We start from the raw sequence: 72,089 nt of genomic DNA, 5'->3' as shown, positions 1-72,089 counted from the left end.
TGACTGCTGTTGTCGATTTTGAAAAGTATGAACCATTTTTCTTTTTGCGGCAGGATAAATGGACGAAAGACGCAATGTATCTGAATTTTATACCATTTTATACATTGCTATGCCATTGTGTCTTCTGTAATTTCTCAATTTGAATTCAGCTTCAATTTTTTTACCCTTTAATTCTTGTTAGCTACGAACCAGAATTAAACGTCACCCATGAAACGACATGGATGGATCCTTAACAAAATGTAATATAAGTAATTAATTGAAAAATACTATGTAATTCGCATTATAGACATGTCTTTGTTCTAATATTTCGTGTCAAATGACATAATTATTAGGAAATAAATTTAATTAAAATTATTCTGCGGTTTAGCTTAACTTTACGGTTGCGCTTGCAGAATCAGTTGTATCTGTTTGTGAAGACAGAAAAACCTACCCAGGTCGTACGGAATTTAATCACTCCTGGATACTACCTGTTAAGGAGTGGTTTTCAGATGTCACTAATAGTTAGACCGTCGTTTAAGTTTATTTTATAAGTTATTATTGTAGTAATTTTCAAATGTTCAAATAATTTCCATTTTATAAAATTTTTTTCTATCCTGAATATGTTTAGATTATTGAGTGAAATCTTACACTCTTCGCTATTGCACTGTATGGCTACGGCAGAATTAGTGTAATTAAATTTAATAGCACGTAATTAGTCGACGTTTGGGCCATACTATCAGTATGATCACAAAAATAATTTTCTAATTACAAATTTGAATTAAATTAATTTTATTTTAACAATAATGCAAAGTTTCTGTATTAATTATTAAATGTTTTTACAAATTTGAATTAAATTATTTTTATTAAATTATACACATACTGATCACAAATTTGAATTAAATTAATTTTATTTTAACAATATTGGGAAGCTTTGATCACAAAATTAATTTTTAAGATTTCTTTTAATATAAAATTAAGTTGCAGTGGTAATTTAATTAAAATTTGTCAATTAAATTTAAAATATGACAATTTGAAAGAATATTTTATTATTATAAAATTAAGTCGCACTGATCATTTTTAAAATAAAAATTTGTCGAATGGTATTATTTCAGATCACAAAATTAATTTTTCAGATAATAAATTTGTCAAGTAAATTAAATTAAGATCACAAATAAAAATTTGTCGAGTAATAGTTTTATTATCAATACTGAAATCAATTTTCTTGATTGATATTCGGGTACACAAATTAATATAACACTGAAATTATTTTGAGAAGGTTTTTACATTACAGTTTATTTAAGTGTTTCCACTTTTTCCTTCAGTTTATCTAAAGTAAGACATATTTCTGCAAGTAAATGCAGGAATGACTTCACGATTGCTGACGATAATTCTCGATTTAATTTTTGATATTTTAAAATGTGACACGAAGAAAGTTCGTTTTGAAAGTCGTCAATAAATTGCTGGTCAAGTATTTGGTAATGAGAAACATAATTCCAGTTTAGATAATCTTTTAATATGCGTAAAGTCATAGTTTTTAATCGTTGGTATTTTAAAATTTTTTTAATATCAAACGTATGTATGTATCGCCTAATAAAATTATCGGAAAGAATTTGAAATTCGGCGACTTTATTCCAATCAATTAATTTTTCAAGAGAAATCTTGTTCACAAAATTAAGATTACAAATAATTTGTTGTGTTTAATTTTCAAATTAATTTTTCAGGTTATAAATTATTTTCAGATCAGAAATTTATCGAGTAAATTACATTTATAAATAATTTTAATATTAGAAAACTTCTCAATCACAATTTACAATTTGTTCTAATATCCAAGTAAATTAAAACACGACAACTTAAAATAATATTTTAACAAGACAAAGTAAAATACGGAAATAGTTCAATATAATAATTATTTAAATTATGTTTCTTACTTATTTATTAAATACCTATACAGTGTATTCATTTTGAAAATATCTGGTTTTTGTTTAAGAACTGTTGGTAAGATAGCATATCGCAAAAAGAACATTTCTTTTTAATATTATCCAATCTTAAACACCCAAGAAGTTCGATGTCTAAATAATTGTAGTTCCATTAGTAAAATAAAAATTTCTATCTGTCCAATTTTTGAGGATTTAGGTACTCCCAACTTTTCAATGTCAAATGATGGAATTTTTATGTTATATATTGCTTCGGTTAAGTTTAAAAAATTAAATTCAATTTGCCCTCCCTTGTAATAAATTATATCGTACTTTTTTATATAAATTAAATAAAATTTCATATACCTTACTATGAATTTCTAACATCCAAAATTATGTTTTTTATATGATAAATACAGCTCATGTAAAGAAATTTCCAAATTTAACAGATTTTTTTTATTATCTCGTGGTGATAAATTATCGAAAGTAATGAATTGATTATAAAAATCCATCTTCCAAAAATTGTTTGTATGTCTTGCTTCAAACCCAATTTGTCTACATAAGATGTTGAATGGAAGATTTTCGTCTCGGATCGTGAAAGCTTCGAAGACATGGGTAACTCTTATATCAGAAACTATTACTCCATGAATGTTTCTTTTTTTCTTTTTTTGGTAGTAAAATTAACTTGCCATTGATCTTTCGCTCATAATTGATACTTTTTAACGGAATCCATATAAAGGTCTATTACAGTTCTATAGGAGTGTCTAATGTTTTTATGGCCAACAGTCGATAAGTTGAAATGCTTGAAAATCTATTAACATCGCATTCTGTAATTTTATATAAATAAAAATTAGGATTACTATTATTTTATATTTAATAAGAAAATAACGAAAACATTTCATACATAAACATTTCTTACCGACCATATAGAATGTTCATTGATGTACCAAATGTTGTCTCGTCTTCCTATTTTTGATATTATATCGCGATTATATTCAATTATTTCATCCATTTTATCAAATTGTTAATGTGAAATCTATAAAAATATAATTTTTAAAATTTATATTGTAATTGAATTGAAATGAAACTTGTTTTTAAAATTTACAAAATTTAGTTACCATAATGAAATGAAAGTAAAAGATATATTACAAGAATTTTACTCAAATTGTACAGTAGCAATAATGATAATAATAATATTACAAAATGGTCTTTCTTCAAATCAAATTTATACTGTGTGATTCAACTTATTAAACTTTGAATTACTATACGGTTTATACTAAACCATAATTTCTTTGAAATAATATTTATTTAACTGACAAACTCTAATTAAAGATATTAAATTTATAAAATGAAACTGTGATTACATACATTTTTTTTATTTATTATAAACTCATTTCACTTCAATGAAAATTATTATATATCAACGAACTTTAAGAATAAATTTTACAACAATAAGGTGGTTTATTTTAAAAACAACTTATTTAATTAAGCTAACTAAAAACAATAAAATTGTAACACTATCTGTATTAGTTATATATTATAGTACGTAAAATTAGATTAGTTTTAAATATATTTAAAAAATTTATCTATAATATGATTACATTTATTTATTTAATATTAACTTATTATCAATAATATTATCACTTTAATTAATTTCTATACATTTAAATTTATATTACTGAGTATTTATTTAAATATAATTAAGAAAGAGTTTAAAGAATATTAAACTCCAAGAAAACGAACCTCTGATTGTAATTCCTAAAAATTTGTTTTTCACATGATAGATATAAACACTACAAATAATTGTTGAATTCTTATGTCTAACTGTTAACTTTTCAAAAATAATAGATTCGTTATAAAAATGAATTTTGCTTGAACTTTTCCCTCCAGTTCATCTAAAACATGACATATTTCTGCAAGTAAGTGAAGTAATTAATTTACATAAAGTCGGCAATAATTTTTCATATTTCAGAAATAAGTTATATAGTACTTTTAAACTCTATCACTTCGCGCCTACTCCCTAAACTTTTGTTTCTCATATGATACATATAAACCGTGCAAATAATCTACAGATGAAAAGAAGGAATTATAAGTCATTTGAACAGTTTATAATAAATTTTATTTTAACAATAAGTTTAATATATTGTGTTTAGCTATCAAATTTATCCTAATGTCAGAGTAAATTAAAACACGACAATTTCAAATAATATAACACCGAAATTTCTTTAGCTATACTAATCATAAATCTTATTGTTAAAATAAAATAATTTTAATTAAGGCAAAGTTTAATATATTTAGTTTAATTATGGAATTAAACTGTGCTGATTTGCAATAATAATAATAATTTTTAAAACAGCAATTTAAAATAATATAACATTAAAGTTTTGTTGATTGTAACAAAAAATTACAGCTCTATTTGTACTTAAATTCAAAGGATATTGACAGGTTTTTTACTACAATAGTTATAGAATGAAGCTGATAAAATTTATAAAGCAAAATTTCAAAAATTGTTTGTGGAATAACATGGTTCATCTGAGTTTCATATTTTATAAACTCATCAATATAGTTTAAAATTCTACCACCTCCATAAATTGATGTTAAACTTGTGAATTTTCGAAATATTTACTTTTATCTAGAAAAATGTCTAACCCAAACTTTTGGTCTAAGGCAAACTTTTGCTTTTTCAACTCGTGATTTTCTATATTTCTAGGTTTGGCCTCGTTTATTACCGAAAATTGTAAACGAAGATAATGTCTATATCAAAAAACTATATTATAATACACTGTATTAATTTTAATGCAGGCTATTTGGGAATTTTTGAGAGTTGAAATCTAATTTATATTAAAGTATCTCAATTAAATATAGTCATACAAAGAAAAACGATATTTATTATAAATTATTTTAATACTTACTACAGGAGAATTTTATAGTACCAGAGTATATTTTGTCTAAAATTTAAAAAATGATAGATTCATTATAAAAATGAATTTCTGCAAGTAAGTGAAGTAATAAACTTTTGCTGACTTTAAGTAAATTATTCGTAATTCAAAATTAGCAACATTGAAAAACAAAAGATATATATATATATATATATTAATATTTTTAGATTATACCCTAAAAACAGGAAAAATAAAAATGAATCGAAAACAGTTAATTTTCAATAATAATTTAAAAATAAAACAATTTCATTTTTGTACTAATATATATTAGTAGTGGTTTGGGCCATACTGATCACAAAATTAATTTTTCCAGTAAGATTACAAATTATTATTTAATTTAATTAATAAATTTTTATAATTTGTCGAGTAATAGCTTTATTATCAATACTGAAATTAATTTTCTTGATTGATTTCAAAATAATTTCAATGTTATATTATTTTGTGTAGCCGAATATCAATCGAGAAAATTAATTTCAGTATTGATAATAAAGCTATTACTCGACAAATTATAAAAATTTATTAATTAAATTAAATAATAATTTGTAATCTTACTGGAAAAAATTAATTTTGTGATCAGTATGGCCCAAACCACTACTAATAAATTAGTACACGTAAATGTACTTGTTAGCCTGACATTTAGGGTTTTTCCAATTTCACCCATGTATTGGTAATTCGGTTGTCAGCTGCAGAATATTCTATGTATAACGTTATTTTGTCGCATCATATCGACATTTTAAATAATATTTTCTTTAGTTATTATAACTTTTTAATGTTATTAGTAAATACTGGGGCTGGAGTTATATTATGTGGTTTTAATAGTTTTATTTTTTCGAATACTATGGGGATGTAAGTTTTTTATACGCCATTTGAGTAGGTATTATATTTTTTGAGTTGTAGTAACTCTACCACAACTCAAAAAATATAATACCAACTCAAATTGGTAAGCAAGTTTTCTGGTATCTTATTTGGATAGTCGTTTACTGGTTTTGATATATTTGTGTTTAGATAGTTCGGTTTGTCACAATTGAAAAGATGTGATCCATAACACTCTGTATTAATAGACTTCTTAATAGGCTATAAAACGGTAAATTAATGCAATTCTCTCGTCTTAGCTTTAATAATTATAAATAATTTCGTAGAATATTACGGAAGTTAAGTTTTATTTAGTTGACTGTCTTGGAAGGCCCTGGTTGAATCTATAATCCTAATTTAATGCTTCGAATAGCCACAGTGCCAAATGTGGACATCTATGCGCCATCCGTCACAATTAACTGACTTAAGCTTAACTCCAGAATATAAAACAATAAATTTATTTATTTAAAATTATTAAATTTAACACGAGTTAGTAATTTAACAGTATATCAGTCTATAAAATTACTTTGTATGTTTTCATTAATTAACTAAATAAAAGTCCTGAAGAATCCGGCTATATCTTTTCATTGTTAACATATGTCGAATTTGGTGTTAAATCAAATTATAAAGGTTTTCAATAAAAGCATTCAATTCGATCATATAATAACAGTTTATCTATTATTGCAAACATTTATCAATATATGTATCAATATCGTTTCTATTTTTTTCAATATTATACAGAACATTTTATCATTATCTATTTAAACAAAACTATGCACATTATTTCTCTCAGTTTGCACTTAATTTTTCATATAACTAATTAAGAAACACTGCAGGCAAATACTCATATATATTACATTCCTAACTGTTCACTCAATACATATAGAGCAATTTCCAAACAAATTTTTTCCTATATTATTTAAAACTGATTGTAAAATCGGTAAAAAAAAGTTCGTCCAATGATTATTGCACAAAGCAAATATTTACATAACTTCAATACCGTTTTTAGCGGAATTTTGTGATAAGTTTACTGTTTGAGTTTACTGACACCCTCTACTTTACTGTTAAGCTACGTAATTATAATAGGACAAGCAAACAAAACGCTTATTGAGTTGCAATCAGAAAATTCCGCCTGTCTTTTCCTTATCTCGAAAAGGGAGATAGATAGATGAATGACGAGATCAGATACGGAAATTTAGGGGCAGCAGGAGACCCCGACAATGTACCAAGTATGTACGAACTTCCGATGCAAACCGGAAGTCGCGTTGTTTCAATTGAAAAATTTTTCCCTTAAAGCAGTTAGATAGATGACTCTATTGTTGAAGGTAAAGTATGACGTACAAATGCAAGCCGCTACTGATTTGGTTTGGTGATTTTAAATTAAATAAATGAAAAAGTTAACATTCCGACGTTGTGACGAATAAAAGAATTGCTAGTGGGATTTTTAGATTGTTTATTATTTATAATATTACACATATAATAAGTCTTATTAAGTTAGTAAAATTGACTGATAATTTTTAATAAACTTTTTCCCCATCGATCCTGTCGATGTAATATCGAGCGCTTTAAGAAAACCCGGTTTAAAGTGGAATGTGATGGAAAGAAGGAAAAAAAGCGATATTCGAAGCGCGAATTGGGTACGAATATGCATAAGCGATGTCTGTGCAGGCGATTTGTCTCAGGCAGCGGCCATACCACGCTGAAAATACCGGTTCTCATCCGATCACCGAAGTCAAGGATTTGGGGCACTCAGTATTTGGGGCGGAGACGACCTCGGAATACCGGGTGCTGTTGTCACTATTCTTTTTCTTTCATTCTTCGACCTATCTCTTTATCTTTCTTCTAGTAAAATTTATCACTTGGCGCAGTAATTTTTCTTTAATACATTATGTCAAGCAAACATTTCTTTTCTGTAACCTTTAGCTTCCTGTACATTGTTTTAAAAATTCTCGGTAAGTATCAATTAAAAAATGTTCTTTACACGTAATAAACTCGTTTAAACTGAGCGTTTAAATGCGTTTATTACATGTAAAAGAACATACTTCGGCTATCATCAAAATTAAACAATAGCCTATTATATATGAGAGAATAGTGATTGCGATAAAAATAGAGAGAATCAGAATTGACAACAGTCTTGATGGAAAAATAATCTTTTTCGTATCGTCTTTTGTCCTTTCATCGTAACGTCATTCGTTCTTTCTTCCTTTCGCGCCGTCACCAACTGTCCTCTTTCCCACTTCTCCCCTTTGTCGTTCTCGTCTCCCCCGCAACCCTCGTAAATCTTAACGGTTTAGGAATGTCACTCGTCTAAACCTCACATATATATTATTTTATTTACTAAAAATACACAAGTCATTAAATGTAAAATAATAATGTGGGTTTAGAATTAAATAGAATTTGTATATAGTTGCTGGATACTAAGCATATAGGAGGGAGAGCGACGGTAATACTGCCATGGCGAAAATTTTGGTTTGCAGCAAATTTCAGGCCGCAATCTTTTAATAAACTCTTTTTTATTTACAATGTTTAAATGGTATCTGTAAGTTCCAGAAAATTATAACTTCTGTAAAAGATAGTAGCCTAAACTTAATTTAAAATCGCACATAACTTTACAGCGCTTATGGAAACCGTTTAATTTACAAACGTTTACGATTTACTTTATAAGCTACGTACTTCCGAAATCCCTATAGTTTGTAGTTTCAAACCCGAGGCAGTTACGACCAACAATTCCGAAGGCGCTGGGCGTCACGACGGCCGCCCACAATATGCTGTTATTGCAATCGCTACAAAAAAGTTTAATTTGCATAAATTTGAGCTTTTGTTATTCTGAACATCAACATTCCCCGCCAAGTTTGATTTATCCACCCGCAAGTTTCGCCAGCACCTCACTAATAACGAGAAAAGCTTAAGTTTAAAATATGACCTCTCTAGAGCCAGCGGTGTTCTTTCTCTAGGAGCATCTGCACCGCCAAATGAATAAGAAAGAGAAAAGTTACAGCTTTTATGGAGATCTTTGCACTTTTCAACTGGTTATATTTCGGCAATCCCTTTACAGAAAAGCCCGAAATTTTGCACGCTACCTAAGAAAACAAGTATCTTTCGAACGAGATATTCACATTTACTACAGACGTTTAATTGAGGGAGAGATCGGCAATCAGTGAATTTACCACGTGGCACTGTGTGACTGCCGATACTGCAGAACGGCCTTTTTGCTTCGGACTTCACTAATTCGGCGTTGTAAAAGCGGGAGAGCAGCTTTGTTGGTGAATTCCTGATATTTTCCAATTCATTGCAAAACTATGGTACTCATTTTAATTACTTTATCGCCCGTTTCTATATTAAAAATAGTCACGTTATTGTAAACCTAAACGATGACAGGGATGGAAATAAATATTGATAAAAGTAGAAACGTTTTAATGAATCTAAAAGTGTGCAATTTTAATATTTATTTTGATAAATAGCCAATCTTTAAAATTAAATTTCATATTACAATTTATTAAATATGAAAGTTTATATATACTTCAGACTTTTCGATTTACAAATTTAATTGTTGAAGTAATTATAATTCTGGTTCGGACTACAATAACAGTCGAACACCGGTTTAAATACAGTGTGAATGTCCGTACAACATAAGTTGCCTAGTCTGTTTATAGACAATTAACAGAGTCTTTGAGCTGGTAAAAACATTGCTTTATGTTTTGGTTGTCACTTTGCAGATCATCAGACTTTAATCTAATCGAAGTAAGTTGTACAACCAGTGCAGAAATGTCTGTCCGTCAATTGAAAACGAAGAAACCCAATCAGGGATGAAATGTCAAGTGCAGTAAGTTAATTCGAAGCCGGGTGAAACGTCATTTCCGGGTGGCAAAGTCGTATTCGGGTGGCAGACTTATATCCGGTAAATAGTGGAACGTGGGTGGAAGTGATCTCGGAAGAGAGAAGATTCACTTTATGCAGCAGAAGAAGAGCCTTTTCCACCAAGGTTTCTTCTGCTCGACGGATGTTTCCACGACCACTTTGGACTCTCCTCGACACTCCACCGTCCATTCTGCAACTTCCGGGTATCGCAGTCCCAGGTAGTCGACCACAGTCGTGGCGCTATCGTCGGGAGTAATGACGACCACCCGTTTGATGGACTGTCCGCTCTCCTCGACATCTTTCGGGTGCACCCGAATCACCGGAAACGGAACGGAAGACGACGAAGAGCCTTCCTCCTCCTCCTCCTCATCATCTGCCGAGGTGCGCCACTTCTTTAGTTGCTTGAAATTTTCCATTCTGCAAAAGAAAGAAACGACTATTATGAAAATACAACTCGTATTCGTTTTGTTAATTTAATTTTATGTAAATTGTAAGATTTCTAATGAAAAAAATAATTTTCAAAATATCGTCGTAATTATAACGAAAAGTCACAAATGAATATTATAATAAAATCTCTGTTAAATATAGTAATTTTAATTTTCAAACGATTTTTAATGTTCGCTATAGAAATCAGTTTCTACAAATTGTACAGTTCTGTCCATTGCCTAACCCAAAACATTTGTGAAAATTTAGACGAATAATCTCGAATTATTCTGTTTAATTAAAGTTCACACTATAACAGTGCAATTATCATATGGGATTGATGCGTATATAAACTATACCGCGCTAATACCAATGTAATGTATTTATTAATTTAGATTCCATTGGATTTGGGCTTAACGAAGAGTGAAAATGAGTGGAAAGACCCCGTCCGTCGTCTCTGTCAAGACCGATCAATTGTTATGGAAATAGAGATTCGTCGCAAAATCATTGGCACTAATTGTGATATTCGGCTTAACAATGTTCGAAAAATACGTAAAATTAGAAACATCGTAGTTTGTACTTACCGATAAAATCGACGCAAACGAAACAAAACTGAGAAAAACACTCGAAACGAGAAAATTTTGACCGCACGAACTAAAAATCCAACCGTTCGCATTAACAATCGACGACCGCTCGCAACAATAAAACTCTGACAATTTGTTAGTACACAGAGTTTTATTGTTGCGTTGCCACGAAAGTTAATATTAAGAGTTTGGCCAAATTGCGTGATTTTCCCTGCATATACTCGTACATTGATGTTAACGTCAATATGTACGCAAAAACCTAATATTCTCGTATAAAGATGAATAGAAATTTCCATCTTATCATGTCCCTTACAACCGGATAAACAATAAACTTCAAGTATAGAAACCCCAGTTTTGTCTACCTTTGTAATGAGTAATGGAATTATAGAAGATAAGGGTAAGTAGTTACATAAGGCAAAATTTATTGAAAAAGACAAATTGAATTGCAGGTATTTGTTTACAGATTGACAGAGTAGAATGGATGGTGAAGATTGTTACGATACATGGTAGTGGCATTAGGTGGGGTACCCTGCCAGAAGGCCTGGCAAAGTTACAATATAAGGTGTTTCCAGTAGACATTTCATTCCAACTAGACTTTCGGATAGGATGATACAATATCATATTAAGATTAGTTAAATTAAAATAATTTAAACTTAACCTTAAAAAAATTAAATTAAATCAAATTAAATATTAATAGTATTAAAGCATGGCAAGCAAAGAAAGTCAATGAGCCAAGTGTTCCTGTATGAGTAGCGGTAGATATAAGTATTATTATTGCAGGATACGTAGTATAGATGGTGATATGTTGAATACACGTAGCCGAATGGCGTAATACAGTGAACACCTGGAATGGTTGTCGTAGAAAGGCAGTTCCTAGTATAGTGCATACTGCACTGCAAATTAAAATACGCCAGAAGACGTCGAATTGTCGACTAACAAAGTTCATTTCATTTAGTTTTCCAAAAGTTTTTGCAACGAATGTAAATTGGATGTTCCAAAATTCCAGAGATCCTGATAGCATTTTCTTGGAAAACATTCGAGTAAGGCTCACAAACTAGTTGGGACCTTAGACATAGAGGTAAAAAAGTTTCTTGAATTCAAGAACTAGAGTCTTGAACCAGAGTATATCATGGGAGGTGTTCGTTCCAAATAAGTGTATTAGTAGAGTTCTGATACACTAAATTTATGTTCCACAGTCAGTATCCACGTATCCACGTGTGTTTGCGAGTAGTACTTATCTGATGAACCTTGAAATTATACATAAAGAGCACGAACGAAAAATTAATTTTAGGTACTTATCTGTACTTGAAAGAGCTACCAGCGGCAATGAACGACTACAATAGCAGCAGCATGTCCAGTTGTTATTATGCATTAGTAGGTCCTAATAAGGTCTTGTGAAGGTTATCGTTGAGATCAACCTTCCTGGACGACAACAGAAACAGAAGCATTGGGTACTAGAGTATGACAGTTTATTCAAATAGCAGCAATGAATATATCGCTGTATAAATTATTAAACATTTCGGCTACGCTTTTGATTAAAAAGCATAGATTTTACTTCGCTAAATTCCAGCAGCGAATAGGTTCGTATCCCGGTATAAATTTGTAAACATTTTGGCTATTTTTAAAAAACAAAATCATATTTATATATTTTCAACTATATTTATTTAAATTTATATATTTATATGCCACATTTAAGTAATTTTATTTCAAAAACCGCGTAATTAAAAAAACAATTAAATCGAAATGATGCTTCAAAAATGAATATAAAGTAACAATGAATTTCATTTATTAAAATTCTTATATTATGGAAATTTATTTTCAAGTTTAATATCCGATACGAAATTTTTTTATTTAGTGTTTCTTGCTTTCGATATTTAAAGTTTAAGATACGGGATGCTTTTATAACGAAAAGATAAGTGTAAATCCAATCTTTGATAATTGCAAGTGTTATTATTATTGTGAAATCTTTTTATTTTCAGGTTTCAAGTAGACCGAACAGAAAAAAGTGTCTATAATTAGCCTAATACTGATTTATTACTTATAATTTCACTTTTATTTCAGGTACAGACTTCATTTAATATTAGGTAAATTATTGTAGTTTGCAGTGAAAAAGAAGTTATGATATATGTTATTCACAATTTATATTTCGTTTATTAACAGAAAACAGAGTCTAACGCATAGTTAAACACATCTAGAATGAAGTTTCTAATTCGTCATAAATGCAAAAATAAATCGTTCTCAAGAGGGATGTTTAGTCACTTAATAGATGTCTTGATCTTTCGTATAGTTCAGAACGTAACTCGCTCCGTAGTCCTTATCATGTATAAGCTTTAATCTGTAATATTCAGACACCTCAATTTAACAAAGGTTCAATCTTATTAATAGACTATATAGAGAACCACTCAAGTAAATCACAATATGATAGATAAAAGGAGGTTACTAGACTTGAAATCTATTCTTTTTTTCATTCCAAGGATCATCATAAATTCGAAATTTTTATTCGTCTTTATATAGACGCGAAACACGAGAATATTACATTTTCGAATACAGTATTACTGTTAACATGAATGTATATGCAAGGAATGATCCGCGATAATCCGTCTCTTCAGCCACAGAGAAGCGGAAAAATCACGAAATTCGGTCAAAAATCCAAACGTTTTACATTAAATTTCGAGGCGATGAAACAATAAAACTCTGACGATTTGTTGCGAGCGGTTGTTTATTGTTGATGAGAGCGGCCGAATTTTCAGTGAGCGAGATTTAAAGTCATTGATTTCAAGCGTTTTTCTGAGTTTTGCATCATTTGCAGTTATTGTATTGGTAAGTTCAGACTACGAACTTTCTAAATTTAAATGTTTTTGAACGTTGTTAAGCCGAATATCACAATTATTGGCTATGATTTTCCGACAAAGATCCACTTAGATAACAATTGATCGGTTTCGTCACAGAGACGACGAATGGATCTTTTCACTTATTTTAGGAGATACTTTTCACCCTCTTTATTGTTAATATTCGTTTAGCCCAGATTTAATCGAATTGTTAGAGTTCTTAAAGCAAAATGGAAATAAATAAATACATTAAATTGTTAATTTTCGCTATGGTTTATATACACATTATATCTCATATGAAATTCACACCGCTATACTCTAAACTTTAAAGCGCCCTCCAGCTGCTTAACTAAATTACAAAGGTAGACAAAATTGGGGTTTCTATACTTGAAGTTTATTGTTTTTCCGGTTGTAAGGGACATGATAAGATCGAAATTTCTATTCATCTTTATACGAGAATATTAGGTTTTTGCGTACATATTGACGTTAACATCAATGTACGAGTATATGCAGGGAAAATCACGCAATTTGGCCAAACTCTTAATATTAACTTTCGTGGCAACGCAACAATAAAACTCTGTGTACTAACAAATTGTCAGAGTTTTATTGTTGCGAGCGGTCGTTGATTGTTAATGCGAACGGTTGGATTTTTAGTTCGTGCGGTCAAAATTTTCTCGTTTCGAGTGTTTTTCTCAGTTTTGTTTCGTTTGCGTCGATTTTATCGGTAAGTACAGACTACGATGTTTCTAATTTTACGTATTTTTTGAACATTGTTAAGCCGAATATCACAATTAGTGCCAATGATTTTGCGACGAATCTCTATTTCCATAACAATTGATCGGTCTTGACAGAGACGACGGACGGGGTCTTTCCACTCATTTTCACTCTTCGTTAAGCCCAAATCCAATGGAATCTAAATTAATAAATACATTACATTGGTATTAGCGCGCTATAGTTTATATACGCATCATATCCCATATGATATTTGCACTGTTATAGTGTGAACTTTAATTAAACAGAATAATTCGAGATTATTCGTCTAAATTTTCACAAATGTTTTGTGTTAGGCAATGGACAGAACTGTACAATTTGTAGAAACTGATTTCTATAGCGAACATTAAAAATCGTTTGAAAGTTAAAATTACTATATTTAACAGAGATTTTATTATAATATTCATTTGTGACTTTTCGTTATAATTAAGACGATATTTTTAAAATTATTTTTTTCATTAGAAATCTTACAATTTACATAAAATTAAATTAACAAAACGAATACGAGTTGTATTTTCATAATAGTCGTTTCTTTCTTTTGCAGAATGGAAAATTTCAAGCAATTAAAGAAGTGGCGCACCTCGGCAGATGGTGAGGAGGAGGAGGAAGGCTCTTCGTCGTCTTCCGTTCCGTTTCCGGTGATTCGGGTGCTCCCGAAAGATGTCGAGGAGAGCGGAGAGTGCGTCAAACGGGTGGTCGTCATTACTCCCGACGATAGCGCCTCGACTGTGGTCGACTACCTGGGACTGCGATACCCGGAAGTTGCAGAATGGACGGTGGAGTGTCGAGGGGAGTCCAAAGTGGTCGTGGAAACATCCGTCGAGCAGAAGAAACCTTGGTGGAAAAGGCTCTTCTTCTGCTGCATAAAGTGAATCTTCTCTCTTCCGAGATCACTTCCACCCACGTTCCACTTTTCACCGGATATGACTCTGCCACCCGAATACGACTTTGTCACCCGGAAATGACGTTTCACCCGGCTACGACTTAATTTACTGGACTTGACATTTCATCCCTGATTGGGTTTCTTCGTTTTCAATTGACGGACAGACATTTCTGCACTGGTTGTACAACTTACTTCGATTAGATTAAAGTCTGATGATCTGCAAAGTGACAACCGAAACATAAAGCAATGTTTTTACCAGCTCAAAGACTCTGTTAATTGTCTATAAATGGACAAGGCAACTTATATTGTACGGACATTCACACTGTATTTAAACCGGTGTTCGACTGTCATTGTAGTCCGAACCAGAATTATAATTACTTCAACAATTAAATTTGTAAATCGAATTGTCTGAAGTGTATATAAACTTTCATATTTAATAAATTTTAATATGAAATTTAATTTTAAAGATTGGCTATTTATCAAAATAAATATTAAAATTGCACACTTTTAGATTCATTAAAACGTTTCTACTTTTATCAATATTTATTTCCATCCCTGTCATCGTTTAGGTTTACAATAACGTGACTATTTTTAATATAGAAACGGGCGATAAAGTAATTAAAATGAGTACCATAGTTTTGCAATGAATTGGAAAATATCGGGAATTCACCAACAAAACTGCTCTCCCGCTTTTACAACGCCGAATTAGTGAATTCCGAAGCAAAAAGGCCGTTCTGCAGTATCGCAGTCACACAGTGCCAAGTGGTAAATTCACTGATTGCCGATCTCTCCCTCTATTAAACGTCTGTAGTAAATGTGAATATCTCGTTCGAAAGATACTTGTTTTCTTAGGTAGCGTGCAAAATTTCGGGCTTTTCTGTAAAGGGATTGCCGAAATATAACCAGTTGAAAAGTGCAAAGATCTCCATAAAAGCTGTAACTTTTCTCTTTCTTATTCATTTGGCGGTGCAGATGCTCCTAGAGAAAGAACACCGCTGGCTCGAGAGAGGTCATATTTTAAACTTAAGCCTTTCTCGTTATCAGTGAGGTGCTGGCGAAACTTGCGGGTGGATAAATCAAACTTGGCGGGGTCCTATCCCTTGCTTTTATCGCTTCTTAAAATAAAATTAATCCGAACGAATGTTGTTGTTCAGAATAACAAAAGCTCAAATTTATGCAAATTAAACTTTTTTGTAGCGATTACACTAACAGCATATTGTGGGTGGCCGTCGTGACGCCCAGCGCCCTCGGAATTGTTGGTCGTAGCTGCCTCGGGTTTGAAACTACAAACTATAGGGATTTCGGAAGTTCGTAGCTTAGCAAAACCTTATAAAGTAAATCGTAAACATTTGTAAATTAAACGGTTTCCATAAGCGCTGTAAAGTTATGCGCGATTTTAAATTAAGTTTAGGCTACTATGCTTTACAGAAGTTATAACTTCGTGTAACTTACAGATTTAAACATTGTAAATAAAAAAGAGTTTATTAAAAGATTGCGGCCTGAAATTTACTGCAAACCAAAATTTTCGCCATGGCAGTATTACCGTCGCTCTCCCTCCTATGTGCTTAGTATTCAGCAACTATATACAAATTCTATTTAATTCTAAACCCACATTATTATTTCACATTTAATGACTTGTGTACTTTTAGTAAATAAAATAATATATATGTGGGGTTTAGACGAGTAACATTCCTAAACCGTTAAGATTTACGAGGGTTGCGAGGGAGACGAGAACGACAAAGGGGAGAAGTGGGAAAGACGACAGTTAGTGACGGCGCGAAAGGAAGAAAGAACGAATGACGTTACGATGAAAGGACAAAAGACGTTACGAAGAAGATTATCGTTCCATCAAGACTGTTGTCAATTCTGGTTCTCTCTACTTTTATCTCACTCACTATTCCCTCATATATAATAGGCTATTGCTTGATTTTGATGATAGCCGAAGTATGTTCTTTTACACGTAATAAACGCATTTAAACCGAGCGTTTAAATGCGTTTATTACGTGTAAAAGAACATTTTTTAATTGATACTTACTGAGAATTTTTAAAACAATATACAATAAAATTACAGAAAAGAAATGTTTTCTTGACATAATGTATTAAAGAAAAATTACTGCGCCAAGTGATAAATTTTATTAGACGAAAGAAAAAGAGATAGGTCGAAGAATGAAAGAAAAAGAATAATGACAGCAGCACCCGGTATTCCTAGGTCGTCGCCGTTCCAAGTACTGAGCGGGCCCGACACTCCTTGATTTCGGTGATCGGACGAGAACCGGTATTTTTAGCGTGGTATGGCCACTGCCCGAGACAAATCGCCTGCACAGCATCGCTTATGCATATTCGTACCCAATTCGCGCTTCGAATATCGCTTTTTGTTCTTCTTCCCATCACATTCCACTTTAAACCAGGTTTTCTTTAAGCGTTCGATATTACATCGACAGGATCGATGGGGAAAAAGTTTATTAAAAATTGTCAGTCAATTTTACTAACTTAATAAGACTTATTATATGTGTAATATCATAAATAATAAACATTCTATAAATCCCACTAGCAATTTTTTTATTCGTCACAACGTCGGAATGTTAACTTTTTCATTTATTTAATTTAAAATCTTCAAACTAAATCAGTAATAGCTTGCCCCTGTACGTCATACTTTACCTTTAACAATAGAGTCATCTATCTAACTGCTTTAAGGGAAGAATTTTTCAATTGAAATAACGCGACTTCCAGTTTGCATCGGAAGTTCGTACATACTTGGTACATAGTCGGGGTCTCCTGCTGCCCCTAAATTACCGTATTTGATCTCGTCTTTCATCTATCTAACTCCATTTTCGAGATAAGGAAAAGACAGGCAGAATTTTGTGATTACAACTCAATAAGTGTTTAGTTCGCTTGTCCTATTATAATTACGTAGTTTAACAGTAAAGTCGGGGCCGGATTTACATAAGGGCATTTGGGGCCTGTGCCCAGGGCCCCCACAAAATAGGGGCCCCCACAAAACTGAAAAAATTGTTTAAACATAATTTTGTTTTTATTACCGCGACAGCCTAGTGTGGCCTAATCATGAGGGCAACAGGCAGAGAAAACCAAACTTGGGAAAAAATTTCACATAGGTATTTTTCAGTTAAATTAAAATAATTAGTTTTACACAATAAAATATATGTATGTTTACAATAACCTTATTTTTAAATGAAATTTACAACTTCCTAGTTCAAATCTAATTAGAAGTACAGTATTTTGTGTAAATTTTCTAAATCATCAAATTTGCCTACTCTTAAAGGGGGACCCCACCGAATTTGTGCCCAGGGCCCCTGGATTGGTAAATTCGGCCCTGAGTAAAGTAGAAGGTGTCAGTAAACTCAAACAGTAAACTTATCACAAAATTTTCCTAAAAACGGTAATGAACTTATGTAAATATTTGCTTTTCTCAATAATCATTTGACAAACTTTTTTTTTTTTCGATTTCACAATTAGTCTTAATGAGATAAAGATTAAAGTTGAGTAAAAGAAGTTCGAAACAGGTTAGAGAAGGGGATTAAAAGTTCTTGGATTTCAAATATAGGCTGTTAGAGTTAAAAGAGGAAATTCCAACTATTTATACAAAATATTCAACATATTTACAGACATATAATAACTTAGAGATAATTAGATGATGGTGAGTTAGAGGTCGACAAATAAAATAGGCAAATGTAGGGTGGCAAAAGTTTACACAGTATTATTAGATATTGACAGTGATAGTGATTAGTGTTGAAAGAAAAACATGTTAGTGATGTTTTAGGCCTATATAAACAATAGACATGTGTAGTAGGCCATCAATAATCTTCATTCATATTCTACTTTTGATAGTGCAAAATATTATATAAATTATCAAAATATGTAAAGCCAATGGGAGTCATAAGAAATTAAATTTTCCATGTAAAAAATACAAAACTATTCATCAAAAATACTATTTCTCACTATACCGAATCAAGTAAAATTGTGTTACACACTTTATGTAGTGTTAAACTTAATAAATTATTTTAAAAATAGTTTGTCTTTATCTGGATTAAATTTCTATGGCTTTTTAAATGTATCAGAGGATAAGCTATGGTTTTCCTAATTATATTGTCATAGATATGTAATGAAATAAAACAGTAAAATGCAAATATATTTACTTATTTTACCATTACCTATTTATTAAACAAATATATTAAACACAGAACATTATGTTCAAAACTTTCATTCACAATATGTAGGAATATAACATTTTTAAACATTATAAAAGAGCTTCTTGTCATGAAAATTGTTGAAACTAATATTTCAAATACTGTAGTAGAGATAACAGAGACTTATCACATTGCTACTGGTAACATTAAATGATAGAATATCACATTCTAATGATAGAAGTGTCATTTTTATGTTACCAGTAGCAGTGTGATAAGTCTCTGCTATCTCTACTATTCTATTCTATTTATTAGTTTTAACAGTTTTAAACAGATATCAATTTAAAACCTGGATAAGTTAAATCGAAAATAGTTATATTTTCGATTTATCCACGTCCACATCTGTAATTTAAATGATCACGTTATTAATTATTTTTATAAATTAAATACAGTCAAACCTGTTTTTATGCGGGGGATAGGGACCGCATTAAAAAAGACGCATTAAAAAAATAGCACGAAACTTCACGAATGGCTGTAAATAATAGTTTTCGCAACACAATTAAAAAATATTTTTTTATGCGGTCAACAGGGACCGCATAAAAAAGTCTCACATAGAAAATAACTCGAAACCGTACGAAATAGAATTTATTGACAACAGATGTCAGCACTTGACTGCATCGTCTAGTCTATCGTCTGTTTTACATATTTTTGTCCAGGTGGTGTTTTGTTGACTTAAAAAGTAAATTATTTCATTTTTCGCATATTCATGCAATAATATTACTATAATAAGTGCATTTATGCTATAATAAGTTTATTTAGCTATAATAAGTCAACGTGAGACATGACGAATCGCACGAGACTAGTCGCCAACTATACCGCACAAATAAAAAATCGCACAAAAAAAACCGCATAAATTAAAAATTCGCATTAAAAAAATCGCACATAAAAAGAGCGCATAAAAACAGGTTTGACTGTATACTTTTTTTCTCTATACATGATATAAAATTTAAAAATGTAATTACGAATAAGACAGAACAGTAGAAAGAAGTTACAAAAATGCTTGAAAACGGTAAAACTACCTACTAAGCACGTACTAGATAAACTTCTCGCCTAAGAGCGACTCTAACGCCAGCTTTCGGCAACTCAGACATTAACTGCACTGTAGAGCATAGCGCAAAAACCAATATATCGATCTACTCTGCCGTCTCAATTGCCATCAGAAATTTTCAACATTCTCGATGTGACTTACTTTACTAGTAAAAATATTAGTACTGTATCAAGAAATAATAATAGAGATGTATGTAGAAATAAAGAAATATTTCATTTCTTTATTTGTACATATCTGGCAACACTGATTTGCGAGTTGTTGTAACAGCTGATTTCTGACTTCCGAAATTGATTATTATAATTTGAAATTTCATTGATCAGTAAGTATCAGATTACAAAGTTATTTTGTTTTAAGAATCATTCTATTTCGTTCTTAATATAAAATGAATATTTAATTTGATGGATTTTTAATTTACAATTTTATATTAAATCTAATGAAGTGACAAGAGAATTATTAACTTAATATTAGATAAATTACAGGAAACATACACACTTTTAGATGGATGTATTATGGACCTGGAACACTTAAAAATTAAATGAAGTTTATGAATGATATATCAAGGTTGTATAGGTGAAACTTACAGTTTAGCTTGGTAGGTAATCACCATCAATATCTGTCACATTCCTCACCTATGCTGAAAATTTTCAATCCTGTGAGCATAGAATGACTGGGGTTTTCCTTTGAAGAAAGTCTCGAGAGTCTGGTATTGTCTTTGAACTGTATGTTGGCAATGTGGTTCTGCAGGGCTAGAATTTGTAGAGTTAAAATGCAGCATTAGAGTTTACCAAAATAGATGGTAGTCGATTGGTGCTGATTCTGGTAAGGTGGATGAGGCAGAACTTCGGCCCAAACTGGACGGCTTCTTTGGCTTTCTGTTGTTTTGCTGATTTCGGAGTTTGCCAATTTTTGGAGTGTGGAATATTATTGCTCGAAATGCTGCTGTAATTTTCTGGTGGTCGACTGGATTATTGTGTACTCGTCGTCAAGAGAATGTCGTCAATGATGAAATTGCTGCCGGATGGGGTTTGTTTTGAAGTGAGAAATCTTCGTCCTTGAATTTATTCAACTGACTGTAGCTGGTCTGCCTGTTGACTGTGTCTTTGCCAAAAGCCTTGCAGATCAGACTGTGAGCTTTTGTTACATTGTGGTCATTTTTGAAGTGATATAGCAATGGCACGTGAATGTATTCTTTTGAAAGTTTCGTATTGTCAGACATTGCTGAATATCTGTTTCCAATGAAATGTGTGATGAAATGCTTGCAAGTTACTTATATACCATATTATGCAATCTACCACATTTTTATTTCAGTTGTTTCTAAATTTTATCTTTACAGTCTGATACTGTGCAACCTATAAAGCTTGAACTGTAGGAGTTATATTTATTTATGTTTATTCTTTTACAGATAAAAAATGGGACTGAATAAGGAAGAATAAATTTAAACTATTTTGATTATGGGGACCCACAGTCAGTGAGAAGTTGCTGAAGAGTTTAATAGGCTTCATCCAAACTGCTGTGTATGATTGATGAGTAATCTTGAAGTAGCTTTTTCAACTCTTTGACAATTTCTATCTGACAGCAGCATCAAAATTAACTTCAATTCAGTTAACAGATTATGAAGAATATCCAAAATAATGGTTTCATATATTATCATCTCACTAAAGGAAACATAATTAAAGCATTATAAACATTAATTTAAAATTCATTATATATACTCGTAGTAACATATATAACAATCTCAATTACTATTCTCAAATGATCTGTCAGATTACTCATTAGACCATATGAAGCATGCTGTATTATCATGAGATGGCAACCTAACTGCTTTGGCTAGAGTAGGCTCTGGCTAAATTGCTTTGGATTAGATATTTCAGCTTTTATTCCCTCATCAGATGAATGGAGAAAAGACAAATATTTTGACTAATGCCCTTTACAAAATATAGCATTTGTAGAGTTAAAATGCAGCATTAGAGTTTACCAAAAATAAAAAGAAAGAACCAAGTTAAGTCACCTCAAAAGTTGTGGTATGATAAGTCTGGATTAATAGCAAATAAATATGCAGCTATAAAGGAATATAATCCTAAAAATGAGGCATTTTAGTGTTTTCTTATTAATCATACATTTTCTATAAAAAGTCTCCACCATGTAATATTGTTTTAAAGAATAGGTATTTCAATCATAGAAAAATTCACTAATTTTAAAAATACTGTAAACCATTTAAATCATTAAATTTTATTTCAATAAAACTAGTAAGAACTTCATTATCTATGTTTTTAATAAATGCACTAACTTTAATTCATGTTTTCTTATTCAGTGCCGTACTTTATCTGTAAAAGAATAAACAAAGATCAACATAAATACTCTGGTTCCAGGCTTGTAGAAGACCTTGTATAATATTCATCGCTTAAATTGTAAAATAATGCTTCATTTCTTAATGTTAAAACAAGAAATAACATAATAATCTATAATGTAAAATCGTAGGCACAAAAAACCTTACACACGCTGTTTCTAGCAAACAAATTAATAAGCACGAACGTTTTTGGCCGTTTTGAAAGGCCTTCTTCAGGTGCACTGAGACTCAGCTCAGCTCAGCACTGCAGCTCAGTGCACCTGAAGAAGGCCTTTCAAAACGGCCGAAAACGTTCGTGCTTATTAATTTGTTTGCTAGAAACAGCGTGTGTAAGGTTTTTTGTGCCTACAATTTTAAATTAGTTCTAGCTTTGTGTGCAGAGAATCTATAATGTAATTTAATTACTACATTATCATACTTCTATAGTTAATCAGTTCTCAAGACATTTTTTATATTTCATTTTTCTATTATTGATTCATTCATCTCTATCATTTACAATGGCAAGAATTGGATAAACCGAATGATTGCTGTTGTTCATAAACATCGCTAAATCCCATTGTTAATACATTTGGCTTAGTGATGTTTATATATATATATATATATATATATATATATTAATTATCATATGCTGTTAAGTCATGAATTCAAACAGAAATTCGAAGCTCTTTTGTTTATTTGGTATTTAGTTTCTGTATTATTGAAGTCTTAACAAAAAAGCTAAAGAAATAGTCAGCTCCAAACATATACTCATGATCATAAATTATGCTAAAGTATTTTCCAAGTATATAGCAATAAATAAGAAATTAATTTTACTTGTGTTGCATTTATGTAATATAAAGGATGTTGAATGCAACAAAAGTAAGATTGATATTTCACTTAGTCTATCAGCTTAGTTAAGTAAAGTATGAATTTTATTATGTTGAAATTTGATAGATTTTAATCATTAACATACATCGTTAAATAGAAAGCTGTATATATATACATGTATAATTGAACCTCCAATAACAGCCACCACTCAAAATTGCCACTTTCCACACAATGGCCATATTTTTAAAACAAATGCATATGAAATAACTTCTAAAGAATGTAACAACCAGAAACTGAAACTGTAGATATTCAGACACTCTAAATAACATTTACTTGCAATAAAAACTTTTAATCACTAATATATTTCGTCATTTTTAATGAACATCTTCAGATAAGATAAAAAATTGAACAATTAAGTAAGATAACTGAAAAATATATAACATCGAATGCCAGACAATTTTTAAATTAAAAAATTAAAACAAAAAAAAAGATATAAAAGAAGTAAATACATGTAAATATACTGTGTGAGGTGCAGTCGAAAGTTCTGGGATTGGTACAAAAATAATGTCTGATGTGCAGTACATGAGATACAAATGTTATGAAACCTGATATATTATTACTATGCCAAACAACTGCTGTATTAAATCAGGGTAATAATTGTGGAGATGTAGTCTGATTTAATATGGCAGTAATTTTGCTTAATTTATTGAGAATTGTTGCCTTCAAAATAAATTCTTTCTACAGTTATACATAGATTCCAGCACTTTTCTGTTTTCAAAACATTCCTGGAACTCTTTTTTTGTGATGTTGTTAAACACTCGCTGCAATGTTCTCAAATCACTGTCCTTTTGGCACTTTTTCAACCGTGGAAATAGAAGTTACGTGGTACCAAGTCTGGTGAATGAGATGGATGGGGAACTATGGCATTTTATTTTTGGCAAGAAACTGTTGAATAGTTTTAGCTGTGTGAGTGAGGAATTGTCACGATGCAACAAGCAGTTTTTTAATCCCTCCAAAAGGGGTGTTAACATCTTAGTAGATTCCTGTCAAATGCATTTCTAAATAGGTAGAGCTTTTGCATGGTAGGTGTAATGCCTACTTCTGATCCTCTTAATGATTTTAGCTTGTTCCCAGAATACACTGACAGAATCCAAAAGAGCATAAATTGTGGCTGGATGTGACTTCTGTACATTGTATTTATGCTCACTCAATCATGCATGTAGAGATCTTAAGATGGCCCTGACATACTGTAAGTTGTGCACAACCCTATCGTCCTTAACAGGAACAGTATATATAGTTCTGGAATGTTCATATGGTTCAGAAGGTCATAGTTACTATGTAAGTTCTTGTAGATGACAGGATTTCTCTTATGTGGAATTATTCAGCTGGTAACTTTACTAATTTCCTTATAGATGTTGCAGAGAGGTCTTGAAGGATTTGTTATGAATTGAACACTGTGTAACAGTCAATGTGTCACTATTCAATAGTTTCTTGCCAAAAACAAAAAAATTTTACAAGTCATTCAATTTTTTTTATCTTAACTGAAGAGGTGATTGAAAATGACCAAAAGCATTAATAGTAGTATAAAGTTTTTGCTGCGCGTAAAGGTTGTTTACAGCTTGTAAACAATGGACACTTTCAAGCAACACATATTTCTATATTTTTTTTATTTGCTTTTATTCAGTGGTTTGACTGTATAAGCTTTTATATTAAAAAATATTTATTAGTTTACATTAATAATAAATGAAATGATAGGAAGAATAAACTCTCATATAAAGTAATAATGTATATTCTGTACAAAATGCATTCTTAGATAGGAAAAATTTTTTTAATTGTGAAAATAATGAGTATTCTTCTAAGCTATGTACTGAACTGGAACTCTTTAATATATACACTGAATGGCCAAAAAATTAGAGACACCACTTATTTGAAAGTAAATCAGTCTGACAGTGATGTAGAGTGAATGTAACAATGCAGAGTTGCTTATATAAGGTATGCTCAGCTTTGGATGATCTAGTTATCAGGGAAGTTATTGTCAAAATGGATAAGATGAAAGATTTAAGTGACTTTGAATGAGGGATGATCATCATTGCAAGAAGAGCTGGTGTCAGCATCTCTGAAATAATGACTCTTTTAGGATTTTCTCACCCAACAGTATCTCGAGTGTGTAGAGAGTGGCAGTTGAGAAAAAAACTTCAAGCAATAAGGACAATTCTGGAAAAAGGCTGGTGAACGAGAGAGGTGAATGGTGATTAGCACGCATAGTTCGCAGCAACAGAAGGGTAACAACACAACAAATTACAGCTGAATTCAATGCAGGTGCATCGCAAAGCATATCCCAACGCACAATAAAACATACTTTGCAAAAGATGGACTTTAGCAGCAGGAAACCATCAAGAGTGCCTTTGGTATCACAGAAAAATAGGAAAAGGTGCCTGTTGTAGGCCCAGGAACAATGAAATTGGTCACTTGAGGACTGGAAAAAAGTAGCCTGGTTTGATGACTTTTGTTCCCTGCTCCATCATGCAGATGGCAAGATCAGAATATGATGCAAACAGCACAAATTCATAGACCCCTCCTGCCAAATGACAACTCTTCAGACTGGTGGTGGTGGAATTATGGTGTGGAGAATGTTTTCCTGGAGTACACTGGATCCCTTGATATTTGTGGACCTATCTCTGAATAGAACAGCTTACCTCAACATTGTTGCTGATCACATACACTTGTTTATGGCTGTAATGTTCCCTGATGGAGATGGTCACTTTCAGCTGGATAATGCGCCTTGTCACCATGCTCAATTGGTCTCAAATTGGTTTGAGGAACATCAATCATAGTTTAACCTGCTTCCATGGCCATCTCAGTCCCCTGACTCAATCTTACAGAGCATTTGTAAGACAAAGTCGAAAGATCACTTGAAAGCTTGGAAATGCCACCATCTAAACCAACCCAACTTAGAGCTGCCATTACATTAGCATGGGCCAACATTCCGCAGAAACAGTATCAGCAACTTGATAAATCCATACCAAGAAAAATATCAGCTGTGATCAGAGCTAAGGTGGACCAACTCGTTATTAGAGAGAGTGTCTAATTTTTTGGCCACTCAGTGTATACGTGCGCAATGATACCTTTCGTACTTTATTTTTAATATTATTTGTACATTGTTACATTAATTTATAAAAATAAAAAGCATTGCATATTGAATTAATTTATATATTTGCTAAATTTAATTGATATAATTAGTAATAGTATGTTTAGAGATGAATATTTCAATAATGAAAGTTGTTATTAACTAACCTTTTAGCATTCAGAAAGTGTAGGTACTTTTTGTCCCACATAAACCTTTTGTTGTATAAACCTTTGTATAAGTTTAAAATTACTTGTTGATGAATATCAAAGTGCATTTTGCATGATACGGAAAAGTTTAGGGAAAACAATACAAAAAATTAGTAAATTAAACTGTTTTATAATTATTTCTATCATCATTGCTATTTTCTCTCCTTTTTAGTATGTTCATTTGAGGTTAGGTTAGCCCCATTACTGTTATCATCATCATCAGTTGATTTCAATTGACAGCAAAGTCTTGTTTGCACCACTTTTATCTACCTTACTCAATTATTAATTTCATCTTCTGATTGCTGCTCTACATCTGACATCATCATTCACCCCTTTATTCTATGATTCATTGTTATATCTTTGTGTTTTGGTTTATTTATTTTATGCACGTAGATTTGTTTTTAGTCTATTATCACTTGTTTAGGCAATATGACTTACCCATTTAAATCGTTGACAATCTACATGGCCAACAATCAAAAGTTTTTCAAGTGGCTCATTTAATTTTTGATTATGTATCATCATTAAATTCTAGACTATCAAACTTATGAAGTAAATATAATAATACAATTTAATTGTAGTAAATTACAGAAGATAATTGCTTCTATATTAGTTTTATTAATCTATAATAAATTATATATTACAAAAGTTGGAATGTGCCTTTATTTAACATATTTTCTTCTGTTAATCCTGTAATCTTTTATGCTACTTAAATTTGATCTAATTATTTTATTAAATTTTCAGTTATGTTAATAGGAACAATAGAAATAGTTTGTTTTGGAATGAATAAAATACTTCCAGAAATACCCTCAGATATATTGATGGATGAAAATGGATGAAAATGGATGAAAATAAGCTATAAAGAAGACATCTACTTGCACTTAAAGCTATTAAATGGCAATTGTGAAATGTATGTTTAATTTAAACTTTAATTATTATTAACATTTATATTTATATGTATTCTGTACTAACAATAACATATGAAATCCTTTCTCATGTAACTTATTTATCTATTATAACATCCATACGAATTTAAAATAATAATAGTAGCAAATTTTCATATAAATTGACAAAATTTACAATATATTTACTCAAAAGTAAACAATTTAGCTTTGTGTAGGAACCAAAAAACAATAATATACAAAACAATTTTAGTTTGTTATATAACTATCATTTTATTCTGTTGAATATTTATGAGTAAAATGTTTTGTTTAAGATTTTGGCCTACTGTAAAGTATATAATTTTTGTTTATACAGTAGAGCATCGATTATCTAACCCCCGATCAACCGTCACATCGGTTAACCGACCACGTTCTAGTCGGCAAATTCAAGTGTCCGATAGTGGTGTGGCGCTACAATATTTGGCTATGTCTTGGCTACTTTAATATTACTTTTGTTAAATGTTTGCATGTTTTAGCTGGCAGCATTGGCTCGACCATGAAAGGGAGGCCAGTATTTAAACCAGGCTTAATTTTCAATTTTTTCTTTATTTTTGTATTTATTTTGTGCAAAATAAAGAAATAATTTTTAACGATACAATAACGATGATTATTATTTAAAAAAAATTTTGTTAGGCTTAACATCGATGAAAATTCAACGCGAAGTAGGTTAATAGCGATATACTAATATACTAATTAAATGGGATATACTAATATATTATAATAATAATGTATTTTTTCATACTTTTCGGTTATCTGTTTTTCAGTTATCCGACCAACCCCAGTTCCCAATTGAGGCGGATAATCAATGCTCTACTGTATAAGTTTATTGTTTCTAACAGTTGAAAGTAGATTGTGTAGTTATCCAGAGACCTCTTATTCTGTTATCATTTATTAAATGTTTATCAAAAGTTACACTATTTATGTGAATAAATAATGAATAATATACCCATTATATACACATTTGAAAGGAAGAATAATTTAATTTTATTTTTATTATTTAGGTTTTGTTTTACTTTTTTTTTTACATATAATAGAAATTTAAAATTGTTGAATATTATATAATTTATTAGGCTACATTCATAATACAGTGTCTTTCACAATGAATGCTCCCATTTTAAATTACTGTAATCATATTAATTATTACCCAAGAAGTATGTGTTGTACAGCCATCAGTAAAGTAATAGTTCAAGTTTCATCTACCATCTGCATCCAAACATCTTTTTATCTTCTTTCTGTAGGAATGCTGTAAACAAAAATGGTGGATTCACAACAGAGATTTTGTTCTGCAGTCTACAAATTTGTAGTCAGTCATCATCGTGCAAGAATGTTCTCCTTACTTGATGGATCATTTTAAAATTATATACGAAACTGTTGTTGCGCAATGATGACTTATTAGAGAACAGAAAATGCTTTTTCTATTGTGAAGTCACTCATTTGTTTATGGTGCTTTCTAGAGAAAGTAGACAAAAATATATCCTGATGTAGACCAAATTTGTCTAATTGCACAGACTTATTACACCTTGTAAGTTAAGTGATGAAATACATTTTCAATACTAATAGAGCATATAGTTTTGAACTTGATCTCTGACTCCATTTCATTACTTAACCTGGAAGGTGGGACAAGTCTGTGAATCAGCCAAATTTGGGTTACATTAGGAAGCATTAACCCAGACAAGAAGCAAGAATATTTACAATAGACAAAAAGACATTTGAATGCAGTTAGTAGATGAAACTTGAATAATTACTTTATTGATTGTATACAATGCATACTTCTGAAGTAATAATTAATATACTTTCAGTTTTGTTTAAATGGTAGCATTCTTCTTGGCAGACTCTGTTTAATAACACAAAAATGTATCTTGTATCTGAGAAATGAAATCATATAGTATCAAGACAAAGTTATATTGACATCACAAATTTATTTTTAGTATTATCTTAATAATTTTATTAGATTTTCAGATCAAATTTGGATATTATGTACATAATATAATCACTCTGATTTTATTTTGTGTGTTGTAAAAAGAATTAAGTAATGTAAAAACATAATACACAACTTTTTTATTAGACACTAATTTATTTTGAAATATTTTTCAAGAATTTTCTACACCTATAGTTACTAAAATCATTCTAAATTATGTATAAGAACAAATTAATAACATGTTTCAAACTTTTGATATCAAATAAAAATTTAAATTACAGTATTTTAACTGCAGCCTGCTGAATGGCTGATGTCTCCTTCTCAATTCTCCAATTCTTCTCAAATCAAATCTCAATCCTTCTGCTACAGGGAACCTGTAGCAGAAAGATTGAGGTTGAATTGAGATGGGATTGAGATTGGATTGAGGTGAATACAAGTGAACACTTTAAAAAGCATTTATGCAAATGTGAAGATTGGGATCTTTATATTGTGAACTTTATCATCTTTATGTACTTTTATAATCTTTTAATAGCATCTTTATATAATCTTAACCAAAACATTTAACTACATTTTATACAAAAACGGAACAAAGTAGACCAAAAAGGGTTAGTTAATGGGAAATCAACTGATAAAACTTTTTGATAAGATCGGTTTAAACTCGATTCCCACGAGTTGAGTTCCTTGTTAAGATGAGTCAAATTTCTGTGTCACGACTATGTCACCGATTACTTTATTGGTCCAAGAAGATCATCTCCTCTGACGAAATCAAGAAGGGCCTGCAAACCACCTCTCCATATAAAAAGGGAGTACGATGAGTAAGATGCGGGAAAAGTTGTCATTTGACTGTGTGTGTGTGTCGTGTCCCTGTTCGGATTTACCCATCGTCAAGCTCCTCCTCCACTGTTCATCCTCCTCGGACTAGCATACAATTCGATTGGAATTTAGGACAATTGGATTAATCTACATTTAGACTGAAATCTTGAATCGAAGATATTATATCGTCTATCAGACGTTCGTCGATACGATCAGCATAAATCTCAAAATATTTATCTTACCCACGAATATTTGTAAGCTCTCTCTCTAATCTGTGTAGAATATGTTCGTGGATCGTGAGTCATGTATCTTATCATGAAACAGAATTAAATCTAATATACACCCGATTAACAGAAAGAACAACTTTTAGCTCATCACCGAAATTTCAATCTGATGCTGATATCTTACAAGCCGATAATTCCCAACACAGAATGGAACTTGATCTAGAACAACTTCTCTCAACACATCATGAACGGAATCATCCACGTAGTACTTTACATTCATTTACTATTATATATATCCACGTAGTACTTTACATTCATCTACTATGATCACATTCGTCATAGGAGTACTCATCCTGATCCTTATCATTTATCGACTTTGTCAACGAACTCATCCATTGTCATCTTCCCGACAACATTCAACAGTGCATTTAACAGAAAGTTCTTTAGAAACATCTCCTCAACCCACCGTACCTATATCTTCAGTTGAACGACTTCCAATTATGTAATATCATCATCATACAAGTAACTATCGACATTTATCAACGCAATCTCTATTAAATTTTATTCTGCTACAAAAATTTTTTTTTCTCATTATATTCCGTTACAACACATTGAAGTTGGTCTCTCTTCTTTACAGAATCTTTCCTCTGGACTAACAGTAAAATGACTAATCCTGCACCATCTGACCCGGCTTTAGTGGAGCTTGCTGCTTGTCCTGTTTGCATTTCAATAATTCAACCTCCGGTGTACCAATATTCAAACGGACATATTATTTGCTCGAAATGTCGAGAACAGCTGGACAATTGTCCTACCTGTCGAGAATCCCTTGGCTACATACGCTGTCTAATAATTGAACAAATTGCCCAAACCTTGACAGCTCCATGCTCAAATTCTTCTTTGGGATGCCCCGAATTATTAAACTCCGAACAGCGAAAAACCCATGAATTATCATGTCCTTTCCATCAATTTACCTGTTCCTTTTCCGACATTCAGTGTACTTGGATGGGAGAACTCTCTCAATTTCGACAACATCTAACTCAATTTCATCCCCAAGTGCCTGTCATAAAGAAGACAACATTCTTATTTTTCGGAATTGATTCCCATCTTAATACTCCTAATACATGGGCAGCAATCTTGGAATGCTATGGACATCAATTACTTATATCTGTCCATAAGGAATACCTTTTTAGACCCAGCTATCTCATCAAGGTAAGAAATCTAACACCACCTCCCATATCCAACCTTGAATACACCATCAAGTTCCAAAGAGGTAATTACATGCTCACCTGGACCTCTTCATACCTCCCTGAAGTGAGCACTGAACCCGATTCTACCACCCAGTTCTTGGAACTCCCTGATACTATGATCCAGTCTTTTTGTGATGAAAATAATTTCAAATTCTCCATTTTTATCTCTAACCATAAATAATTCACTTCCACAGATGGCCTGTTCCAATGTCGATTGGGAGTGGTGGGACTCGGGAGAACAACCGCCTCCTCGTATCGACCAAGTGGTTCAGCACGAAAGCCGTTAGATCAGCCATCACCTTCGCCCAAACCCAACGAACTAATCAACGACTGCCTGCCGTCCTAGTACTACCTTTAGGATACACCTGTTCATCCTCAGAAGAAGTTGCCTTTCGAGAAGAAATGAACCTTACCCAGGAATATATCGAACGGTGGACTCCTACCTGTAACTTTCCACGCTCATCACAACGACATCCGCCCACCACCGAAGTAACAGAGCAGTCTCCTGTGACCTGCCGACAATTACCTAATTCCTCCAGACAACCCTCTACTCCTCGACAGTTTCGCGCTCCGCAACTTCGGCTCCCTCCTCCTTCCAATATGCCTCGATAACCCCATCATTTTTATTCTCATTATTATATCCATTAATATATTCAATTTTATATATTAAACATAATTATCTATATCGTTGCTAATTATTTACTTATCATGTTATTGATGTAACTGATATTTAACTTTATAATTTTGCTATGCATGTAGCCTTTATATATCAATAAATCATATTTAATCCCGATAACCTATTCCATGACTTCCTTATTTTTTTTTTCCTTACACTATTCTACTAGAAAGAGAGAGATCAAATACCATGAGGAAATTGCCAATTTCCGTACTTTATTAATAACCTCCGCAAACGGAAAAGACAACTTATGTGACGTTATGACGCGATCGCGATATAATGCAAAAGAGAGAGAGCCAGAACAAATCTGTAAAACTAATTCCTTAGGTCAAAATCCAGCTTGCTCGATAAAACCAAGCTTGATTTTAGAAAACCCAGGGAAATGTGAAGATCGGGATCTTTATATTGTGAACTTTATCATCTTTATGTACTTTTATAATCTTTTAATAGCATCTTTATATAATATTAACCAAAACATTTAACTACATTTTATACAAAAACGGAACAAAGTAGACCAAAAAGGGTTAGTTAATGGGAAATCAACTGATAAAACTTTTTGATAAGATCGGTTTAAACTCGATTCCCACGAGTTGAGTTCCTTGTTAAGATGAGTCAAATTTCTGTGTCACGACTATGGTCCAAGAAGATCATCTCCTCTGACGAAATCAAGGAAGGGCCTGCAAACCACCTCTCCATATAAAAAAGGAGTACGATGAGTAAGATGCGGGAAAAGTTGTCATTTGACTGTGTGTGTGTGTGTGTCCCTGTTCGGATTTACCCATCGTCAAGCTCCTCCTCCACTGTTCATCCTCCTCGGACTAGCGTACAATTGGATTGGAATTTAGGACAATTGGATTAATATACATTTAGACTGAAATCTAGAATCGAAGATATTATATCGTCTATCAGACGTTCGTCGATATGATCAGCATAAATCTCAAGGTATTTATCCTTCCCACGAATATTTGTACGCTCTCTCTCTAATCTGTGTAGAATACATTCATGGATCGTGAGTCATGTATCTTATGATGTGTCTCTCTGTAAAGTAACAGTTTCGTATCTAATTAGATATATGAGAAAATAAAGGGAATATTTTTATATATATAAATCTCCGAGTGCATTCCTTCCGTCATCCTCTCCACTTGCTTCACTCCGAATCTAACCCATACATAACCGATCGCGAAATTGATTTTCTGTATCAATCTAAGGATACAGTGGTGTCATCCTGACACGGTATCAAAGAGATACCGGCCCTATGGTCACACAAACTTGAACTCAAAAAATGCATTTATATGTACTTCTGTAGTTTATAGTAAATTATCTATTATAAATACAAAGAAGTACTCCACATACAACTTGTTTTACTTTGTTTAGTTTTCCTAACTACATATTCTGCAATTGAATTTACTATATACACATGATAATAAGTACAATGGAACTTTGGATAATGAATGCCCTAGTTAACAACCAGATCGGTTAACGAACTTTTATTTTGCAAAAATTTTATCTCAGATAACAGACAAAATTTGGATAATGAATATAACGATTTTTTTGTGTAAAATTTTATTGCTGTCAGGTGTGCATGGTGTAAACATTGCTTTTCTGAGTGTTTGTGCTAAACTTCTTTTTTCAGTTTTGTGATTTATATATTTAATCAATATAGCACCCAAAAACAATAAAAGTGCATTAAAGAAAGAATTTATTGCAAAACACAAGAAGCATTTGTGTTTCTGACATCACTAAAGAGTAGAATGTGGCAAAGTCAACTATCTCTACAATTATTAAAAACAAAGAAGCATATAAGGTTTGCTGAGGTTGCTAAAGGAGTAAATGTGATATCAAAACAAAGTTCTAAAGTTTTAGGTGAAGTTGAAAAACTACTGCTAATATGGATCAATGAAAAGCAACTTGATGAAGACAGTGTTAGTGAAGCTATAATTTGTGAAAAGGCTAAAAATTTACACAGTGACATGTTGACCCAGACACCCAGTACAAGTGCAGAAGGGCAGAAATTTAAAGCAATCCAAGGGTGGTTTGATATGTTTTGTTGACAAATTGACATTCAGTGTCATAAGGCATGGGGAGGCTTCAAGTTGAGATGAAAAAAGCAGCCAAAGCATTTGTGGGTGAATTTGCAAAGTTTGTAAAAAGTGAAAGATACATCTCAAATCATGTGTTCAATTGCAATGAGACCAGTCTTTTTTGAAAAAAAATGCCTAGACAAACATATATAAAGAAGAGAAAGCACTACCCAACACAAACCCATGAAGAATAGGCTCACTCTTTTATGTTGTGCTAATTCAAGTGGTGACCTCAAGATCAAGACACTTTTAGTCTACAATGCTGAAATCCCTGTGTTTTTAAGAGCAATAATGTGATAAAGTCCAAACTGCCTGAACAATGGATGGCAAATAGCAAAACATGGGTAACTCAGACCTTATTCATGGATTGACTCGCAGACTCACACTGTTTGCTCCAATTGTCAAAAATTATCTTTAGCAAATGGATCTTCCTCTTATTCTCTTAATGGATAATACCCCAGCACATCCACCAAGTTTGGAGGAAGACCTGGATAGTGAACATGACTTCATCATGGTCAAATTCCTTCCACCCAACACACTCCATTACTGCAACTAATGGATCAGCAAGTGATTTCCAATTTAAAAAGCTATACACCAAGGTACTGTTTAAACAAGTGTTTCCAGGTTACTAATGATACAGACTTAATCCTCAGAGCTTTTTGGAAAGTACATTTTAACATCCTGCATTATATCAACCTTATAGACAAAGTCTGAAGTGAGGTCTCTCACCACACTTTGCAGTTGGACTGGAGGAAACTTGGCCAACTTTTATCCCAGAGAAAAACTTTCAGGGATTTGAAGCAGAGAGCTTACCTGAAATTGTGTCCATTGACAAGAGTTTGGGGTTAGAGGTCAATGATGCAGACAAGGAAGAGTTGATGAAAGACTATCAAAATGAACTAAACACAGAAGAGCTGATTGCCTTGCAGGAAGAACAGGTGAAAGTCCTACAAGAAGAGCATTTGTTAGAGGAAGAGAAGATTAGGGAAGAAATCACCAGTGCTGAGATCCAGGAAATTTGCAGAAAATGGAATGATGTGCAGGAATTTATTAAGAAGCATCTCCCTAACAAAGTTGTTGCTAATAGGGCCATTAATTTAATGAATGACAATGCAGTATTGCATTTTAGAATAATTTTTATTAAAAGAGTAAGACAGTCAACTTTAGACTACTTTCTTGTTTCCCATCAAACGAGACCTTGACTTGAAGAATCTCCTGATTCAGTACTACCTGCTATTTTTATTGAGGGATTCCCCCTTCTAAGCATTAAGTTCTGTACATCTCCATTCCTCTGCTGCCAACTACAACAAATGAAGGTATGTACTGTACACTGCTATTTTATTAAATAAAGTTTACATATTTGTCGCCATAATGATAGATACCACGTTTTCTTATATTTTCATCAAAGAAAATTCATTTTACAAATAAAATTATAAAAATTTTGGAGGCTAGAACAGATAAATTGTATTTGCATTAATTTCTATGGGAAAAATTGCTTCAGTTAATGAACAGAGTTGCGGAATGGATTAAGTTTGTTAACCGAGGTTCCACTGTATAGGGCAATGCAAAATTATAGAATCCCGCAAAATTTACCGTGAGCTTTCCATGGACTTGCTTGACCTTGATTAAAAACTTGTCTTAAACAAGCCCTTTAATCAGGACCAGCATGAGGATTAGTCCAGCAGGATAATTCTTTCGTCAATTTTATTCAAATGAAGATTTTTTCAGATTATAATTTTTGTAATCATAATATATAGTTGTTGTATTTTATTTTTATCATCTTATATGCTATGGTTTTGTTTTACATAGTGTTGTATGTTTGCGACAAATGAAATTTTCTATAAAGTTGTGCTTTAGTCTACAGTAAGTAACTCCACATTATTGCATAGATAGCTATGTAGTTGCTTACAGTTAACAGAAAAACATTAAGATGTGTTTAAAATGTTTCACTTATGTTTCTACTATATGTTCTGTATATATAAATACTGAATCTTATGAGGTAACTAAACAAACAAATGTAATGTTCAATATATTAATATGTCACACCAATTAAATTCTACAACCACTTATTAACCAAGACTATCAAAAAACTGAAATGGAGGTATCAATTATCAAAGAGCTGCATTTGTCTTAAAAATCACATATTTAAAATTGTTCACAGTATACATTTTGGCTAGATACTAGATCCGAGCCTTCTTTGGTTCTTCTACAATATAAACAGACAAACAGTTTTTACAATACAATAAAAATTGTAATTTTTTAATGGCAATAAATATGAAACCATATTCGCATCATATAGATATTTAAATACTGTAAAACTTCAATATGTATTAAATGACATACAGTATATCCATATGATGTGTATATAGTATTTTTATTGTTATTAAAAAATTAACTTTATTGTATTGTAAAAAACAATTCATCTGTTCATATTTTAAAACAACTAAAGAATGCATGGACCTAGTATCAGGCCATAATGCATACTGAAAACAGTTTTAAATATGTGATTTTTCAAATAAATGTGGCTCTTTGATAATTAGTGTTTCCATCTCATTGTTTTTGATAGTCTCAATTAATAAGTGTATAGAATTTACTGGTATAATGTATTAGTCATATTGCATATTATAACTTTTGTTTAGTTACTTGATAAAATTGGCATAAACCACCCCATATGTTAAGTAATTTGATGCTGTTCTATTGCTTTATATTTCTATTATAAACAGCGAATTTCATAATAAAAATAGTCAGTGAATGTATTATTATTTAAATTATTCTGGAAGATTTGAGGATTAACTTAACCATTTGCTATTTGTGAAAAGAACATGTACAATACATCAACAAACAAGACTCCAAAAATCCGATACATTCTAATAACAAAACCAATCACTGCCATATGCCATCGGGCTATATAACAGCTAAATTATTTAGTACAGTACATCAGTCTGTGTCAAACAAGATAGTGCGGTCATCTAAACATAGAATTAAAATGAAATTCTGAAAATGTTGAAGGTGATGTGTTTTTATATTGAATTGGGTTTCACTAATAGTGCAGCAAAAGTTGACTGTTGTTATAATAAAATGATGCAATGATTGCAATGAAAAATATGCCAATTATGTGTTGTATATGTTGATTTTTAGCAATCAAATTTAGTGTTTAATAATAATTAAATGAAATGACTGAACAAACCACACACACACATACACAGGTTCGAGTCATTATTGTCATATAAAAGTGAAAGGGAAAATTGTACATTATTACATTGTTAAATATTCAAAAATTATGAATTGTAATGATTTAAATGTACATTTATGTGGCAGATATCTTTAGCTTACTTTTACACCTGCGTATAAGCAAATTCAGTTGCTAAAAATGGATATTAGTAACAGAGGGTGCAATTGCTCGCTCATATTCTCCTGGCTGCACCGAGTTTTCTTTGTACGTTCTTTTATTCTTTATTTTATATGAAGTATTGACACATCCATGTCTGTAATACAGAAATTAAATTAAGAGCATTACCTATGATGATCACTAATTATATGTTATATGTAGAATTTGTATTTAATTTGCTACTGAATTATGCACAGGTCTTATAAATTATGTTCGTAATATCTCTATTTGTTCTACCGAAATAAATTATATATGGCCTTTAATGTGTGTATTTTTAATATATTTTTTTATATTTATGGATTGTCTGCATAAATTTTTTGCACATTTAATTCAATAAAAGATAGAAATACAAGACTATGTAGAAATAATTTTAAGTTTCAAATTATTATGAAATCGCAAAATTTGTTAGTATAAGGTGTCTGCAATGACACTGACACATTTCAATTCTCTGTCAAAAATTAATACATAAACTAAATGCATTGTGTGAGAAAGTGTAACTGTTTAAGTTTTCCCTATAATCAATTCAGGTGTGTGGACTAGTTGGTTGTGGTAGTCAATGATCTCCTGACACTACACTCTTAGACATCATCAGCAGATATGTGAAACACAGGGTTTATGCTGGCATCTAATTCATGTGTGCATACTGGAGACTGTTGTGTTTGATATACTTCAAATGTTGCAACACGTAACACAGGAAATTAAATATTATTTATATATTCTCTGTGCGACAGAAGGAACACATGTGGAGATTTTTATAATTTTGTGCAGAAAGGCATAAAGGTAGAACTTTACTGATTTTTGCATAAAGCTTGGTGAGTTTGTTCTTAAATTGCATACATTACTCTTATTGTAGTTATTACATAATTTTTTCATTTCCTTTTAAAGTGTGCCAAATACTATTTTGATGATAATACTTACTAAAAATAAGTATTATTACCAAAATAGTATTTGCCTAAAAGTAGCATGTACCCTTACAAAACTGCTGATCAAAGAGTATAAAATTAAATTATTTCGTATCTGGAAAGTAGCATATATTCTCAGAACTATCTTGAATATATTTATAAAGTTTTGCAGAAATCAGTTTAATCATTATCACCTGATACTTGAACAGACAGAAGTGGATTTCATTGTATATAAATAGATAAGTAAGAAGAATCAACTTTTGTCTCATCAATACATTTAACAAACAAATTTTTCAATCACTTTTAGTGATTGTCAGCAGGTTACAAATAATTCAATCAATTTAGATCTAAACAGCATCTTCAAGTATTCACATTTATGTTTGTAGTGCTATTAATTTACACATTATTATTATGATTTTGGTATATAAGACTTGTATTTGAAAAATTTGAAGCTCAATTCATTTATAACCTTAACACGTATTCTTAAATTAACAATAGTTATATTGTGACTGTCGGCCATATTGTGTATATATATATTTTATTGTATATAGTTATAATCCTATCTTATTTTTGCAATTTCCTCTTTTTTCCTTTGTCTATTCTTTCTTAAACTTTCCAAGATGACCGTTATCGCCGTGGGGCTGGATTAGACGTTCTGAGAATCGGTAGAGACAATAGCAGGTAGTGTGGCCTGGGGAAAAAGTGGCTAAGAGAGGGGTCACTTTTCGACTAGACACGAAGAGAGTCGGACGAAAAGAGCGAGGCTCGATCGTGATTTCCGAGAGAGGAAAGAAGTTTGCGATAGTCTAGTGAGGAACCGAAATATAGAGACCGGCATATTGGAGAACCCTGATAATTGAGAGAAGAAAGGATAGTGAAGAAAGCCACTATCGTCGAACCCAGATCCCACACAAAGTACGTATCCGCCGAAAAAGAGAAAACCCCGGGTGAATCATCCCTTCATTTCTTCTACCTTTCCGCTATCCTATCTTTCTTATTTTTCCTTAATATTAAGTTAGATTTAAGCTAGATTTAAGTTAGGTTAGTCATGCGATTACGAGGGACTGATTGTTACGCACTTGAAAATTAACACACCATTGTGCTTTGTTTAGGGACAGAGAGTCCCCTGTGTGAAACACCTTGAATTGTAAGTCAGTTGGGAGTCCTTAACAACAAAAACCTTATTTGTTCTAAGTGGAATAAAGGGACATTGTCTATTATTGTAGTCGTTGCAAAGTCCTTTCTGTACGTTTCATTCGCGGACCGTACTGCCTCACTTTTATAGAACACCACAATATTATCATCATATTTAAATAAACTCTTCTAGAATTTAAATGTTCTTGAAACCGTGTTTTTACTGTATATTGAGCACTGAACACAAGACCGTGTTATTTATCAAACACCTGGCTTTTTCCACCTTTATTAGTTGAGACGAGGTCTTATTTCACTCGTTTCGGGCATTTTGCCCCTCTTCAGTCAACTAATAGAAAATAATATATACGGTATTCTAAATAATACAATATACACCAATAAATTGTATAGAAATTAGTCAAGATAATTTCTATACAATTTATTGGTGTATATTGTATTATTTAGAATACCGTATATATTATTTTCTATTAGTTGACTGAAGAGGGGCAAAATGCCCGAAACGAGTGAAATAAGACCTCGTCTCAACTAATAAAGGTGGAAAAAGCCAGGTGTTTGATAAATAACACGGTCTTGTGTTCTGTGCTCAATCTTCTAGAATTGCTTGACCAGTCTCAACCAGGTTGGCGAAGGTTGTAAGCTCCTCATCTCATTGTGGTTTTTGGGAATATTATGGGAAACTCTGCTAAGCTGACATTAGGGGTGCTTAAAATGTGTGCAGTAATTCAGTTATGTTTATAAAGCATAAAAACATGTCACTCAATTTTTGCTTGACATTCATTGAGTTTCAACAATTTAACATTACATTTGACTCTAACTCCAGCTTAACAGCTTTATATTTAAAATTAAAATTGAAGACAGTCTGTTGAAAAAGGAGTTGACTTTTATTCACTTTACTGTGTCCGAATACAAATTTTTGACAAATGACCTTTCATTGTAGGCTACTTGACCATCAAAATTTAAAAATTTCCTGAAAAACAGTGAAAAATATCCAATTAAAATGTCACTTATTTCTCTGCTAGTGTTAGGAGAGGATGACTGGCATTTGTCATCGTTCTTATAATTACTTTTTACATCATTTTTATCAGTAAAGATGCCTTGTATTACTAAAAAGATTTTTCTTACAATCTTAATCCCTGCATGAAACTGTTAGAAATTTCAGGAACAGAAGCCCATTTTAGATATAAAAGAGTGTGTCATATTCATGCCATGATGGGGTCTCTCAATCGCCCTAAATTTTAAACTCACAAAGATGGAAAACTATTGGTTTGGAAATAGTGAGCACACTATGAAACTGTGCAGCACACACTAATTTTAAGACATAAAGACATAATAAACAACAAGGTTTAACTTTATATGAGTGATTAATGCTACAATAATAAAAATATTGAATGTCCTGTGCGATCTCATGATGGCAATTAAGGGTTAAAGCACATATAATATCATCTTTTTGATGTTTTCTACATATCTATTGAAGTTATTGCATTTAAGACAGAAAAATTAATTACTTTGATACCAACAGAGGTACTGGGGCATCATACACATCCCTCTGGATATATTCCTGATTGTTTATCTCATCAGAAAAATGCAGCACATTACTATAAAAATATCAAAAATTTCATAAATTTTAAATGTTTTATAACATAATAAATTATTTATTTACATTAAAAAGAGTAGAAATAATATAAATAAATTATGGCCTTATGATTTACCTTAAACTTTTACTCAGCTTTGTGAAAATTATTCTTTTAAAAACTACTAGGAATAAGATTCTTAAATGCTATATACTATTATTTATATTTTATGTTTCGATATGTATTAATGTTCATTATTACAAGTGCAAGTACAGTTTACATACATAGAATGTGTCTTACACATCAGATTGTTACACATTGAACACTGCCTATTGCATTTGAAATTCTCTATTGATTAACAAAACATAATGTTGTTTCTAGGCAGTTCTTTCTTTATAAGAACTTTGATTTCTTTTGTTGTAAATCTAATGCAGGTTTCTGTTGGTTGATGCTCTTTGGATATGTATCAAGCAGAGGTTAATCCCATTTATAAACAAACATCATAAAATCAAGGAAATCTTCTGCTGGAATTGGCATCATGCCATTATGCCAAAACAGTGACAGTTTATCTTTCCTTTATAAACTTTAATTTTGTCTCAAAGAACAACAATGCTCCAATTAACTGCAAACACATAATTGAGAGATTTTGGAATCTGCAAAGCTAGATATCAAGGACAACTTAATTCCTCTGAATCTATTTCTGCTTTTGAAAGAATTTCAGGGAAAATCAGTAAAGAAATTGCCCGTGAGTTCAGAAAATAAGTTATCGAGAGCACCTGGAAAATGCTGCGACAAAGTACCTACCATGTAGTTACAATGCTGTGAACATAAAAGATATAAATTATGTCTATTATGTAATATTCTGCTTCATAAACACATTTACAATACTCTTGACAATTCTGTGTTATTTGTAATAGAGCTTAAGCCATTGGACTTCTCTTAATTAATTTTTTAGGAACAGATGTCTTATGTCACTTCTAGTTTCATTAGTGAAAGTTTTGTTTATGTATGAACTATACAACAACACCTTATCTCACTGATAATTATTTATTGTAACGAATGTTTTCAACTCATTCTATAGGCCGTGTTCGAGTTTTTAAAAATCATGGAATATTTATATACAAGTTAAATAAATGCATATAGACATAGGCTATAGAAAACTACACGAATAGTTTCCAATGTTATGGTTTTTAAAATCTACTGTACCTTTACTCTTATTATAAAGATTTGGTCTTTTTTCTTTTTATTATCTGTGATGTAGTATGTGAAATAGCATTACAGCTTTATATTTTTTTACATATAAATTGGTAATGTCACTTATTATTAAATTCAAAAGATGGAAATGTTAATGTATCTCTTCGCTTGTATCACTTTTATAATTCAAGAAAGTCATTTTTTTGAATAACTCAATGCTTGTGAAGTACATGGTGTTCCATATAAAATCATCCTTGTCACTGGGTAAATTACTGGAATAATTTCATTCGGAAAAACAAGACAAATGAGAATATAAGTAATCTAATTATTAGTGTATTTACGTTTATGAAGGCGTAAATGGGAAATCAAGAAAAATAGAATAATTTTATTAGAAACAGTCCAGTTAAATATATAGAACATATGTCTGAATTAGTAAGAACAAAGGTTTCATACAATTTCCTAAGTTACATGTAATTTAAAGAGATGAAAAACTTGTAGGAATATATGATCTTTGCTTAATTTTTAAAAATTTCCTAAAAAGTAAGACTGTAATGATCAAAATCTGTTCATATATCTTAAAGGATATTACAATGTAAATGTTCATCATACAGTATTAGTATAATATTTTCTACTTTCTACACCTATGAAAGGTGTTTAAACTGAACAATATAATAATTGGATATTATAAATTTGGCTTTAAAACCATTGGCTCTAATATAAGAAAATTTATTTATTCCTTTATATATATAGCAATGGTCGATCAAGCACTGGAGAGCCTGAAGCACAACCTAGTTATGAGGTTCCCTTGTTCTAAATACTAAGTAATTTTATCAAATCAACTTAATACTTAATAAAACAACACATCAGTCAATCATTTCTTAAAAATAAATCTCTTTAGATGAAGATGGTATCTTTTTTTGAAGCCACTATCTTTAAGAGGCTCCAAGCACACTTCTTCCACCTGTTCAGTGATTTGCCACTGATGAATAGCATTCTGCCAGAATTTAGCCTTTTATATAAAACATAGGAATAAAATACAAGTTAAAATAACTTTATTAAGTAGTGAAAAAAAGCTGTCTGTATTTCTTATATTGATTTTATTTATATATTTTTATGATTTTTGAAGAGGGACAAAATTCCATTCTTGTCTCCGGCTGTATCTTTTTTCTTTCAACTCTGATCCTGATGGCTTAGAATTAGCTTAGTACATTAATAGGAGAATGTTTAGAGTTCAAATTAGGATCTTAACGCTACTAATATAAATACAATAAAATTTCTTGTTGTCTTGCATTCTTTCTAACCACCAGAACACAATTAACTCTAGCTGAATGGTTGAATCTTTTTTGAGTCTTATCTCTGCCTACAATTATGTAAATTAATTGAAAGTCCATCAGGAATCCTATAGGATGTAGTATATTTTTAAAAATCACTACAAATTGAAGACTGAATACAAATAAAATAAGCTGTCCTTTTTACAAGAATCCTGTTCCAGAGAGATCTTTTAGTTAATTTACATAATAGTAAGCAAGGAAGATCCTCAAAGGAAAGGTCTGTTAATTGTGTTTCCTTGTTTGGAATGAATGTAAGAAGCCATCAAGTTTTATTATTTTTTAAATATATTTTTGGAATTTTTCCAAGAATATAATTAAAAACCCAAAAAAAATTTCAAAATCCAACCTTGGAATTTTTAATTTTTTGCATAAAATATATGTATTATATATGCCTCTCTTCAAGTATAATTACTGGAAGATGGTTGTAAAGTAATTTAACTATCTTTACTAAGTTTTTCTAATACTTTATTAGTTGCAAACCTGAAAAAAATTGTTTAAAATGGGACCCTTCTGGTTTCGTATACAAAATACGTGTACAACAATACTTTCACAAATTGCTCTTGCTGAAATATGTTTGCAAAAATTAATTACCGAACTTTTGGGCTACCCTATGTTTCGAGCCATCGTATTCTTCTTAAACTAAATACAAATGAATACACAAACTTTCTAGTTTAAAGTAATAAAGATTCTAAATTGACTTAAAATCATTTCGTATTTTGTACTTCCGTGTATTAAATTATAATATAGTTATTAAATAAGTTTTAGGAAAAATCAAAACATTAAACTCATTACGTAGATTGTGTGATTGATCCAAGATTGGAATTTTCAGACAGTTTGACCAATCGTCGCAGTCAACGTCACAATGGGAGGTATTGTGTTTTCGGTCCACGTGACGGGCTCGTGGGTTTTCGATCGTGGCATTCCTGAATTAAATTGGAAGAAGATCGTCCGGGTGATCGCCGGGAAAACTTTTCTGGATAACTTAGAAGAAGGTGAGCGGCCATGTTATCGTTGTAATCATTTTTATCCATTACCCTTATACATTTAATATTATTCAAGTTAACGGTGTGCAGACTGTCGAATCAATAAATAGATTGAATGCTGTAAACGAGGTAATAATGATTTATCATTTTTACTAAGTAAATACACCGATCAGTTAGTAGGAAACATAATTGACTTTTATCAATGTGTAGTGCCACAAAAACAACTCTTCTAAGCCCAAAACTTTGAAGTTATCTCTCCTTTTTCCTAATTAAAAATGTGTTTTGCTCGCAATTCCAGGTTAAAATTTACTTAAGTAAAGAATTTTGTAGATATCGATCTAACGTGTGACTTTTTTTCACCCCCCATTCTTAACACGCAACATTTAAATATGGTGTATTAAATCGCAGAGTTTAGTAAATAAATGAAAACTAGAGCGAATTTTACATACTTTTTATGTAATTAGAATGCGCGTAACGCGTTTACATTACGTAGAGAAACGTTAGGTTACAGCCAAATCCAATTTTGCATAAGTTTAAGTAAGACAATCAACTTGAAACTGTTGCCATAGTTATAAGTTGTTTTGTGATACACTTCATCGATTTGTATCGATAAAGGAGAATAGTTTTTTTAATTTAGATTCACGTTAAAAGTCGAGGGTGTGTGTGTGTGTATTACAACCTATCCACAGTATACACACATACATAAAAACTACTATTAGTGTTTAAATGTGTGTTTATAATTTAGGGAATTGATGTCTGTAGCGAGTTTTGTGTTAGAATTTAAAAAAAAAAGCTCTTTAATTGCAGCAAATGAGTTAGATGAGTGTGTCCTAAAATAGTGTAATCTTAACTGAAAAATTGTATACTAGATCTCGAATATTAACTTAAAACTTAGTGTTATCCCCTCTAAACACAGGAAAAGTTAACTTTTCCTGTGTTTAGAGCGAGTTTTATGTTCGAATTTTGTTTAATTGAGCTAAATAAGTGTGCTCCCGACTTAAAATAGTGTAAACTTAACTCAAAAATTAAAGTGAAATCGTTAGAAAAATCAAATATTACCTTTTAAGTTAATATTTGATCCATCTAAACGTAAGAAAAGTTAACTTTTATGTGTTGAACGTTATATATAATTTTAAATTAAAAGTCTATAATTGAAACAAATGGATGTACAGTACGCCTTGCTTATCAGACTGTATCGACACTTTACAGGTATAGAATTTACGTAAGAGAAATTAATAATGAAAGAGTGGTAATCGATACTAAAGGCTCATTTTTGTGTATTCTGTATAACGAAACGTGACGTAAATACGATCACTTGGTGAATATTAAATGCTTTCTTGATACAGAAAAGGTTGTGAGGTTTAAACACATTTAGCCTATGATAAGCACACTGAATTTACTGACGAATTAAACAATATAAACTTTCGAGCCTCGCTTTATTATTATTAGAACAGCATCATATATCTTGGGGTCTTAACATGAAAAATTCGAACCTAATCCAAAATTTCTTAGGGTACTCCCGCGTTATGATGCTGTATATTCTGTAAACTTGTATAAAAGGCCATCACTCGTCGTCAAATCCGAAAATTTTGTAGTTTATATAAAGTTCACTCCTATTATTCAGGCGATAAACTTTATATAAACAACAGCAATTATTCCTTTATTAAAAATTGATTTAATAAATATAAATATCTATCGTTATACGTTATTCTATCGCGTAATTTCTCCAAAACATGTAATTGATAGACGGTTATAACATTGTATTCGAGTGCAGACACGTGAACTAATAAAATAACCCTTGCCACAGTGCCGCACCAGACTCGAACATTAAATCAAAGTTCGAATTTGGAGAATAAGAAATGATGAATCCCGTCTCAGTGTTTACGTCTGGTCTTTTCTGACGTCATGGCAACGTCACGGGAGTGTTTTTTCGTGTATGAAACAACCGTTTCGCTCCATCAGCTGTTGGTAATTCTGTCAAAAAAGCGATTAATTTTAATTAAAATTAAGTAATTACCCTCTATCTAATAGCAAACCCCTTCAGTTTTTAATTATAGCATCGAACGGTTCGAATCGATAAAGTTGAAAAGAAGGTAAATTATTAATTAATTCGGTTTTAAAATTTTAAACCTCTTACATCACTAATCGAACCGGGTTTATTTTTAACTCGAACTATAATTTTACACGCTTAAAATTTTCTGATGTGGGGAGGAAAAAAGAAATTAGTTAATCGATTGCTCGTGAAATTCGAGTGGTAAACATACGCTAGTAGGTCATAAAAAATCGTTAACAGTTATACATTATTTCTTTGAAGTTATTACAGGTATAATTCGGATAATAATCCTTTTATTTAGTAGGAAACATCAGTAGAAGGTTCGATAATTTAATCAATGTTTCTTTTCATTATACCTGGGATTGCGGGGATTTTCCGATTTGTCACCCTTTCGGTTGTCCTTCTAAAACTCTTGCTAGTTATTAATTAATTAAAATACATTCAGTGAATCAATTTCATTACATTTATATCAAAACCTGTGTGTGTAGTGTTTAAGGAGTCGTGTAAAATACACGATTTCGAGGGAGGTGTCATTGTCTACGTGGACTGTATTTTACTGGTATACAGATTTGTTCTAATAAGCCGTGTACATTAGAAAACATTTGGAGAACGTTTTAAGGTAATTTCGAATGTCGGTATGTCCATGAACTGTTGTACGCGTAATTAAATGGAAGGGAATTTGACAAAAATGCATCGTTGTACGCAATTGGCGAGGCGGGTCAAAAACTGTACATGTAATTACTACCCCAAAATCTACAGATTTAAATGAGTGTACAGCTGTGTCCAAAACGGAAATGTCAAATTGTTGTATAGAAATAACAAGAGAATTGAATTGATTAAAAGAACAACTGTTAAATATTTGAGAAAAACCTTTATTATTATTTTTTTAAAGTATATTATTTCAAAGATTTCTTATCTACATTATTTTTAAATTAAAGCTGGCGAGACACGCTACACTACGAAAGTCACGATCTTTCTATAGTTTCCTTGGCATGAAAATACAATTTTAACACTGGGAAAGACATAAAAATTGTTTGTTTGTGAATGATAAATATATAAAATGAGAGCTCGGCATTAAAAATGAGATAGAGAAATGTAAAATGAGATAGACTAATTTAATTATTACGAAACATTCCCATAACGACACCTCTAAACACAAGCCTGTATTCTTAGTAAGATCGAACAGAAAAGCGTACAAAATAACCGTTTTTTGTTCTCCCGACAGTGCCGTTCACTGGTTTGGCTGTTTAATGCAGGTTTTAATAGTTCAGTATTAATTCTAACGCATAAATGATGGGAGTTTTTCGATAAACAAATTATAACAGATGAAAAAGGGAGATTTTCACTTCTAGTGTGGCTGATAAAGTATAAAATTAGATTTTTCGCTCGTGTTTCTCTTCAGTTTTCACATAAATTAACTAAAAGATACGTTTCGTATTCAATTTAATTCAAGAAAAGCATATAATACGAGTAAATTTTTCTGTGTAAATGCTCAAAATGGCTTCAATTTTTGGCTAGTTTACCTCATTCGATACTTGAAGATGACTGAGAACTATACTAAAAATGGAGTATTTATTAACGTATTCTTTTAACGAGATAAACAAAAGAACGTGTTCTAAATTGAATACTACAAGAAAAAACACTTTGGAGATATCATTTCATTTAAATTATTTAAAATAATTGATTAGTATATTTCTCGAAAATTTTGTTAGCAACGTACCACGTGGTTTGTCGTTATAGTAACCCACACCTGTAAACTTGAATTGTCGATTGTTAAACACGGTTGAATATCCATTTGTGCAGATGGCCAGAAAGTAGTGACCGTTTGATTAATTATTTTAGCCATAGTTTGATAATGGTAATCAATTTTTACGACTTAATCTTCGCATTCTACTTTATTTTACATTCGCAAGCATAAATTTAATCCATGATCATATAAAATATCGATAATTCGATCATAAAGCACTGTTTTTACGGGGTTAAGTATCGGAGAAGTCATGAAAACACTGATTTATTATCACTCGTATCTATTGTGTCGACGTTATAACGATCGAAAAAGTGATTTAAAAAAATGAATAGTTATATATATTCTGTATAAAAATATAAAGAAATTATTTAATATGTTAATAATGATTGATTATATGTATCGATGTCGTTGACTGTTTAAAAATGCTTTCATTATAATGGAGGTTGCAGCGAACGACTCGTAGTATCTTGCCCTCTGATCTAGTCTATTATTCATTTAGTTACTATATAAAGATGGTAGGCCAAGCGGTATTTTATCTACTTTATTCTCTCGAGGGCTTAATGAATTATTAATTATTATTATTATTTGATTTATGTAGTTTTTTGATTAACAAATCATGGGATGTGCCGCATCGAAATCGACTGCAGCGGCTAACGGCGGATCGCAGGAACCAGGTAGAGTTTAATTGCTTGTTTTTCTTAATTAAATTCTAACAAAATTATTTATTTAATATTATTTTTTAATATGCAAATATAGTTCCTAAACCTGTAGCCTTTGAAATTCCTATGGAAGAAAATGAAAGCGTAGTGAAGAAACATCCGCCTAAACGGTTGCAGGTAATTAAACAGATTTATGAACGTAATTTAAGATAAATTACCGGTAGTTATAAGGCAATTTTAAGAAGTAATCGAAGATTTGTTTCTTTTTGTATTAGAAATTAGAAGAACAAGCTCAACAAAGTTCCATTAAGATAGCGGATATCGAAGAAAAACAGCAGAAAGCAGAAGAAAGGAGACAAGAAGTAAAATATTTTGTATTTTTTTCTTTTTTTTCTTATAACTTTCACTTTCCTGGCTGTTATAACATAACACGGAATAGTGTCAAGTTTTACACTCCAGGTTTTTTGCTAATCTTGACGTTTTAAGCCCCCTGAAACCAAAATAGTAAAAAAAAAAACCAGATAAAACCTCCCTGTGTATGTAGGAATGTGTTTCGTTTAATATCTCAGGATGGGGTAAAGATTAAAAAACGAAATTTGTCACGGTAACTTGTAATTAAGGGGTGTTAATGCTATTAAATTTTGGAGTATGGAACTGAAGGGGGTGGGGAGATAGGGTCGTGTCATATCTCGAGTGGGGTCGGTCTTAATGTAAATTTTACTCGTTATTGGCATTTATAATGGTTTTTGAAACTCCTCTCTATCCTCAAAATTAAGCCTTTTCTGTCTTTTTGTAATAATTAATAATATAAAAGTTATTTTTTTAAATAACATCTGGTAACAGATGTTATTAAACCACATACAATTTTAACTTTGAGCTAGTGTGGTAGTGTTTTTTTTTAAATAATATATTTTTAAATGGGGATTTTTATCATAATTCAACAAAATTATTCCTTCTAAGCTTTTGATATTTCGTTTTTTCATATAGATTTTACAAGAAAGAATACGAAGTTCAAAGAAGGCTCAAAAAATATTTGAAAAAGGCCGAGAGAAAGCTGATGAGATGGAACAGGTCAATTTTGATCTTAATCTATTTTGACATATCGATCATAAAGTAAACTATTATTTTACTTAACTTACTTGTAAATAATATTAAGGTTCAATTAAACAATACAGATATACATTTACAGTTATATTATATTAGGAGTAATAAATTAAACAGGACGTTTTAAATTCCAAAAAGTTTAGTTAGATAATTATTTTTATTCATTTTTATTATAATATTTTTAAAGTATGCACATCATAATGGGTATACAGAAAAACATTGTACCAGTCTATATTTTGCTTCTGTGACACTAAAGACTATTAAGAGAAGCCTCATGCTGTTTTTTTCCCACCCGTTTTTACAGTAGATGGTGTTCAGCTTTGAGTATTTAATTCAATAAAAGTAAATCTTTGAATATGTAATTTAAATTGCATCCCCTTTCTGTCGTAGCAGTTGAGATAGGATTTGGCTCATTTTGACAAACTTATTGGCCTGTAGCCTGATCTAGAAGATACTAAAATAATAATTAAAATTTGTTTCATTTGTGAACCTGTCAGAGCTCTTTGAACTCTTCAGCTGTTTCTGAACTTTATATACATTGAACCATGATTTAATCAATCCGATGAGTTGCTCTTTATTAAATATAAGACTAGGATCCTAAATCTAACTAATGTACATTTGCTGCTGTTTTAGTTACGGGGTGTGCAATGATAATGTAATCCAATTTTGTTAAATGGATGAACATTTCTCATTAAAATAATGCAACAATACTCGTAGCTGTTTTTCAGGAAACTGGTCAGATGATGAATCTAAATTCTCACTGCTATTTCCAAATTCTTTTTCTATTTTGGATAGTTTTATGAGACAGGCCGCAAAGCTTTGAAATTCTTCTTTGACAACTCATTCAAACTTTTTCTAGGTCTCTACTTTAATTGTTTTCATTCAGTATTCATTAGAAACACTGCTTAATCCAATTATCGTCTTTATGTGTGTTGAAATAATCTTAACCGGGACCGGCCCGAGAGATAGCGGGGCCTGGTGCACGGTGGTCATGCTGGGCCTTTTAATAAAAAAATAGCAGTTTTGAACAACAAAATAATATTGTAACAGTAAACATACCATTCGTTAAATAGATTAGCAAAAGTTAGTTAAATTAGTGAATAATGAAATGTTCAATTTTTAAATTTTGCAAGAGTTGGATCATGCAGGATTGTGGAGCCTTGTGCAGTCACACTGTTTGTACCACCTACCGGGCGGACCTGATCTTAACCCATTACTTTTCAATAAGTCATTTGTAGCTTTTATAAATTTTTTTTGAGTGCTAGGAGATAGGAAGATCCCACACATCCTATCCACATTTCTATTCTGTCAGCATTGTTAATTATGCTTAATTTAAAGTATTACTTTAACATGTCAATTTTGCATCAATGATCTTATAAATAGGCAAGTGGCACTACACCATTTTTTGGTCTAAGGTCCATATTCATTATCTTTTCCATTTCAATCATACGAATAAATGTTTTAATTAATGCAAAATTAATAAATGAAGAGAATATTTTATGAAAATATTTGCTAAGATTGCTTAAATACAGATTTTGACGTATTAGATATATTATTACCATCAAAAAGTAATCTTCGTTATTATTTAAAAGTACATGAATAAATTATACAAAATTCCTATATATAGATTATTTATGATCTAGTAAAAAGTAAGTTTAATAGAATTTTAATTTGAAAATATTAATGAATGTTTGAAGAATATAATTACAGTACTTTGGTGGAGTATGTTAACTTGGATTAATTATTTATATGCATGCTAATATTATAATAAATAATTAAAAATTTTTCTAAATGAACAACTTATTAAATTAAATGATGATAAGCTTAAATTTATTAATGATAAACTGTCATTCTTACAAGTAATACAGATATATAATATATATTGAAAATTTTCTATCTTTATACAGCAATTGTGGTCTTTATATAAACAAAGTATTTCAAAAAAGTGTTAAAACAAAATTAGTTTAACTTGGGGTTTAAACATTTCTATTTGTGACCCTTTTACCTGAGAAAATTTTACATGACATCTGGCATATAGGTATATAAATTATGTATACAAATAAAATTACTTTCTGATGATAAATTGTAAACCAATTTATTCAAAAACAATTCTCTAATACACAGATTATTTTACCATTTATTAAAAACAAAAGCAAATTCACATACTAATGAGATGGATGTGCTTTTCTATTTTTACAAAAGAAAATTAATTCTTAGCTGTATACAATCTTATTACATCACCTGAAGATTATTGAGAGAAACTTGTTTATTTAGACTACCATTTCTAATCTACTATCATATGCCATCTTCAGGTTTTGAACTAAATTTAAGAAAACTTACCAAAATAGAATATTCTGTTTAAAATTATTGCATTTAAAGTATTTTAAATACAAATTAAAATTGCCAAATTACATAAATAAATTATGAAATGATAAGGTTAACAAAATGAAAATAAAATTAAGAAAAATTAAGAAAGTATAACATAAAAGTACATCCAAATCTGATTGTAGGGAAACATATAACTCAGGGGTTTTCATGTTTCAGGTCTCTATTTTTTACATATCCATAACAACTGTTGGAGAGTGTACTGTTTTAATAACATTTGCTTCATCTTACTTTATAGCCAAGCCTTCCATTTGTGACATTGCCACTAAACTTGTATTACTGATGACTTTTTCATATGGATGCTTGTGTTCAAACACCACGTGAGATTTCTTTGAGTAATTCCAACGTTATCATTTTTAACTCCTAACTATTGGGTTATCTTATAGTATTTTTGTATACTCCAGATTGTTCCTTTTTCTTTAGTTTGTCTTTATCATTCCTTTGTAAGTTGTAAATATTAGATGCTCTTTTGTACACTATCTTAGAGTTTTTGTAACTAGTCAGCTCATTTATAATACATTCCAAATGTTTTTTGTATGTAAATTTATTGATACTATTGATGTTTGTTATAGTTTTATCTTTGAGTTTTTAACTGTTTTCTTTTTTTTTTTTTTCATAACTCTTGATTAGCCCTTCTATACTGTATGTTTTATGTCCTAATATTCTTGCAATTCCTTTATTTCTATTGGTTTTTCTTAACCTGTCCTGTATATTGGTACAATAGAAAATGGCTCTTCTAATCAGTGCTGAGAAATGAAAGTTTATGTTTGTAATGGTAATTGGACCATGATGGGAAACTCTTTTTTAAAAATCTTTTTTATACTTTCTAGACTTACATTTTATGATTTAAATTGTACAGTAAGTCCTCACTTAGCATTAGTGATAAGTTCTTGGAAACTGTGATGATAAGCAAAACAATGTATAACAAAACCAATATTTACACAGTCAAAATGCTATAAACAAAATATAATTTGGTTAATATTATTCTAATTTAATCAGTTTGTAGCCTCCATCACTATTTATTTTCATAAAATCAATTTCTATTTATAAAGTTAATTCTAAATGTTTACAAGTATACTTTTGTCTTTCCTAAATGATTTTAAGTGAGCACTTGCAATACTTAATGACTTGCATTTAGAATTAAATTAAGCTTATATTACATATTACATTATGTTACATTATATATTTTGAAATAAAAAAAATACAGACCTGTTAGTTCTTATTTCTTGGAATAAATCCAAACATAAGAGTAATATATTAAAAAAATTGATAAACTCTACAATACATTTAATAAAATTTTATATTCAAATAATTAGCTATTGTTATCAATTTACTAATGACTTGTTTTAACATTAAAATTATTAGAATAATTTTGAATTTTTCTTAAATCAATAAAATCATATTTTTTAGCAACTGCTTACAAATAACAATTTTAATAATGCTGAAGTAGTTTATAATACTCTTTTTGCTAGTTATACACAAAATGTCCCACATAAAATCAGCCCCACTCATTTGAAATGATATTTATGAATTTAGGCCAAGTACACTCACTATAACCTTCATTTTTAAAATTATTTAAATGTACAGTAATATACAGAGGATACTGAAAGGAATGCTTTTGTACGTCGATGCATCTTTTTTATATGTAACCATATTCAGACTGGTCTTACATAAAAGTGATGTCAATAGCTGTGATATTGTGATATAAAGTGATATTATTTCAGAGATGTAGATTTAGAACATAAATATAAAGGGTATGAAACCTTTACAGCTATGTTATCATGATTTTTACTTTTTAAATTTACTTATTTAAACTGCTCTTGTTTCTTATTATAAAATCATATCTTACCATATGTTTATTGCAGAAAAAATTGATTAAAAAATATATGGGATCACAATTGAGGAAAAATAATTAATTCGTCAAGTTACACTTATTTTGTACAATGAATCAAACATTTAGAACATGTATCTTCATTGTTTCTAAGTAAATTATTTGAAAATCATTTGGATGTTCCAGTTCATATTGCGATGAACTGGAAGGATAAAATGTCACAAAGAAACTGTGCTGAATTGATGTTAATTTGTGTATGGTTCCAACAGAAAATTGGAAGAAGTGTTCTGTAATTTGAGCTAAGCCCTTTGAATATCGATTAATATTTTCATATCATATCACTTAATGAAGTATGTTGACAACAAATTGTTTTGTGCATGTAAAAGCTCAGTTTCTAGGAATGCTTACTAAGAATTATGAGTTCACATATTTAATAAACTGACATTCAATGAATTTATTTAACCGGTTTAGATTAGCAGCCATTAATTCACACTGAATTATAATTAAATTTTTGTGTTTTTATATTAAACATAGCATGGGGGCAATTGGATGACGAGATACGAACCCAAGATGGTATGAAAAGGCTCTTTTAATGGTCGTAAAGGGCGGAAAGAGTTATATTTAAAAAATACACCTTTTCAGCTGATCAATGTATTTATAAAACTGCAACTAAAATTTTTTAAATTTATTGCTGTATGAATTTCGTTATGTTAACATAACTAACAAAAGTTATTTAATAATTTTCAGATAACGGAGGAAGGAGCTAACTCGGGAGAAAACCCCGAATGATGTGTCCTGGTAGTTGGCACCTTTCTTTTCGAAACTCGAGGTGCTCATTTACATTACATCGTCGGGTTTTACTATGTTAAAATCATTGTAAACAAACTAACATTCGGAACAACAACTCCTTTTTATGGTGCCTTATGTTACCCTTAGGTTATTGCTGCAAATACGCTTTTAATAATCATACATGGAACAATATCAGCACCTAACTTCCAGTATGGCACGGATATTTATAACTTGTAAATAAAAAGAAGTTAAACTTTTAAAAAAAAATCTTTAGAATTTATTTTCCTTCGATGAAAACTGACATTTCGCGGAAATTTTCTGTGGATGCCCATACCTCTTCCCATTAAAAGTTACAAGATAAATGGTCTTGAAAATCGTTTCCGAGAAGTCCCCATTCAATCTCCATGTATTTTTTTAAAACTACATTATCAAAATTAATACATCTATACTTCCTTTGGAATGAAAAGGGTGCGAGGAACTTTTGACTCATCCTGTAGGTAATGGTGTAACAGAGGTCTGCCTTGCAGGAAGATCCTGCTTAGCTCAGCAATCTCTAGGCCAATTGCATAAAGACAATGTTTCTTGCTTGTCACAGTTCAGATAAAAATGGATATCGTTTCTTTGATAAATATAAACGGGACGAATCAACAAAATGATTCATTGATTACATGGTTTGGAAATATTATAATTAAATTTACCCATTTCAAACCTCGATAAACATCTGGCATTCATTATGTAATGTCAGTTTTTTTATTTTTCCCACAGTTTTGTTTTATTTTTCTTACTCCAAACAAATTTCCATCATTTAGCATCTTACAACTCGCGTTTTGAGTCATAACTCCAAATAACACGTTTTCAAAACTCCAGGGGCTTGTCCACAAATTTTTGGCAAAAGCTAAACCATTTTCTTGATCCACTGTTGATATCATTGGTTTTCTATGAGCTACTCTGTGAGCTACTCTGGGCTATCATTTTTATTTAATATTCTTTTAACAGTTAAAACACTGGTTTGAATATCAAGGTTTTCTTTTATTATGTTTAATGTTACCCTTGGTACAAAAATGGTGCTCGTCTCCGATTCCAGCAATTAGAAGACAGGAAACAGTGAGGACTCACGTTCTAACCTAACCTATTCTAATAAATTGAGTCCCCACTGTTCCCTGTCTTCTGATTGCTGGAATCAAAGACGAGCCATCATTTTATATACCTAGGGTAACATTAACCTTTACTTTTTCTGCTATTATAAAGGGATTTTGGTGATTTCGTGGCAAATCATGGCAATTTCTCTTGTTGTTGTCTTAGAGCGGTGTCTCTCTGCGGTAGATTTCTCAATGTATTATTGTTTAAATATTCGGCCACTATTATTTTTATTCCATCTCATGATATTTTATGCTTTTTTTTGCAATAAAAGCATCACCACTTTCTTGCTCATGTACAATCTGCACTCTTTCTTCAAGATTGAATTCTCTCTTCTTTGGCCTACTTTCTTATTGATATTAAAACACTAAGTGACAATTCTCAAATTATATTTTCTATAATAACCAATTTGAAATTAATTCTTTGTTGTCAACTTTGAATTGATATAACAAAAATTCTCTTTTTGCTGTTGAATTGTTTATTACTGCAACAAACCTATCAGATATCTAATTTTTTATGCGTCATTGCAAAGCTACTGCAATATGCATTGTAGTTAATGCATTTGTTGTTGTTAGTGTTAAAAATTCTATTTTTTTTAATGTAGAAGGTGTGGATGCTGTGAAAGGTGGATGATGGATGTGGATGTGGATGCTGGTGGAAGGTGTGGATGCTGTGTCTATTTTTTTTTTTTAATTTTTTTATCGTGAATTTCGAAATGATCTTGCCTGTATATTCGATACAATGGATTCTGTTGAATTCTTGTTTCAACAAATGACTTTTTATTGTTGAAAGTTATCAATAAATCTAAACAAATTATGTTTCGATTTCATTTCTGGTTAACTTCAAGAGACACTTTTCAGTTTCAAAAGTCCCGAAAATACAGAATAGAAAGCATTGGCCATCTGTAAATTTAATTATTATTAACGTATTTAGACATGTATATCATTGTTTATACTATACCTTTATTGGGAACATTTTGGTTACGTAGAAGTAACCATCAAATGATATCCTGAGTGACACTCTTCCAAATCTCTTCATGAAATTTAAAATCTGTCAAGTGGAAAACGAGAATTTAAATTTTATTATAAATGTAAGGTTTTCAAAGTTACGCCGAAATTACGTTTCTATTGTGTTTTATTCTTGTCACTAACTTTTACTGTTAGCAGTAACCTGGATCTAAAATAATGATCATATTCAAAGTGGGTATGGCCAGGCCCAGTACTGGGAATCCAGGGTGGCCGGACATATTGAAGACGGATCTAACGTTTTTCGACTATATGGATACAATTCTCCACATTCCCGAGTTACCACTAGTGAATATATTGCCCAAAGTTATTTTATCCAAAGTAAATTATTTGATATTTTGCAGAGAATTCTTGAACATTTGAGTGATGTATAGTTTTTTAATCATTTATCGATCGAATAAAACCACTATACAATTAAAGCCAAACTATTATCGGATTAATTGGGCTATATCATTAATTAATTATTAAATAACGAGTAATTTGACACTACAGGTAGCGTTAGATGGTAATTTTAATTGAATTAATATTTATTAAATAAGGAAATTCTGGAAGAAAAGAATCGGCCTAGGGTACCACTCGAATTCACAACTTTCGTGTACCGTAAGGATGCGTGGCCAGTTACAATGCCCGGACCTCTGTCTTATCCTTCGCTTCCAGACATATTTACTTTTGATATAGCCCAGCGCCCACGGCCTATATTCACGTATAGACTGATTGTAGACCGTGGTCGTTGAATCGTCTACATTCGGCGCCATGAATAACTAGTTACATCAAAATTAATTATGTCTGGAGCCCACCAGTGACTGAGTGTATAAAACCTCTGAATACGGGTAGTTGGTCGTGGGTTCGTTTTACGCCAACGAGCTGCCCATGTGGAGTTATCCAGGATTTCTCATGTTAGTAACACGTAAATAGGGGTCAGTTTTACATAAAACACCTCCCGGGAGGCATTACCCCATCGCCTACGTGTCGTGTTGGTGTAACCAAATAAACTAAATTGTGTCTAAAAGCGAGGGATCAAACGAAGGTCCGGATATTGTAACTGACAACGAATCCTCACCGTACGCGGCAGTTTTGGATTCGGTTCCTGGCCGATTCTTTTCTTTCAGAAGTTTCTAAATATTTAATAAATATTAATTTAATTATAATTACTAAATTTAATGATGTAGACCGATTTTTTCTGCTTATAATAATTAGGCTATAATTTAATCTCTGTGCTGTCGATGTTTGTATACCATAGAATACCTAAATAATCTCGTGTGTCTGATACCTAAATAATAGCAAATGTCCCATAAAAAGTCATCCCTGCAAGCATCTCCCCTTGGCGTATCGCCTACGTGTTGCCGCATCTCATTAATCAAACTGCCTTATATTATCTAATTATTTATGCATTAAAATATTACTATAAAAATCATATTACATTATGATTAATATCATTGCCTACTTTTAATTTTTGTTCGAATGATAATTCACAGATCGAGAATCTCCGAATATCTTGAAAAGACGTTTCCATCTGAAACATTGAAATACAAATATTAGCAGATACTTGTTTTTATCAGTCACTAATATTTCTGGATTTTCTTACCGCTGATGTACAGGAAGACAATACGAATCCTATTAAAATACAAAATGCGGATGATACCATAGCGCAAATGAGCATGCCAACTTTCATGAATAATTTTAAATCATGAAATAAGAATGCGTAGTACACTAAACATGTCTGAAACAACAGATAAAAGTATAGAAAATTCATTAGTGGATTTATCCATTTATTGAAACTTTCCAGGAATTCCCATAACTTTGCGTGTCGCGTGATCAATGCCTCTAATTTCATGTCCAATTTGTTTTCATATATTCGTGTCAAATATAATTCTTCTGATAATTGTAAAAATCCTTTTTTTGCAATGAAGAAAATCGTGTAAAGTAAAAGGACTACGTGAAATGCAAATCCAAGAAAGTACACGAAAGAAAGCATAAGCTCGATATTACAAAATAATATTTCTTCGTTAGAATGTTGCATTTTATTATGTAAGGGGTAAAACATAATCATGATCAACGTTGCAAAGAAAATTTGAGACCATGCCATGCCAATCAACATAATCATCCAGATTTTGCGTATTGAAAAAGAAAGTTGAGTTCCTGGAAAATATTTGTTTCTTTGTAGTTTTTTAATAGGAACCATCTTATTTCTTTTTGTAAAACTGAATATTATGGCTACAGTAAGCACAGGAAGACAAATACTAAGTTTCAATAAGATATGATTCATTCCTGCAAGTGAAAATAGAAATGAACAAGGAAATGGACGATTGGATCCTGGAATCATCTGACTAAACAGAAGAGTAACGTGTATCCAATGCAGATATTCAATGAAATTCTTATATAGTGCTTTAAGAACTTGATAGAAATATGATGTTTTCTCTGTTTTGCACGAACAAGGTTCAAAGAATTCACCGCCAAATATGATAAAAGTTGACAAGATCGGTTTCAGATAACAACGAATACAAAATTCAACAGTAGTATTAATGGACATTTCTGAGGTCTTATTTCCTGACAAGATATATTCTAATTGAAAGGCAATATTTTTAGTATGTTATGTAAAATAATCAAAATGACTTTTAGCTGAGAAGTGACACTGATGTAAAACTGTTACTACCTAACCGTAAATGTAGTTGTCTGGATTGTTGTAACAACGCAATTTATACCTGTATGTATATTTCTTAACTATAAATTCATAAAATGCTTCATTCGTGACTCATTAACGAGACAAAGTGTACAGAATCGATTTCGTTAATATCAATTTTCAATTATGCAAATACAACTAAATATTCACGTCATTACTTTATTGCATATAATTTAGTATTTTATATGACACGAACATAAATGTTCATTTTTGTATATTTCCGCCTTCTCAGCTGTAAGAGCACCAACAAATCCGTCGTGGTTTCGAGTTGGGTTGAATTGGACAAGTTTTTTACGTGTACGTGCCATAATCGTCAACTGTATGATGCAAAATTTTTTGTGCGCCTCTGAAATTTAAGAGAGAATATTTTTTTGGCACTTTTCAAATATTGAGAGAACCTATTTAAATAATGAAGAATCCACATAGATGGACAATTAAAAACCGGATAAATAAATTGCGAAACACAAAAAGTATGAAACTGTATACGTATTTTTAAAGAAGCGCTCTGGGTAAAGAAATTGCCAGAAAAGTTTTTGCCCACTCGCGAACAATTGCCACAGTGAATGCGCCTCGATGCTGCGGGCCAAGGCCCAAGAGGTGCAAACCAAAATATTCTACCAAGAATTTCTTGGAGTCTCCACGTCGTGTCACGCTACGTCATATGCAATAGTTATGTTAATTTCTAATAATGTATATCGATTTTACATTTGAAGCGTTTACTTATACAGTGTTCTAATTGAAGATAAAATATAGTCTACTGTGCATTAAATTTAAATATATTATAATGAAACTATGAATCTAATATATTTCTAATGGATATAACTCGAATTTCGTGTGCCCTGTGAAAGTTTTTGTTTTGTCCTTTATTTTCACAATAAAATTTTAAAAAACAGAGAAGAATGGTAGGTAAAATGTTATCTGTAACCAAATACGTTGGGGAATCGGCTCATACAACGGCAAATTTTAAAAATGTTAAACTTAGAATGTATTATTGGCAATTACTTTTGACACTCCATTTCAATACATTTCCTTCGTGTATGTCGATGTGTATTTCTGCGAACATATTTTCATTTATTACTATGAGATTAGGAATGGGAGTAACGCTGGCTACATAATACGTAGTTAACTGACGCTATTTAAGTACCATTTTAGTAGTACAGTAGAGCATCGATTATCCGACTTAATTGGGGACTGGGGTTGGTCGGATAACTGAAAAGTATGAAAAATACATTATTAGTATAGTGTATTAGGCATAGTTTAAATACTAGCCTCCCTTTCATGGTCGAGCCAGTGCTGCCAGCTAAAACATGCAAAAATTTAACAAAAATAATATTAAAGTAGCCAAGACATAACTAAATATTGTAGCGCCACATCACTAGCGGACATTTGAATTTGCCGACTAGAACGCGGTCGGTTAATCGGGGGTCGGATAATCGATGCTCTGCTGTAATAACATTGATACAGTGTACAAGAAAATGATAACGACTTGTATACAAAATCTCAATATATTTTTGATTCTTTTGCAGATCATTGATTTAGGATGAATTTTACACGCAGTTCATTTATTGTTTAATAAAATTTAATATTACTTAAGCAATTTTAACGTCTTGAGGGGCTGATTTACTTATCATACACTTCTATTTCGTTCTATAGAATGATTTCATTTATTCTGCACCATGTGGCACGCGATTTTGATCTGTAATTCATATCAAATAGATAAAATTCAAAAGCGTTTGCAATATGTTTAGCATTGTATAGTATTATTGTAATTAAATTTCGATTAATATCTAATGATTATGACGTATAAAAAATGATTGCGAGCGCAACGATCGAATAATTTTTCCTGCTTTATGTAGAGTCCTTGCATGACGTGGCGTGAACGTGTTGGAGTCATTTATATCGTCGAAAACAGTGGGGACCGAATGAAGATCAAAACGTAGTAAAACTGAAAATAAAGTTAATTTATTCAAAAAAACATAACCTTATAAACTATTATAAGTATAAATATAAATATATTCGTCGTGACATGCATGTTTATCACCGCTCGTTTAAAATAGTTTATCGATTTTCTAAAGTAAAATCCAACAACGAGTTGCTTAACTTTCCCGGCGACATTTGGTGGCTCCATCTGTTATCATTTCTTATTCTAAACAATTTTTATATTTTTAACTATTATAAAATGAGAAAAAGCTTAATTTTATTGGTAGGAATGGGTTTTATGAAAATACTAAATTGTAATAACGAATAGTATTGTTATTGAGTCTGACCCTACTGGAGATACACACGATCCCCTTTATCTCCCCTCTCCCTTCAACCTTTAACCACCAAAATATAAAAGTATCAATCTCCCTAATAAATAAACCCTCCTGAAAAATTTCAGAAAATTTCGACAAAAAGCACTGGAATTATTAAGCATTAAAGAGGGTGAAACGTAATCGTGCATACACACAGAATAAGCCTCAATTTTTTTTTTCTTTTGCATTTCTCGACATTTTGATACTTTAAGAACCAAAAATTATAGAATGAAAGAAACCCTTACATAAGTCCGTGCGCCAGTATGCACTGCCGTAACTAGCCATTCCTGTGCCCTGTGCAAGAATTTTCATTTAGGATCCTTAATTAGTTAGGTTTGGGAAAATAACAAAACAAATACATGTATTTTGGGCCCCCTCTCCAAGTGGGCCCTGTGCGGGTGCACCTGTAACACCTGCCTAGTTACTGCAATGCCTGTGTGTATGTCACTGTCTACTTTGCATTATATTTCAGGACTGGATAAACTAAAAATTCTCACACTTGGCAATATTATTCCTATTTACAAGACATTGAAGCAATGGAATTTTGATAGTTTAAGGTCAATGGGCGTGAAGATAAAGGAGGTGCATATGAGTAGGGCAGATTTAATTCAAGATTAAAAAGTGTAAATGCTAATAATGAGTTAAAAGCTCACTCCTACTGGTAAATAAGCCTTTTCCTTTTTTATAATAATAATATAATCGGTTTTTAATAAAATCTTATACAGGATGGAATCTCACATGAGTGTTGAGAAAGTGCTATCGCTAGTTTTTCTTATTTAAAATGTCTTTACGTTTTTATTTTCAGTAACTTCGGCTTAAGTGTTTACTTTTACAATTCCTTAGTAAGTAAGATGCAATTTGTCCTTATTCTGAAGTATTAACTAAAATGGAATTTTTTTACTCGGGAACATTCTATTCTGTTAAGCTTTTAATATAACAGGATGTGTTTTCAATTTTAATGAAAGGTGTGAGGTTGCTGATGCCGTTGTTTCTCTTAACACTATATATTATAATTTTATATATATATGGTTCTCTTCTCCCTCTCTCTTATATCATGATGGCAAGAGAAGTAAGACGAGGTATGTGAAGTGCCTCCACTCCACACTGAGATTAAACTGCGTTTTATTGAAATCAGGAGAAGATTTAAAAGATTCTGTCAACTTCTTTCCTTACAAACAGATTAAGTTTAATGTATCAGTTCGAGATGTCTTCTAGAACGTCTACGATCCTGTGATGCGTTCTGGATGCTTGTGGTTCCAGTGCCTAACTTCGATTGACGAATTTCTAGTGGTGGATAAATTTGAATGAGCATAGATGTAGGAGCTTGGTTCGGTCAACAAAGAGTGTTGGCTCTAGGTTGACGTCAGAACTCTTTTGAGAATATTATGTTGGTCGCACAATGGAATATCGCAATACAGGACAGACGAACGAGTCGACTTATTGGCGAGAAAGAACTTAACGCAGGAACTTCTGTGTAGGAAGTTACGGCCAAGACGTTCAGGTGTCTCTGAAACACGAGTATTTAAACGGTTCGTCTTTCGGTTCAGACGCTGTGACAGATTTCGCTCTCCTCCCGATTGGTCCTTTACTTCTTGCCAAGGGTTTTTTGTAACCGAATTCGGATGGAAGGAAAGATTGCCCTTTTTCTCTATAATAGTTCTGATCTCAACTTCAACTATTTAATGAACTTTTCGGACTTTTGCCTGTAACTCAGAGTAGTGTGTTTTCTTTCCTATTACCAAGAATTTCCAGTACCATCACTGGCATTTTTTTTTCGTATAAATCATTTTCTGTTATTTCTATGAACTTCGAATTGACAGGTCGAATTCCTAAGTTGACAATCTCCGAAATTGGAATGTGAGATCGAACCCCATTCGGATTTACACATAGGTAAAGTATAAAATCATGCGAAGCTCGTACAGTTTATTCGCTTTTTTATCACATAATTCATCATAGAATATCTACACTCTATATAGGCCTACAGTAAAAGCTTATTTAACGGACCATCACGAAATTGAAGACATTGGTCTGTTATGAGGAAAGTCTGTTTTATCGCGATTACTCGTTACTACGGACCTGTCCGTTATATCGAAAATTAGTTTATTGCTATATAGTAGAATGGCGGAATGATATTATTTCGGTTTTAGCGCTTATACTTATTAGACGTATTATATTAACGTTAACAGGACTTATCACGCCAGTTAACACGAATACAAAATTTATTAGATTCAATATACACTTAATCTCTATATGTAAATTTAATAGATTACAGTTTATTTTTAACTATAGCATTTTTCGCAAATAAACGCTTGAAACATAAAATCGATAATCATTATTAAAAATGAACATAATTATAGTGAAAACAATGTATATTTTTTTAACTTTACTATTATATTAAAGGAGAATAAAAATTAAATTGTTGACTGTTTCAATGCAGAAATGAATATAAATAAAAAATTTATAAAACTGATATAATTATTCCCACGAAATTCACATTTCGCTGTAGATACGTTCCCGAAAAATCTGAGTTATAAAACATATGTAAAAGACAATTCAGTTCGTATGAAAAAGCATAAAATTAGTCCAAGACCTTAAAAACCAATTAATATAATAGGTGTTTAAAATTTAATGTTTCTGTACAAATGAGTGAATTCAAAGAAATTTCATCAAAGATAACAGAATAATTTTCAGCTTATAAAAACTGAACAGTAAATGATTATTTCTTCGAAAGAAGTCGATTTACACGAATAAATAATAATTATTTAATAATGCTTTTATCCATTTTAAGTCGATATTGTTTTATTCATATACATAATTAATTTTATCAAGAAACATTTTTCCAGAAGAAACGTGTCGCTATTTCACGTAAAAATAAGTAAATTTTATTGTAATTTAGATAAAAACAATTTTTTTTTCTCATGCATTCTTCTTTCCCTCCCTCTTGCTCTTACACTTGGAACAATCCATTTGATAATTTGATGTAATAATAATGTTTAAAATGACTTTTAAATAAAATAATAATACTTAAAGTAGGTTAATATATATTGTCATGGGTCTCAGCTGTATTCATAAAAAAGTAAAATTCATAAAAAGTCGGTATAATAATACTTTGTCACACGCTCTACGTGTTAGAGCTTGCATCTGTAATTGAAGGTAATACATAAGGAAACAAAATGTTTATATTATGAATAGTTATAAAATATATCTTATTTTCACGTAGAAAAACAAATAAGCCAGAAGAAACAGACGATCACACGATATGACTATTCAGGACATTCTATAATTCTTTTCAAATTTCTAATATCAGCATGCATGAATATTTTTGTGTGAATATTATATTTCGATACTTTTATCTTTCTTCACTAAGAACATCTTAAAACATTAAACATTAAAAAAATAACTTTTTACCAACATAAAACAGTCGAAGTAGGAACAGGCTGAAAATGACAACGAATTATAAGCTCTGTTCTGGGGATGTAAGTTTGTTTGTCCCATCTTTGATATACAGTCAAACCTGTTTTTACGCGGTGGATAGGGACCGCATAAAAAAAGTCTCACATAGAAAATAACTCGTTTTAAAATCGTAGTCTTAGTTTCTAAGGAAATTACCTTCCTCTTCGCTTTGTTTTTGCCCTTATTCATTTTCAGGGATTATGTCTAAACATAAAATAAAAATCCTAAAATTTTATATCTAAATAGAAAAAATAATACAGTACATTTACCTTCAATTTACGCTTTGAAATGAATCTTATCTTAATGGTCCAGGAATGTGAAAGCACTTTGAAGGTTTAATTAACGTAATTAAAACACACGTAGAATTTATTGACAACAGATGTCAGCACTTGACTGCATCGTCTTGCCTATCGTCTGTTTTACATATTTTTGTCCAGGTGGTGTTTTCTTGACTTAAAAAATAAATTATTTCATTTTCCACATATTCATGCAATAATATTACTATAATAAGTTCATTTATGCTATAATAAGTTTATTTAGCTATAATAAGTCAACGTGAGACACGACAAAACGCACGAGACTAGTCGCCAACTGTACGGCACAAATAGATCGCACAAAAAAAACCGCACAAATAAAAAATCGCATAAAAAAGACCCCATAAAAACAGGTTTGACTGTAATTCGTTTTTTTTTTCCTGTATTTACACTCAATTTACGTAAAAATTATTGTATTGTCCTGTTTATATTTAATAGCTTATCTTTGTTTCTGTTTACTAAATTGAATTTCACAGTAAAATACTCAAAAACTCTAAATTATAAAAGTCACACAAATTAAATGGCTTAATTTTTACAATATCAACTTAAAATTGATAAAGCATTATTAAATAATTATTATTTATTTGTGTATATCGACTTCTTTACAATAAATGATTATTATTCGACATTGCTGAGAAAGTTTATGGGGCCTCATAGGTATAGCCCACTTAGAAGAAGTTGAAGTTGAAAGAAGATAAAAGTAGTTTAACAAGAAGTAAGAATGAAGAGGGAGTAAAGAATGATCGGATAGGTAAGAAAGTAGATCCTGAGGGTCATGGGACCCATGGGCGCCCAGCATCGCATTGATTAATAAAATGACAAAATACAAATACAAAATACATAAATGAAACAGTAAAATACAATGAAAACAGAGTGAACACAGAATGGCGCGACAATTGGTAACATCTAGTGAAAGTAGTACAAAAATGAAAAGAACACAACAGAAACAATGGAATTACATAACATATGGACGATACATATAGACGGGTAAACACTAGGCACCGACGTACAAAAGTTGTACCGACATTAAAGAAGCTGAACATACAAATGATAGGCGGAACACATATAGTAAAATGGACGCGTATGCGACAATAATGTTGAGAACAATAACGTTGAAGTTAGAACCGACAGCAAACTTGTTAGGTGACAAAAGATGCGATGACGAATAACAGTGGAAGGAATTACGGAAAAGGAACCTCATTGAGAGTTCCTTTGGTAAGATCCCGGTTGATAGTATACTCTAATCTTTTGGAAAGTTCAATTCTCTCATGTATTAGCATCGGACAGTCTTTGCTCATCGAATTGTGGTTCTGCTGTGCGTGATTCCCTTTCTTACAATTAGTGCATGAAGGCTGCTCTTGTCTTTTGGGGCAGTCTTTGAAGAGGCGTAGGCCACCGCAGTGGCTACATGTAGTTTCCTTTTCAGTGCAGGTGCTAGCGCGATGGCCAAAAGCCAAGCATTTAAAACATTGAATGACCAGTATAAAATCATACACCAGACATGTATCCCACAGAATGTTTACTCTTTTCGCAGAGAGCAGTGTCTTTCTGATCTCAGGGCTCACTTCCAATACCCAGGCTTCGTAATCTTTGTTGCTTTGCTTCATGGGGAATTTCATTTTAACATTATCATTAAATTCTTTAGCTGTGTAGAGCTCCTGCAGTTTGCTGTTCTGTTTGTAAATGTGCCTGATTAGCTTCTCTTTGTTAGTATCTTTGGGAATAGAAACTATTTTGATTAATTAATGGCTTTCTTTTTTCAGATATTTTGGAGCCGATCTCATTGAGTTGAGACACAGCTACATCCAGCTTATTAGCGTTTTCCATACTAGGACAATCAACAGCCACCCCTCCTTGTCCTATATTACGAACCCTCTTAATTCCTATACCAAGGGAATGCGGTTTAATTTTCGATAACAGAGTTTCTCTGGACTTATTGGAGCTGTTTTCTCTATTCCTACTGTAAACCAAGACAGTAAAGGAGGGGGGATGGGGGTGAGATAGAAGGCTGCACAGGAGCAAGGCCACGCTTAGAGTATCGCTATATGAGGGAACAGGACTCGTTTTCGGTTTATTTTTTTCACTATCTATTTTACTCCCAAGTTTGGCAACCTCTTCTTTGATCTCCAGAATGGAAGCTAAAACCTTGCCATTTTCCTCGGTGAGGGCCTTCTTAACGCATTTTTCAGTTGGTAGGAAATTCAATCTATCTTCCAGTTTAGTAGAAATGTTATGACATTCAAAGGCATTTATTGCTAAGCTTATGATTCTGTCAAATCTATCAGTAACGTATCTCAGGTGTTCTTTAGTTTGTAGCTTTTTATTAGGGTTAGCAGTGAAGCCTTAACCTCATCAACCGCTCGAAGAGCTTCCTTCATAAAATGCTCTTTCCCATAATTGTCATCTTTAGAATCCTTTGGAACAGATTTATCACCCATTTTAATAGAAAAGAGCGATGAAAATGGTGTAGAAGAAAACAGCTGGAACACGCACCGCAATGGAAGTTGATGACAGCACCGGGACAAAACTTGGAGAACGCACAGGTAACAACACGACTAACAAAAGTGAACCTAAAATGCTCCCTAAAACAAAACAGGGTACTCACCAGTGGAAGATAAGCAGTAAAACAGTGGGGAGGTCCAACCTGAAGATGGTGTTGTCCTGTAGAAACGACATCCTTTAGCGGAGGAGAGGGAAGTTCGGAGAAGTCAAATCACACCAGAAGTCTCCAAGACACTTGCCTATAAGGGTGGCTAGAGTGGTTTAAACACTCTAGCTTGCTTGTAAAATCTGTGCCAATGTTCAAAATTCTGGGCCATACACACATTGACACAGGCACTGATCAGATCTGTATAGGAGTAAGGAGACCGATCCCCAATATAATCTATTAAGAGGGTGTGCCCGTGACCCTGGGCTATAGAGTGTCAAGCGTATTTGCTGATGCTGTTTGCATTCTGGTCACAAGCAGAGGGTCTGCAAGGCCAACTTCTGTGAAAATTCTCACAGCAGGTACCATGCTGCCAAGTCGTGCCCCAAACCTTGTCATGTTTGTCCGAGTGACCACAACATCCTGTCCTGTGTTTCTAAAGGCACTGTTGAGGAAGCTGCAGCTTCTGACAACATCGAGATGGAGGTGTCTGTCAATGCCTCTGTCCCCGTCTCACCTTCACTCGACCTGCATGAGGCCCAAGCTGCACCACCGGTTGTCGAGAAAACGGTCCCAGCTCCATGCGTGCAGACTGGCTTACTAAAATAGATGATAACTTAGACAATAATGTAGTAGAGGATAGCTCTAAGCTAGGACAGAAGGAGCAGTCCATTAGAAGAGTTAGGACTAGGAATAACTCTAGCTCTAAGGGGAAGGGAAGTGAATCCAGTGGTGACGAGTCCACTGCTGTTGGTTCTGAGGCTAGATCTAGTAAGCAGGTTTGCCGCAGTAGACATAAGAAGAAGGCCAGGGCTGGCATGTCCTCTGACCCAAGTACGGAGGAATACTAACCCCCTAACTATAACATGTCACTTAAAATACGTCTAGCAATCCTTAATTGTAATGGACTCCGGTTCATTCCCTGGCAATTATTTCTTGCGTCCCTTTTACTTTCCCTTCAGCTAGATATTCTAACCTTGCAGGAGACGTATTTTGAGAACATGCGAAGGGATAGTGCCTTTAGGCCTAAAATAAGGGGCTATAACAGCTATTATAGCTTTTCCAGGGGTAGGAGTGGGAGAGTTGCACTCCTCGTCTCCTCCAGTATCACATACAGTATCCAACAGTTTGTCACAGACAGTGATGGACGGTTAGTTTGTTTGGATATTGTTAAAAACAAAATAACTGCTAGGGTTGTTTGTATTTATGGCCCTACGAGGTCTAGCTTACGTTCGGAATTCTTCCAAATTCTTAGCAGCTACTTGGCTACCAATAGAGACATACAGTAGAGACTCGTTAATCGGAACCCCGGTAATCGGAACGATTTTCAGTCGGACTGTGTCGTGCTGAATCGAACGTTTTTGATACTAAATTTACTTCTAAAGTATAATTTTCATGTTTTTATATTCTTCAATATATTTATTTTGTTTGTACAAAATGAAGAAATAATTTTTAACAATACGATAGCCTCAATTATTATTATAAACATTTTCGTTAGGCTTAAAATCGACGAAAATTCAACACGAAGCGACACGCAACGGAGAAAAATTTGAACATCGGACAGGTTAATATATTTATTCGTACATAATCGGTAATGGAAACAAATCACTAATCTGAACAACCCCAGTCCCCAATTGATTCCGATTTTCGGTTTCTCTACTGTATTTGCCATTGGTGATTGGAATGTGATCCTCTGTCCGGACGACAAGGAAGGAGGTAGCTGGTACCCTGATAGTTCTAGGAAAAAACTCGAAGACCTCCTAAGTAATTATGCCCTCAAGGATGTGCAGCTTACTATTTTGCCCGGCCACTCCATCTTTACTTGGTGTAATGGCAATGGCTCTATCAAGTCTAGGTTGGATAGGATGTACTCTAACATCCCTTCTGCTGCTTCTGACTTTTCTGTCATCCCTCTCTATTTCCAGGGGACTCGGTTCTCGGACCACTCCCTGGTGATGGCCACTTTCAACCTATCCTGTTCTTCAAAACGTAACCATTTTCTCCTCACCTCTGATATTCTTAGGGATGAGGAATTTCTGTCCAAAGCGGACGTGCTACTACTCTCACTTTTCACTGTGAGCCTAGAGCAGGCATATCAAACACGCGGCCCGCGGGCCGCATGCGGCCCACCAACACCTGGGTTGCGGCCCGCCGAGACTTTAAAAGAATTTTTAAATATCAAGCTTTGACGCTCGAAGTTGGAAAGTTTGAACTTTTTTGAACTGTACGATTTCCGCCCTTTTTGTGTTTGTCCGTTCCGTATTTCGTCCAACCAATTCAAATTGGTCGACGCTAGGAAAGACGGTTGGATAACGGCCGCGGCTTTGAATCTACGAACGATGATTGGCCGGCGAACATCGTGGAAGACTGCTACGTGCCGATTTGTCCATCAGCGATTGCTACAATCCGTATAAAAGAAAAGGTTTTGGCGCGAAAGTCAAGTGTTTGCTGGAACGTCAAGGCGGACGTTTGTGTGCTCTGCCGTAAGGTGTTTCTTCTACTATTGCCGTGACGAGTGACTGTATCCGAAGTATACGTCGCAAGGTGTCTTTTCGACGGATTTGTTCAGGAATAGCGACTTTCGGAAATTTGACTGTTTGTGTGAATCTACTTTGTAAACATCGTAATTTTTGTGATTTGTAAATTATATTCGAGCAGGTGGACTTAATAATCTTAATTTGGTTCATTTCTGAAATGTGAATACACCGATCTACCGTATTATACGGAAGTTCGTTGGCTTTCGTATCATAAGTATTGCTCAAATAGGAAATGGCCGTTAGCTTTGC

The 72,089-nt window shown here is 31.9% G+C and overlaps 2 protein-coding genes and 1 pseudogene across 2 annotated transcripts; 2 read left to right on the top strand and 1 right to left on the bottom strand.

Annotated features, from left to right (window-relative positions):
• Positions 1 to 13,936: 13,936 nt before the first annotated feature.
• LOC136988947 (uncharacterized) lies at positions 13,937 to 15,153 on the top strand. The gene is made up of 2 exons (XM_067286965.1): positions 13,937 to 14,100; positions 14,692 to 15,153. Exons 1-2 carry the CDS (start codon positions 14,009 to 14,011, stop codon positions 15,017 to 15,019), a joined length of 420 nt encoding a protein of 139 aa, XP_067143066.1. The 5' UTR covers positions 13,937 to 14,008; the 3' UTR covers positions 15,020 to 15,153.
• Positions 15,154 to 17,214: 2,061 nt separating this feature from the next.
• On the bottom strand, positions 17,215 to 17,333 carry LOC136988949 (5S ribosomal RNA; annotated as a pseudogene).
• Positions 17,334 to 20,530: 3,197 nt separating this feature from the next.
• LOC136988939 (stathmin domain-containing protein 1) lies at positions 20,531 to 56,020 on the top strand. The gene is made up of 8 exons (XM_067286957.1): positions 20,531 to 20,599; positions 27,509 to 27,674; positions 45,032 to 45,194; positions 49,584 to 49,659; positions 49,742 to 49,821; positions 49,920 to 50,006; positions 50,632 to 50,715; positions 55,712 to 56,020. Exons 4-8 carry the CDS (start codon positions 49,602 to 49,604, stop codon positions 55,751 to 55,753), a joined length of 351 nt encoding a protein of 116 aa, XP_067143058.1. The 5' UTR covers positions 20,531 to 20,599; positions 27,509 to 27,674; positions 45,032 to 45,194; positions 49,584 to 49,601; the 3' UTR covers positions 55,754 to 56,020.
• The last annotated feature ends 16,069 nt before the right edge of the window (positions 56,021 to 72,089 follow it).

This window comes from Centruroides vittatus, unplaced genomic scaffold, assembly GCF_030686945.1.
Source record: "Centruroides vittatus isolate TY-2023 unplaced genomic scaffold, ASM3068694v2 scaffold_418, whole genome shotgun sequence".
NCBI lineage: Eukaryota > Metazoa > Arthropoda > Arachnida > Scorpiones > Buthidae > Centruroides > Centruroides vittatus.
Note: the sequence above shows the minus strand (reverse complement) of the source record. Positions and strands in the feature narration are given on the sequence as shown.

Coding starts and splice junctions, on each gene's coding strand:
- LOC136988947 (XM_067286965.1), top strand. CDS start 14,009: ATGCGAACGGTTGGATTTTTAGTTCGTGCGGTCAAAATTTTCTCGTTT. Junction 14,101..14,691: donor CGTTTGCGTCGATTTTATCG/GTAAGTACAGAC, acceptor TTTCTTTTGCAG/AATGGAAAATTTCAAGCAAT.
- LOC136988939 (XM_067286957.1), top strand. CDS start 49,602: ATGGGATGTGCCGCATCGAAATCGACTGCAGCGGCTAACGGCGGATCG. Junction 49,822..49,919: donor ATCCGCCTAAACGGTTGCAG/GTAATTAAACAG, acceptor TTTTTGTATTAG/AAATTAGAAGAACAAGCTCA. Junction 50,716..55,711: donor AAGCTGATGAGATGGAACAG/GTCAATTTTGAT, acceptor AATAATTTTCAG/ATAACGGAGGAAGGAGCTAA.